Source organism: Alexandromys fortis, unplaced genomic scaffold (genome assembly GCF_014885135.2).
Source record: "Alexandromys fortis isolate MF-2015 unplaced genomic scaffold, M_Fortis_MF-2015_v1.1 scaffold_16, whole genome shotgun sequence".
Classification (NCBI taxonomy): Eukaryota; Metazoa; Chordata; class Mammalia; order Rodentia; family Cricetidae; genus Alexandromys; species Alexandromys fortis.
In genome coordinates, this window is record NW_026067893.1 from 8,479,107 (window position 1) to 8,551,195 (window position 72,089).

Below are 72,089 nucleotides of genomic sequence, written 5' to 3' on the forward strand. Positions count from 1 at the left end.
GATTGTCACAAGGAAGCACTGTTTGTACTGACACAATGGCACATTGTGATGTCACATGTGGTATGAAGTTATGTAAAGGTGCATTGTGATACCACATTGACGCTGTGATATCATATTGGAGCCATGACTTCACATAGACATTTGTTAAATAATGATGCACAATTGTGATTGTGCCAAAGGGCATTTTCTGTTAAAATGGAGCATTTTGCCATCATGATACAGCACTTTGTATACTAATGTTCAATGAATAATTTTAATTTAATGATCACACAGATTCTCCTGGTTAAACCAAATGCGTCACAAAACAAGCCAAAAGTCATGCCTCTGGAAAGGTCTTGTGATAGTGATCATGGCGATTGATAGAGAAACGGGAGTAAGACAAGAAAGACCTGTAGGGACAGAGTAATCAGAAAACACTGTAAAAGTATATGAAATTCTTCTTCTTTTTTTTTTTTTAATTTGAGGTGTAATGACCCTTAAAACACCATTGTCCTTAGAGTTTTCAACAATGGTTTGGGCAGTCTGTGGTCTCTAAATCCAGGAATTGGTTTCTACCTATGCAGCTTTACAAGAGTCCCTTGCTGAGATACTTTTTCCTGCCTGAGGACCTGAATAAGCCTTCTTTGGTGCTGTGACCTCACACTCTGCTGGTCTTCCAAGGATCCAGGCTCTCTCTTACTTAAACCAAGTAATCTTTCCTAGTGTTTATCCTCAAAGTCTCTGTATACTGGCCGATGGCAGGATTCACAATTATAAACAAACTATAGGGCCATGAATTTTCAGAGTTTAATCTAGCACATTAGCAATCGAAATAGCATAACATCCAGAATACTAGAAATATATCTATAACTGTTATGTGTATGCTAAAAGAAGAATGCATAATATTAAGAAAATTTCCAAGGCTTGCAGTAGAAGAAAACACAATCAGATGTATATACAGGTTCATTTTCTAATGGGCCAGCTTGGCTATGATCTGTGGCCCACAGTGAATATGAAAAAGCTTTAGATACCAAGGGTCATCACTTTCTGCTGCTCATAGTACAAACTATGAAAGGAAGACAAATGAATACAAACTGAAACCCATCTCTAATTCCAAGCCAGGACTTTCCCTTTTCTTCTTGAATGCAGCTGTTGTGTGTAGGTGTGGGTTGTTTTTATAAGTACCAATTGGCTGTTTTTCCTGAATAGGCAGTATTTGTTGCTTTGCTCAGTTTCTAACGATGGATGTATACCATACTGTTTGGGCATATTTCCAAAGATAACTCAGAAATTGTATGCACTGAATGTAGATTCGAAATGGAGTAGGTGTTGTTACAAATTTGGGTGACTATTATTATTATTATTAATAATAATTATTATTACACTATTAGTATTTTGCAAAATAAAATGTTTTAATATCTTACCTACATCAGCAGAAATCTTATGCTCATATCACCAAAATTTAAAAATAAGTTAACTTAATTATCCTGTTGTAAAGTTGAGTCTACAAATGAGTCTAGCTGCCAGTAATTTATTATTAACTTCTCAGTGTCCCCCCGACCTCTCCCGGGTTCTCTATATGCCAGGCTAACATGCAAGCAGCTTACTTCTATCTCAGTCTCTCAAGGTACAGGCGTAGCCACACGAATCACACCGATCAGCTTTCATCAGCGATCCTCCTTTCTTGTCCTTTTAAAATCCATCCCAAATTCCCCATCACCACGATATGCTATAAAATGGGTTTGGTGATTAATTTTGCATATTCATGTCTTATTCATCACTCATGTCTCTCATTCATGTACTCGATGTGGATATCTTTTTCTCTCAACACTAAGAAGAAGGCATTTGAACTAATAAGATTTTGACAAAGTTTCTCCTTTGCTCTTAGGCCACAATGAACAGTGCATGCTAATCATTACCTTTCTTCTTTTCTTTGTATAGAATCTGCATCTATACGTTTCCCATGTGAAGCACATAACACAACAATGGCAAAGAAAAAAAATGCTGAAATAATCCCATTTCTGGGAAGAAATATAATGGCCACAAAAGAGAGACCTATCATTTCAAACAAAGAATCTCATAGATATTAATGAATAAAATTGACCTGAGAGACAATTACTGATTCTTAATTTCCAGTACAAAAATATGTACATGTATGAATAATTTAGCTGGGTTTTTGCAAACTATGGTTATTTACAGACCCAAAGAGTCCTTGGAGTTCTGCAGGATTTCCAGCATCAATGTGCACCATACTTCATTTTAAGTAGAATTCAATATTTAAAACCTGAATCCCCACCAACTTTGTAGGAATTTAGCTATTATTCCTGCAAAAAGCAAAACCAAAATGACATTAAAATATATAGCCCAGTAGGGTAGCTTCTACAAAAAGGAAAGTCCCATCAATCCCAAGCATTATTTTTAAACACAAGCTATTCTAGTGTGAAGTTAATGTCAGACCCCAAAATGTTGCTACCCATAATCTCCCTAGGAGTCAGCCATTTAGATCTGTGGTTCTCCTTAATGGGCCTAGACAGAGAGAGAATTCATAAAGACTTTAACTACATTTAATGAACATAATTGGGCACTGAAAAAATTTGTTTCATACTTGGCAACCTTCCTACTCCTTTGGGAATGAGCTATTTAAAGATACTTGAAGTGCATTCCTTTGTAGTAAGCTATATTTTCCACAAAATGGCATAAGCCATTGCTCATGGGAGGGTGTGTCATTAAAACAGGGTCTTTATATCCCAGAAAAGAGATCTTAATGCTGATATATTAGGGATCCAAAAGAAATAAATCAATATAAATACAATGCCATTGGCCTCGGACATCTAATTGCTGGAGCTTTAGGGATAAGGTACAACCCCATTAATCTGACCTTCATATTTATATGTCTATTTGTTTTCATTGGCATGTCATATTTGTACATATTTATGTGATACAGTGTTGCAATTTGATACATGTAATAATAATTGTAAAGATGAAATCAGAATAAAACTCATTTAAATCTACTTAAATATTGTAATTTCTAAGGCTTAGATATATTTTAGTGGTGAATAGCCTAATATTAATATGTATGAGTCCCTGGGTTCAAGCCCCTGTGTAGTAGTACACACACACACACACACACACACACACACACACACATCTATCTATCTATCTATCTATCTATCTATCTATCTATCTATCCACCTATCTATCAATATATCTACCCATCCATCCATCTATCTTTCACCTATCTATATCTATATATAATTTATATGTAAGCTCATTGCCACGTTGGTCATTATGTTCAGATTTTCTCCCAATAAGTTCATGTACAATATTTAATGGAAAAATTTCAATTAAATGATCATTCCAGCTTCTTCCTCTCACCATTATTTTTGTCTAATCTTTCCCCTTGGAATGGTGACTAATATTAAAAATTCATAAATGGAAGTTAGCCTTTTAGAAATTCTTATTTTATTACTAAGAGCCAATTATCTAGGTAGATTAACTTTTTTAATTAAAATTTAATTGGAAGGAAAGTTTGTAAACTCTCTTAGAATCAACTTTCCCAGGAATGAAACAATCTGCATGTATATAATGAGATGTGCCCATCGGAAGGCAGACACCATTGAGAAAAAGACGGTACTGTCTCAGAAAATAAAATATTGCTCTTTCCCTCATTCTCATTGGTTCTTAGATGAGGAAATTGTTTTTTTCTGTTATTTCTCTCTTGACAATGGACTGGTTGTGTAATATTAATATTAAATCCTAAACAACTGTCTTCTATATACAAGCCTCCTGGACTCAGTAGACAGGTTTCAAGGCATGAGATAGAGTGCAACTTCTTGTTGTAATGTGTAAAGGTGAACACATTTCTAGCTAGATCTTATGTTTTAAATTAACCCATTTCTATGAATCTGTGTATTGCCACAATGCTGTGGTTTACCTGGTAAAGTTCCAGGTGTCTGTCTCCTTTGACAGCTACATGGCATCTCCTTGACTCTGCCTACTCTCTCTATATAGCTCTTCTATCCTGGCTATATTCTGCCCTGCTATAGAATAAAGCACCCTCTTTATTAACCATGGTAATAAAACATATCCATAACATACAGTGGGGAATTCCACACTAATATTCCTTTCAGCTTTGTTCAGAATAGCCAAGTATTAGAAACATACTAGATGCCCATAAACTGATAAATGGGTAATGTAAACATGGTCCACTATGCACAATGAAATTTAATTTAGCAATAGAGAAAATGAAATTAGTACATAACTGAACGAAACTAGAAGATCTTACCTAGTGAGATAACCCAGATGGAGTTTAGCACATGTCTCGTTCCTCATCAGCGTACCTACTTTTTGCAGCTTATAGTGGTTAATACATTAATTTAAAACTGATAAAATTACACAGAAAAATTATCTGTTGAGTGCTAAAACATAAATGAGATATCTTCACCTAGTCTCTTCTCCCAGATCACAGAATACTGTAGAAGAGGATGCAGAAATGTTTGAAGAAGCAGATACTCGTGAGGACCACTGGGGAACTGAGTCTTCTAAACAGAGCTGTTGCACTCATAACTCACAGTAACTTCAGTTGATTGCATAAGACTTACTCGTGATCAAGCCTGTTGACATTCCAGTATGGAAAGAAGGAGGTTCCATGTGATCCTACCCCTAGCTGACAAGTGATTGTCACTTGATGGTTGCTGGGGATAAAAGAGTTGGTTTTTTGTAGAGTTAGGTCCCATGGTAGACTGACTGTGCTCCAGTTGTTGGCCTTACCATAAGATATATATAATAAAAAAATATACAGGAACAATACTAAAGGGACATAAAATGGGTGGAATACACGGGGGCATCTGGGATGGGTTTGGGAGAAGTAATGGGCTCATATTGTCAAAAGTCATCATACATAGGTATGAAGTTCTCAAAGAATGCATAAAAGTATTTGTTTTAAATATAATAGTTTTTTTTAAGGAATGACATCATATAGACTCTAACCCCCATGTGGGGGATGCCTGCCAATGAAAACAGATCTGAGACACAGAGACAATGTGAACACTTGAGCCCCATCTGCCTGAACAAACTACTCATGGGATTTAAACCATGCAAGAATATAAAACGTTTTAAGTAGCCAAGACACTGGTTTCCTGTGGCTGATGCGATTGTTATCAAGAATATTTCAAACTTATTGTTATGTAGCTGAGCCCTTCAAAGTCTTAGTTTTGTGGGAACTAAATTCAAAGAGCTGGGAGGACTTCTGGTTGCCTCTGTGATCTAAAGAGGAGTCTGATAACTCATATTTTCCCCATAAAAAACTGCCTGTCTTTCTGAAATCAAGAACCCTTATGTTTAAAGTGAGCACTACAGTGTCTTCTGCTCTTTGTCTTCTGCTCTTTGTCTTCTGCATGTATCTATTTTCTCTAGTCTTCTTGCCTCATGACCTCATTAAAACGTTGAGATTAAATAGGATCACACAGATGATCCAGAGTACTCTCCCATTCTCATCATTAATTACATTTAAAAAAAAATACTTTTACTCTGTGTCTTAGTGAGGGTTTCTATTGCTGTGATGAAACATCATGACCTAAAAGCAACTTGGAGAAGAAAGGGTTTATTTGACTTACATTCCATATCCTGTTCATCATCTAAGGAAGTTAGGTTAAGAACTCAGAGCAGGAAGCTGAAGGCAGCTGCTGATACAAAGGTCATGGAGGAATGCTGCTTACTGATTTGCTTCCCATGGCTTGGTTATCCTGTTTTCTTATAGAACCTAGGACCATCAGCCTAGAGATTGCACCACCCACAATGGACTGTATCTTTCCCATTAATCACTTATTAGGAAATTGGCCCTACAGGCTTCTCTTGAGCCCAATTTTACTGGGGGCATTTTCTTAGTCAAGGCTCTCTTCTGATGACTCAAGATTGTAATAAGTTGACATATAAAACTAGTCTGTACAACCATTTTGAGAGGGGATGGCAAATACCAAGACTCAAGTGGGACCCCAAATGTACATTCTTGACAAATAGTTCACATATTGTATGTTGTACACAAAACATTAGACTACTCTAGGGATTCTTACATACACAAGGCTGCCTAAATTGGACCCTTTAGTTCTTCTGTAACTGCAGAAGCACAAGCTCTTTACAATAAAATTACATTATCACTTACCACCCCAAGACAATTGTTAGCAGGGAAACAGCTTTTATCTATTAGTCTAGAATAAGAGACATAAATTGAGACCTTTTCTGTTTTCGCAACCAGGTTATGAATTTACTTAAAATGAAATTTGTGACATATCTCCTAAACAAATTTGTTCAAGTTGCAAATTAATATATCCTTACATGTATTTCAGTATTGTGTAAAAAAATTGAAATGTATAAAAGGCATCAAAATTAACTTTCAGTAAATGTTCCATCCACAAAGGTGAAGATAATTAATTCATTTAAGGTGTTGGATTTATGAAATCTACAACTACCCTAGTTGGTATTTCTGAAAAATTATGTAGTTCTTAAATGCATAAATTATCCTATTAATACAATTTATCTTTTAGATATCTATTAATCTCTTAATATATGGCAGCCACAGTGAGAGGTATTGGATTTATTGCCACAAAAGAGGAATTTATGAGTATTGCATGAAAAGGGATTCAAAAGCCAGAGAAGCCACCCTGAAGGGGGCAAAAAATTATTTAATGCATTAGTTAGCAAACAATTCCAAGCTTTGGTAAAGATGAAGAGACCAGTGAAAGGAAAACAAGGGTTGGGTCCAGATCTATCAAGAGGATGAAAGTATGATTATCTGAGGCTTTCATTTGTAGCCTAGCATGAATCCGTCATGAAGTCTACAGCTCATCCTAACACATCAGATATATCTTTAGGGGAAACAACTAGGAGGACCACTGATCCTGTGAGACCTATGAAAAAAATAGAATTATGATAAATATAATATAGCTGAGTTTTCTGAGCAATTATTTTTAGTTTTATTATAACTGCTTTTTTGAATTTTAAGTACATATGTATGGCTGCAACATTCTGCTCTAATTCCACTTGCTGGACCATTTGCTTTCAAAAAGTATAGTAAAGGTACAATGTCTTAAATAGTTAGAAAGTCCATATTGTTAGCAAATACCATTATTGGGATTTGTGGTGGTTTGAAAAAAAATGGCACCCAAAGGGAGTGGCACTATTAGGAGGTATGGCCTTGATGGAGGAAGTATGCCACTGTGAGAGCGTCTTTGAGGTTTCTTTCTCAAGTTTCCCACAGTATCACAGCCATTTAACTTCTTGCTGCCTGCAAGACGTAGCACTCTAACTCCAGCACCATGTCTGCTGCATGCTGCCATGACCCTTTCACGATCTTAATGGCCTGAACCTTTGAAACTCTAAGCTCTCAATTTAGTGTTTTCTTTATGAGTTGCCATGGTTATGGTATCTCTTCATTGCAATAGTAAACCCTAACGAATTCAGGGCTCATACATATTCTGACTCCAGAAAGCAGTCACTGTACACTAAAATTTTAAGTGAACAATGAATTTGTGAATATGATGAAGACATAAGAGTGAAGACATTTCTCTTGAGCCTCATTTTTCAGATTAGATTTTTCAGAATCCAGAATGAAATAAATATAGAGTGCTGTGACCTCCATGTCTTCAGGATTGATCTAACTGGGGCAGTCAATTACTGGATGAAGCTTCTCTGATGATAAATTGGCCTAGGTACCATATATCAGAATATCATTAACATTGTTACATTGGATTTTTTTTTCAGGCAAGACTTCCAGTGGAGGGGTTGGGACACCAATTGAGTCACATAATCCTGAACCTACAGTCTGTCTTTCCTTTGGTATGTGCTGGGTTAAGGGTGGCGCAGAAATCATGGGTGTGGTCAACCGATGAGTACTTCACCCTGAGATTCATGTCATGAGAGTGTATCCACCTTGACACTACCTGAAGTGCCAGGACCCAGAGGTTGGATGGCCCACAGACCTGGGATAGAACCAAACGTGACTGAAAAAATGTTTATGTATTATTTGAATGTTTCTCCACACATTGTTAACATTCATACTTGAGTCTTTGCTATTCCACGGGCTGAGGCATTGGGGGGTCTTTTTTGTTGTTGTTGTTGTTGTTTTGTTTTTTTGAGACAGGGTTTCTCTGTGGTTTTGGAGCCTGTCCTGGAACTAGCTCTTGTAGACCAGGCTGGTCTTGAACTCACAGATATCCGCCTGCCTCTGCCTCCCAAGTGCTGGGATTAAAGGCGTGCGCCACAATTGCCCGGTGGCATTGGGGGTCTTGACCTATGGCTTTGCTCATATCAATTATACACATTCACTCAGGACTTCATCAGCTCCTCACATTTGAGAAGATTTTATGGCCTAAAATGTGGTACGCTGGATGTGCAGCAATAACATCTAAAATAAATTCTAAGCATGACCTGTTCGAACTGAAAGTAATATCTTGCCTGGGGTTAGTGGTAGATACCTTTAAGGCAGAAGGAGGTCAAGGAATCTCTGTGAGTTACAGGCCAGTCTGATGTACAAAGAGAGACTCAGCCCAGCCAGGGAGTGAGACCTTATTTCAAAAAGCAAAACAGAAAACAAGAAAAATACATTCATCTCAAGCGACATTGAAGTTGAGATTCACCTATGACATATTGCTGGGTGTTCATTTGCACCTAATGTGTCACGAGCCATTTCCCCCCTAAAAATCATTACAGGAACCATCACCCTGGGGAGTCTGCAGGGAACCTCACACCCATAATTATGTTCTATTGAGAGAACCTGCCCCACACCCAATTAACTTATCTGTTAGCAGAACACGCCTCACACTCCAGCTATCCAGGGAACCAGGTGTGGCAACTTGTGACTTCTTGGCCTACCTGTCCAAATGTAACCTCTTGGCCTACGTGATGCCTACGTGACCTGGAACACGCGGCAAGAGTCCAGTTTCCCTGCCCTTCAGGGGCTATATAAGCAGCAACCATGATCCTAATAAAGGGAGGCTTTGACAAATCTGCTTGGCCTCCTTCTTCTGTCTTAGCTCATTCCCTTCCAGGTAGCGTACCCCGAGACCCTAGAATAACTGATTGCAGGGTGGGTTACAAACCCCCAGACTGAGTAACCCACCCAACGCAATCGACACTAATGTGAGGTGACAAAATAGATAGCTAAGTAACAGCTACAAAATACATGAAGACAGCAATCCTATTTTCTTTATCTCAGCTAAACATAAACCTAAGCACAGTACCCGGGAAGGCAACGGATTTTTAGTGTGAGAAACTCATGGACTACTGGACAGTCAACTGAATAAGAGCAATCTGTACAATCCATGTCCCATAGTGGGAGATCTTTCACTTTCTTCAGTTTTGCAGGTTTTATCACCTGGGCAGTTCCTGACAGACCCATGTGTTCCTCCTAAGCGGAAATCTTGGTATCTGCTTATGCTGCACAGCGGCTCATGTGCCACACAGCAGGTCATGTGCCCCTCTCAGCAGCTCATGTGCCTCTCAGCAGCTCATGCGCCACACAGCAGCTCATGCGCCACACAGCATCTCACGAGCGGCACAGCCGTGCAGTGCTGCACAGCAGCGCCTATGACACACAGCAGCAGAAGTATTTGCATTGTTGCAGCTTCCTGCTAATCTACTTATTTGAGATCCACTGGAATGAGGACTCCAGGTGGCACAACGAAAAAGAGGCTGGCTTCAGGGTCCCCGCCGTAGCAGTCAGCCCTGTGCAGAGCTGATGCTGTAACAATACACTTGAGAAAATCATCTAACTGTAATGAAGGGCAGGTGGTGAGATAGCTCCGCATATAGCGGCACCTGCTACCAAGTCAGACCAGTGACAGTGATACCCGAAACTCACACAGTTGGAGGAGGGAGCTGACTTTGTAAGTTGTCCTCTGACTTCCACATGTACACTGCGGCATGCATACAACTAAATCCATGTGTGCACACACAAATGCATGCGTGTGTGAATGGATGAATTCTTAAAAAGAAGTAGAACTTCAGTTGACTCATGGTTTCAGAGGCTTCATCCACAGTTGGCTGGACCTTTTGCTTTAAAGCCTGTGGTTAGGCAGGAACGCTATAGCAATAGGGTATGGAGGAGGGAAGTTCCCACTGCATGGCATTCTGGAGGGACAAAGAGAGGAAGTGTGGGAGACAGTTACAGCAACTATGCTGGGAATACTTACAAGGGTTAACCACCATACTGACTCTTTTAAAACCGCTGTCATCTAATTTTCCCAACAGCCCATGGAGGTATGTGCTTTTCCTCTTTCAACAAATGAGGGAACTGAGAAAAACAGTAGTTAGATAAATCCCTAGAGAGAAATCAAGACGTGGATCAAGACGCTGAACCTAGGATCCACAAAAGACCATACAATCACTAGTGTCCTAAAGTAGAACCCATTTGATTTCTCCTAGGTTCATCTTTCATTAAGGCACAACCCTCTTCATCCTTTTCTGGAGTCTGAAGGGCAGAGACATTGCAAACAGCAATATCACTTCATTCCATCCAGAGAAAGAAACCCAAAGCCACAGCATGGAGCAAGTCCTGGCTCCAGCTATATACCAGAAGAAAAGGCAGCAGAAATTCCAAGAAAGCTTGTATATCAGCCCCCATAGCACAGAGCTTCAGAAAGCACTCTGGCAAAGGCTAAAAGGGCAAGGATGAGGAAAACCATACTCCCTGCTGGGAAAATAGCAGGCCTGGTTTGCCCAGGAGTGATGGCCATTAAGTGTCTGTCACTTATCCCTAGTTAACCCTTCTACCATTAAATGGGGCTTTTCCACCGCCAGAAGTGGCCCCTTTGTGGCCAGTGCATCACCTTTTAAGAATGGCTAGCTTGTGATTTATATGGGGTTATTTTAAGTCTTCCAAATAAATCCATTTACTTTAGAACATTTAGTAAGTCTTAGCATACACTTTCAGTGTGTTTTATAGATACTTTTATTAAACATAAAATATTTCAATTGTGAATACGAATTTGAAGGATTCATTGAAAATTCTGTTTTAAGCAGCGTCTTTTTTTTTTTTTATTTTATTTTTGGTTTTTCGAGACAGGGTTTCTCTGTAGCTTTGGAGCCTGTCCTGGAATCGCTCAGTAGACCAGGCTGGTCTTACACTCACAAAGATCTATCTCTGCCTCCCAAGTGCGAGGATTAAAGGTGTGTGCCACCACCACTGCCCGGCTAAGTTTCTACTTCTTTTTATTAGATTAAAATGGGGCTGAGACACTTTAAGCCACATGATGTCACATGCATTACAGTTGCCTCTCTGGCATCCATCATTCCTTTACAACAGATCTAATTTTAAATAGCAATGCCTAGTTTTCCAGTATTTGTAAAGGTATTCCATATACATTATATACATTACCTAAGTTCACATTTAAAGGGATGCTGATAAGAATAGTAGGCAGGGTTTACTCAAAAGAAGAATAATTGGAGAACAAAAAGTTGTACTGTTTGCCCAAAGTGGCTGAACCCTAGTGAAAACTTTTCAGGTTTTTAAAAGAAGAAATATTGGGAAGAAAAACTCTAGTTAGACATTGTTAGCCATTAGGGAAATTCCCATTGAACTACCTTAAGATTACATGTTAACCCAGTCAAAATGGCCATCACGCAGAATAAAAACAACAATATACTTTAGCTTGGATGTGGGGAAAGGGGACCCCAGTATGACAGTGTTATGCTTATTTTTCCTAATTCCTGGTTAAAACATTTGCTTCAGTAATCAGGGAGAGCCCTGGAGCCTTGGAAAATAAACAATGTCACCTGTCAGAGAGAACAAGAAGATTCTTGAGGTCCCCTACACAGTTGTGAGAAAACAAAACAAAAACAAAAAAAGTGAACAATTTTGGACTGGGAGAGACTGGCCAGCCAAAATTGCAGAAAAAGATATTTTGACTCCGGTCTGCTCTGTGTATGGTAGACAGCTTTGGGGGTGCAGTTTTAAGTCAGCTCTTGATGGGGAGGCTGCTGATAGAACTGCTTATGAGTCATCTCTGCTCATTGTGAAAAACCACCCATCCATACTTCTGTAAGTTACCCCAATAAAAACACGTGATTCACCAAGTTGGAAATTGATGCAATTGTTAATTGTTGCTTTAATCTGTCAAGATGTCAAAAGCCCATTCTGGAGTGGAGTGAATAATAGGTGTGTGTGTGTGTGTGTGTGTGTGTGTGTGTGTGCGTGTGTGTTGTATCTCCCCAGAAAAAATCTACCACACAGTGTTTTATAACTGCTTGTGCATGAGTAATCTAGTAAAATGACTTTATATTTCAGTTTGGAGGTTTTTCAAAAGATTAGAAATAGATCTAGCATATGGTCCAAATATCTCCCTCTTGAGCATCTATCCAAAGAACTTCACATCACATTAGAGAGGTACCTGTACTTCAAGTTTATTCTTGCTTTCTTTATAATAGTTAGGGAATGGAAAAAGCCAAGATGAATAAGTAATGAACTGATACATGTGTGTGTGCATGCACATGGATAGATAGATAGATAGATAGATAGATGATAGATAGTAGATAGATAGATAGATAGATAGATAGATAGATAGATAGATAGTGAAATTTTATTATACTGTAAAGAAAACTCAGATCATGAAATTTTCATGTAAATAAATGGAATTGGGGAAAAGTTATACTAAATATGATAATACAGGCCAGAAAAATAAAGAATGCATATTAGTTTTTGTTGTAGGAGGCAGCTTGTTTGTTTCCAGCTACTCAGCCCCAAAATAAACACACAGAAACCATATTATTTGCAATAATGAAATAGCTTAAGTGTATTTCTGGCTAACACATATCTTAAATTATCCGATCTCCATTAATCTGTGTTTTACCATGAGGCTGTGGCTTACCGTCTGTCTCTGGAGGGGCCTCATGGCTTCTCTTGACTCTGCCTTTTTTCCCAGTATTCAGTTTAGTTTTTCCCACCTAGCTCTGTTCTACCTTGTCATAGGCCAAAACAGTTTCTTTATTCATTAACCAATAAAAACAACGGAAGGACCCCCCACACACACCAAGCTTTCATATGTGGATCTTCATTTTTATTCTTTAGTTTTGTGTGTTTAACCTAAACACTTACAGAGGCTTAGAAACTAGGAAGCAATCTTGGGGTAGTGCCTTAATTAAAGCTACATAGTACACCAGAGTTGAATGGTTTAGAGGGAGAATGAGAACCTATTGCTGAAGATACCACAAACATCATTTACAAGGTATAAAGAAAGCAAGTTGAAAGTGAGCTCGTGACTTCTTCCTGCTGGCTAGCTTTCACAGGGTCAGAACATGGGATGCAGGCATCTGGGCAAGAAAAGGCATTGGTGGTCTTTCCTAGTAATGAATCCTAAAACTGTAACACAAACTTACCAGGCAAGACATGCCCACTTGTGCAATCATGTTATGGGGTTAACTGATCGTCTTCTGATTTGGCTTGTGGCCCATTCCATGGAAAACAAACCATGCCTTGAATCAATCATCTGCCTAGAAACAAACAGACAACTACAACTCAGATGCCTGTTGGAGCTATATGACCAAGGAGCTCATGGACCCAGAGCTGTAACTTGCTATTGTTATTTAACTACATTGGCACAGCATCAACTACCTTCTAAATATGTATATTTACCCCAATGATAAAAAGCTATCCTTGGCCTTAATCAAAGAATCTTTTTTGTGCAGGGAATGGATGTGAACACAGAGACTCAAGGCCGCCCCATATGTTAAGAATAAGTGGCAGTTGTGGTTTACATAATACATAAAAGGTCACAGTGTCTACTGAGAAAGAGCAAATTTGGAGGGAGAGGATATTAACCCATTCAGGCTTAATAGTATTGAAGCTAGAAAGAAGATAAAGGACAAAAATAAATAAATAAATGTTTAAGTTCTGCCTTGCTTTCAAAACTGATTCTTAGGTGTTATCCATTTTATCTCATTTACTTATCCCTTCATTGAAATAATAATCCTGGACAACCACAGGGTTCTACTCACACATGGTTGTATAAAATTAATTGAAGTTCTGGGGAGATGACTTTGTATATAAATAATAATTTTGAAAAAATAAGGATTGAGATTCAGTTCTTAGAACTCACGTGAAGAAGCTGACTTGCAGAACTCTGGGACCTCTGGGACTTACACCAACCAGCCCAGACAAGACAAGTTCTTATTGAACTTCAGGCCACCTAGAGCCTAGATTTAAAAAAAAAAAAAAACCCTGAGGTAGATGATACCTCAGGAGTAACGGTCTAGGATTGACTTCTGTCCCTGCCCTCCACCATATACACGTTGGTAGGAGATCAACAAAGAAAAGAAGAGAGAGAAACAGAGAGACAGAGTAGGAGTGAAAGACCCCAGCTTATAGCTTGCAGCCTTAGCCTCAGTAACGCCATTTTACGCCAGGCTTGTACTGGTTACGGAGTTCAACTGAAAGGCAGCTCAACAACTGTCAAAACAGGATATCTGCGGTTGAGCACCTGGCCTAGGGAGAAACGGAAAGTACCTAGACTCTAGACAGGGCCGAGTCGGCTCATATCTGATTTCTGGTACCTTGGGAACTTGTCCCCGACCACCCTGGCCTCGTTCCAAACAGCCAATAAGAACCCTGTGTAATCATGCATCTCGCTTCTGTACCCGCGCTTCTTGCTCCCTGACCCTATATAAACCCCTTGCTCCAGCCTGTCGGTGCGCAAGTCCTCTGAGAGACTGAGTCGCCCCAGGTACCTGTGTGTCTGAATAAACCTCTTGCAGTTTGCATCCGAACAAGTGGTCTCGCTGTTCCTTGGGAGGGGTCTCCCCAGAGGGAAGACACTCTCTGAGGGTCTTTCAGGAGAGAAGGAGGTCATTGGATTGTAGCAAGCAGTTTGTGAAAGAAATTTGTGGAGGCTGCAGAAAGATTTACCAATAGCTACACTTTGAGTATCTGGCAGATCAGACACCATACATCTTTCATTTCATCTCTTGATCTCCATTCTAGCAGCTCATCCTTGTCTCCCTAAACAAACAGAACGAAGCTAAGAATCAGAACATCAAAAAGACAACAAAGTTCATCCACCAGTCTCCACTGGCATCAAAGGCAGGGATTTGCTGTATGCCAGTGTCTCTGTTAGGAACTCCTTGAGACTTCTGAATAAATTTTCATCCTTTGAGAAACTCAGCTTGATGTTTGCCCAAACCCCCCATTCAAGATTCAATTTCACTATTGATCAGGCATGCTAACCCCGAATTTCCCTCTTTTTCTCAAAGCAAGTGGAAAATGTCAGCTCCAAAAAGAGTCATCTGATGCCCATTTGACACAGTTGCCACTGGAAAGGCTACATTATTGCTTAGCAGTTTTCCTTCAGAATTTCAAAAATATTTCTTCATCTTTCGAATTTAATATATGTACAGAATGGAATACCATCATATCAACTTCTTATCCTTCCCTCAGACTCTCCCCATATCCTGGCACATCTTCCTCTTTCCTTCCCAGTTTTTTTCTGTCCCATGATGTGAAATTAATGCTGTCCATGTGTGCATGAGTTTGATGTTGATATGGTACCATCTAATGGGATATAGAAAATGTATTAAGGACCAAATCCTCAAAAAAGAATAATTTTTTTCTCCACATCTAACAACCATTATACATGCTGACAAAATGGTGGATTTCTTATGTCATTTTCTTATGTGTTTGTGCACACATGGCTCATATAACCCTCTCATTATCCCCTCTTTCCCTTTCACCTGTTCTTTTCTCTTTCAAGACAATATCCAATTATCTTCATATGTATCAGTCTCCATACTATGTATATCTTACCTCTATCATCTGTCTATTGATCTATCTATCTATCATCTATCTATCTATCTCATGAAAATACAGATATATATATGAGAAAATTTATGTGCTCTTCATCTATATAAGTCTAGCTTGTTCCACTTAAAATCATAATCTCTATGTTCAATTAATTCTGTCAGTTTGATCCATTTTCTGAAAATCAAGAATAACTGTTACTTTCCTTCATATTGTTCTTGGTCAAGCCAAATAATCATCTCTTTTTTGCATCTCTCCCTCATTTACAATGTATATATGTATATATACATATATATTAATATCTGTGATTTTTTTACTGTTTTATAGCAATCTGCGTCTTTTTACAACATAAACAATTAATGACTACATGGGTAATTTGTCCCTTACAGACTTGTGCTCTTATTAAAATGTACATACGTTATACAACCTATAGTGAGACTCTCTTTATACCAAATCAGTGCTATCTTCATTTTAGGTACTGAATTAAAAGGTAAAGATGACAGATGCCAGGAAAATGAAAGTGGCTCACACTTGTGTATGCCTTCTAACCCAGTATTTATCATAGATCAAAAGCCCTAATTTTTAAAAAATTATCTGTTTGAATTGCAGCATAATATTACATGGAACTGATGATATCACTGATGTTACTTTCACTTTATTTCCTCAAGTTAGACTACTTTTCTGTTGCCTATAAGAAAAGGAAGAAGTGTCATCTGTTATAAGAATAAGAGATGTTTGTCTAACAGAATACTCTACCTAGCCAGTTTTGCTTAAAAGGGATCTTCTATGAAAAGAAAAACGAAAACAAAAATCAAAAAACAACAACTTTGGTTTGAGGTCTCTTAGGCACATGAAAACTGCAAAGTGAAAGTTCTTTTTTATAATAGAAACAAATTTCTAATATTGGAGGTAACAAAAGTAAAGGAGACCCCAGGAAAGCAGGGCTTCCTCCTGGACCCTTGGCCAGGCACAAACCACAGCCAAACACCTGTTTTCAAAGAGAGATACCTTATTAAGCAAGGATGGGTGCCAGGGGCACTTTCACTGAAACAAAAAGTATTTGTTCTAGAGGGACAAAGAGCGGCCTTTGGGTAGAGAGGAGACAGACACAGCACAGAAGAAAATAACAATTTATAAAGATAAAATGGCAAACCCTGTGTTAGCATGAGATGTTTTTGATTGTATTAAGCTATACATTTTTCTCTGTTTCTTTCCATTCCTCTCCCCTCCTCTTCAACCCTCTCCCATGTTCCCAATCCTCCCGTTTAATTAGGCATGTTAATTAGGTGAGCCAAAGGGAACTTTTGATTGATGGACTTTACTACTTTGACAGCTGTACCTTGATAGTCAATCAGCCTCAGGAGGAGAAAGTAGCCAAGTAATGTAATCTAACAGTTTTCAGCAAGGCAGAGGAAATGGGGAAAAGGGGCCTGCCAGGGCCCCATGTGAGTCAGGACCCCTGGCTGATCAGAATCCCTTCAAGTAACACACATATATGTTTTTAAAAATTAAAAACTGTGCCTAGAGACACAGATACATGGTCACATGCACAGACACACACACATTTGTGCATACACATTTTCTCATGTACCCATGCACGAGGAAACAGACACACATACATGTCTTTTTGTCTGTGTTCTGAATTAAAAACTTTACGATTTAAGGCTGACCTCTAATGACCTTATCCACTAACAAATCTTCACCTTTAATTTTATGTATGAAATTCTGCGTTTAGAGACAGGCGCTCACCAAGAACTTATAGTGAGTGAGAAGAGCTTTAGTTCTTGGCATCTTGTCAATCAGCATCTGGGGCTGTTGACATCATCTCTTCTACAATAAAGCAGTTTACCCTGTTCTGGTTCTGAGATGAATCCCAGAAAAAAAAGAATGAGAATTAGGAATATAAACCCTATCATCAGACTTCCTGGTACCAAAGTCTGACTCTTAAAATTGTGACAAGTTGTCTAGGACAGATCAATTGTTGTCAGTCTGATGACAGATAAATGTTTTGCATTCTGTAGAAAGAGGACTTATATACTTGATGCATTGTATATCTTAACAATTTTGTCTAATTTTCTAAATCTCTTTAGTCATGTATGTTTCAGGACCACAAGCCCAAGTTTTAATAGACTCTTGGAAAAAGGATATGTTCCCATTGTTATTTATAGATTCAAAGAATCTATCAAAGTAGTGACTGCACCAATACCCTATTTGTTAAACCGGTGAGTTCTTTTATTGGAGATCCAGACAGCAGTATAGATGGGGGCTTACTGACAGGGATCAGGGATAACTCAGAGGAAGCTGACTCTGGAAAGCTAATTCAACACACGTGACTGGGAAACTGCCCCCTGGAGCTCTCTACCCAGCTTGCAGGCATTGTCCCCATTACTTCTTATCATCTTTTATTTTACCTGTATTTACACAACAGCTAGTGAATTATCCAAGATATTGGTAAATCCAGGCTCAAAAGCCAAAAACAAGACTGTAATAAACACTTCATGGGTTTGCTTACCAAAAATGTCTCCCTTCCTCTCTAAAGGCATAATCAATTATATAATACTCAGTATTTTTTGAAAAGATGTTACTAGAATTAAGGGGGCGGGGCTGTTGAAGGTCAAAAGGCATCGCCATTGACATTTGTTGTGTGGACAAAAGGCGTTGTCTTCAGAATTGCAACATTCTTTCCTTCCAGAGTGAAACATTTGTTCCAGGAAGGAAAGGAAGGCCCGAGGGTCTCAGAAGATAAACAAAACATCTTGTTGGGCTAACAGTCCTGGAATAATTTCTGAGGCCTCCACAGACTGTGTAAACAGATTTAGCAGTTGTGAGTGGAGACTCTGACCTACCTAAGTGAAGGGACTTGGGTCCAGAATGCTGAGCTACATGGAAGCTGCTTTCCCTGGCTCCTCATCAGTAACCCATCCTCCACACTCCTAGTAACTCCACTAGAAGAACTCATTGGCTCACCAGACACAGGTATGAATGGTTCCGTGCTCAGCATGGGCTTCCTCTCTGTGCTGAGTAGATGTGCATGTACTGTATCTCTCCAGGAAAGTTGTCACCCTGTCACCCAACCGTACCCCCCCTTTTATTTTGGAATTGAGAAAAGGAAAAAAAAATGCATGCCTTTTTATTTTGAGTCTAGAGCAAATCACTTGATCTTGTTGGGTAGTAGCTAATAAAGGAAGGATTTTATTTTTATCAAACTGGAGTCCATTCTCTTCTCAGTGGCACAAGAACTTATATATTAGAGATATCTCCCTTAAGGGGGTAACTTGAACTGTATTATCTGGAGAGCATTTACTAGGAAATAGCTGATTTGTCAGAGCACAATGAAGTCGATTGTGCTTGAATACTCCTTAATTTCAGCTCTATGCACATTTAATCATTTTTTTTCTTGAATTTAAGAAAACCTTCTTCCACATGCGTGCCTCTCACTTGAAATTTGGGTCCCCAACAATCTCAAATTCCTAAGTTTTTATTGTGATCAATGCTGGGTTTTATGGACTTAAGTGGAAGAGTCCAGTTGCCTGGGAGACCACATTCTATAAAGCATTTGAGGGATAGACAATGTCTCCAGGCTGTAATTTAGTTACAATTATGTAGTTCTATGCCTACATAAGCATTTTACAACCCACTAACATGGTTACTCATGTTAAAATTAGTAGATCTACAGTGTGGAACTCAGAACGTACTAAATGGGGTAAATACATACAATAACGTTGTAAGCTGTAGCACCTTAGCTCCTGAATGCTAGACATCAATGATTCTTACTCTCACCTTCCTACTTCAAATCCAACCTTATACATTTGCTACCCAGAATTTCATATCTGAAATGCCTTATTTCTGGCTCATAGGTTGATTCCTATTAAAGTTCACAAGTTGGATATACCTATGGGAGACTGAGTAAAACTGAGGGAGAAAGCAAACACAGTTGAGCTACTAAGTATCCTGTGATGACTTTGCTGCATCTTTTCCTTGTTTGCTTTGTTTTGTTCTGTTCCGTTAACAGCCTAGCTGAAGAATTCCACCTCAGCAGTAACACTTAATTTCAATTTGAGCAGCCAATTTTACAATGAATGTTCCTGTGCTTGCATAGTTCCTCCTAGTCCAACTGTGTGGGGCTTAACTCAGACACACTGGTATCTGCTAAGATGTCTCCTCACAGGTCTGAACTTCTCTAGAAACCTCCATCTTTCAAAGTCAAAGCAATTCTCATCTCTTCTTTTTGTTCCTCACCAGTGGGCTTAGTGACATATTTCTGCAGTATCTTATGTCATGTTATGCTCAGAACACTTTTTTTCTCCCTATCTCTTTAATTCTTCAAATGACATTCCCTTACTGAAATTTCCTTTTTGTGTCTTGGATCTCTACTACATTGTACATTGTAAATTTCTGAGCCAAGATTCCTTTTTACAAGCTTGTACTTGATTGCATATTTATTCACATAGGAATACCTGAGCATTTAAGGAGTGTTACAGCTGTCTGGTTGGGTTGTTCCCTCAGTTGTTCATCAGGTCACTGTCAAATTCTTATTCTCCTGGTCTAGCGGAAGGCTCTCAATTCTAAGGGGATATCAACCTATTACTTTTCTTTGGAAAAACCAAGAATGTGAGAGCATTTGTATTTAAGGCAAATGTCTCTTCACTTCATAGTTGAAAGGTAATAGGAAGTGCCATGGTGTATGCAACGTGCAAAGAGACTTCCGAAGGGGCAGCCTTTGTCTTGGCTATGGCTGACTCAAGAGAGAGAATGTGTGATTAGTATTTCCAAATCATTTATTTTCTACAAGAACCTGGAAATGATTCAGATTTTTACCTGTGTCTCTTCACTTCTGAGTGTTGGTACCTTTTAATTTAAACTTGACAAACGTTGGGCTACCTTGGTAGAGGACATGAAAAGTCGGACTGGGAACTGGGTTTTATCCTCTGGATATCAGACACCAACTTCTATTTGATGAAATTAAGACCGTATAACTGACAGCCTAAATTAAATAACTATGCTCTGTCCTCCTTTGTGGAAATGATGGTAGTAGAAGAGGGAAGAAAAGCATACTCTAATCAAGGAGACTCAGTTATTAATAGAAGCACCTGATGACATAATTACAATCTCAAAAGGATCTGTTACTGAATAAGTGCTCTCTACTCTAGAACAATTTAGCAAAGTGGAGCATTTGCAAGAACCTCTGTTGAGAACTTTTAGAAATTAGTGTAAAATTAGAATAATATGCTTAGAAAATATTATTTTACAATCACTTGAAGATAATTGATATTTTATTCCAAGTGTACATGATGAAATACTGATGGTATATTTTAGGTACATAACTCTTGGAGCATCACGCTTACTTATATATGCAAAAATGTCCTCTATGTACATTATAACCTTCAGTTCATGTTGACCGAGGCCTACAGAGGATGACCTTTTAGGAAACAGGTCTTCAGGGCTGCTTTGGGGAGAATTAGGAGTATCCCTGTAGATTAAGAAATGTTTTGCATATGGTGATTGTAGTAATGAGTTTCCCTTTTAAAGTGTAAATCAGTTCTTAATCATTTAATTAGCAGATTAATCATTTAAATTGCTCTTCTTACTAATGGCTTTAAAAGAATCCAGCACTGCATTTTTCCTCTGCAGTGTGTAAGATTATTTGCTAGTATGTCAGTCTTCCTCTTCCTAAAGTTTCTTCATAAAGGAAGAAGAATAAGCATTGCCACATTTTCTTCGTGTACCCAATTATTAGTGAATTTTAATTTATTCTACCTTAATAATAGTTAATCTGATCAGTTTTAAAATGTTGCAATGAGCATAGAGATGTGATTACCACTTTGATATAATGTTTTAAACTTTGGAAAAGAATATTCAGAAACTGGACTGTTGCATCATATGATGGCTCAAAGTTTTAAAAAGAAGCATGCTTTTCTTTAATTCTTTGAGAATTTCATAGAATTTATTTTGATCATATTTAACCCACTACTTCCTCTCAAATTCTCTCCTATCATCCTGCCAACTCAACTTCATGACATCTTGCATGAGCTTGTTCATAACTAAAAAGCATCTACACAATGAAATAATATTTAACCTTTAAATTTAAATAACAAAATTTACAGGTAAATGAATAGAGCAAGAAAATAATCAACCTGAGTGAGGCAACCAAGACCCCAAAAAACAAACAGCATATATATACTTTTAGATGTGGATGCTAGCTTTTAAGCCTTTAGCAGACATACTATTATTCCATATAACTACAGAAGTTAAGTAGAAAATAAGAGACTGGGGGGGTCAGATTCTTTTTCTCCCAAGAATATATATGATTCCCAATTTATCCAGGAAGAAATAAAGTAATAAAAATGACCCCTGAAAGCATTCTGCTATATCCGTAGATAGTGTCTTTCTCAGCTATGATTAGAGAAGTTTCTGCAGTAGATAGGGATGCATACAGAGAACCACAACTGGATAATGTGTTGAGAATGTGAGACTTTGGTACACTCAGTCCTAAAAAGCATGTCTCCATCAAATCCTTCCCCTAAGATTTCAGGAAACTGTGTTGAAGAAGAGACAGAAAGGTTTTAAGAGCTAGAGGGGATGGAGAATACAAAGTGTCTTCCAGACACAACAGGAATGACACACATCTGACTCAAGTGAGATTGTGGCAGTTTGCAAATGTCATACACAGGTAAAGGCAGATGGGGTCCCAGCACTGAGAGGTGAAAGTGGGCACAGGTTCATATGCCCAGTTCAAAAGCTATCTCTACCTGGTACCTACTTTCTAAGGAAAATTTAATTTTCCCAGTGGAGCCTCATTGGGTATGCAATACTTAATGAAAGACCTCATGCCCAGCCAAAAATAGCAAACAGAAAATGAAAGTAAACTGTGCTTTCATTTCTGGGCCTCCCAGACCCTAATAAACACAAAGAAACTATATTAATTACAACCCTGTTTGGTAAATAGCTCTTGCATATTCTTAGCTAGGTCTTAATCTTAAATGAACATCCATTTCTATTAATCTTTGTATTACCATGAGGCTGTGGCTTAACTGTAAGGTTCCAGTGTCTTTCTTCTTCTGTAGTTAAATGGTGTCTATATGACCCTTCCTTTATTCTTCCTCTATCTCTGCTTGGATTTCCTGCCTTGTTATATTCTGCCCTGCCATAGGCCAAAGCAGCTTCTTTATTAACAAATGGTAATAAAACTTATCTATAGCATACAGAGAAGAATTCCATGTCATCTCCCTTTTCTGTCTAAATAAAAAGGAAGGTTTTAATTTTAGCATAGTAAAATTATATAGAGCAAAATAGGTATCAAGCAATAATTAAAGTTACAATATTTAGTCTATTTGTATCTGGCAACATTAAAAATTTATCATTTATTTTATAATGTGAGTCTAAAGTTTCACATCTAATTTATCCTTTATCATAACTAAGGATAAGTGTAATTATAGCCATCTCGTCTTCAACTCTGTCAAAGACCCAAGAATGATATAATAGTACCTAAGTAAACAGAAAGTATATTGTAAGCAACTTCTAAAACTTTAGAATTGACAGAGACATCTCACTGCCTGGACAATTATCCAAAGTTCTTTTGTAATGTTGGGGTATCTGCCTTTAACCTATAGGCCATAGTATCTGGCAGACTTTTCAGTGAAGCAGGACATTTTAAGATCTGTTCTGCCTTGTACTGGCAAAATTTATCAGTTGCTTTCTTCTGTGTCCTGTACAATTCTGGCAATTTCTTCTGTGAAGCAGGAATACTGAAGGACCATCCTTTCTTTTAGAAAGTTCAACAGTCACTTTTCTGTGGGTTCTGCATGTCTAGTTCATAGAGCATACCATCAAGCAGTTCAAGCAAGAACAGTTTTTTTTTAACCTAAATGGATAGTCTTCTCACATTGAAGGAAAATTCCATAACGAGTTTCTTCAATGCCCATGAAGCTCTTTGAAGTAATTGGTGTTGCCAGAAGCAGATGTGTCTCATTGTTTAGAAAAGTCTTAAGTTCTTAAAACATTTTAAATGCCATATTCTATAGGACTTTGAAAGTTTTAAAGAATGCCTATCAATCTGAAATATATCTTTGTATAGCTAGAAAACCTAACATAACTATATAAGTTTGACTATTATAAATGTATATCTATTAATCTGCAATTTTTAATTGTATATTATATTTTTAAATGATCTGTACAACAAAATATTTTAAACAAGAGCAGAAATATACATATAACAAAATTGACTTAAATTTGTATCAGGAAACCAAAGTCCATACTAATATATTCATTTTTATATCATATATCCCCCCTCTTTTTAGAATGAGATTTACTGTGACTGTTAACCACTTATAATCAATCCCCTTTAAATGAAAACAAACGTTTATAAACAATTATTTTAGGAATTTGGGAGTAGTTTTCTCCAATCTGCTTTCTGCTGTTTGTTGAGCAAAGTATTTTCAGAGTTTGTGGAGACCTTCTGGGGGTGGGATCTTGTTCAATCAAACCATATTAGTCTGGAATGAATCCATAGAATCTTATCTTCTGTGGAAACAGAAGGAGAAACTCTTTTCCCAAGTAACATATCCTTAGACTCAAATTTTGAAGTCAAGATCTCTTTAAAATATATTTGTTGGTTTAATTTAGCAGTCTCCAGAATCAAATGTCACTTTGAAGTCAAGAAATTCAAATAAAACAAAATAGTATATGTAATCCAGTCTCTCTGTGTTATATTCCATCTTTACATGGCTTATTCTTTTATTCTATTACTTTTATTATCTTTACTCCTTTAATCTTTGACTATCTGTAGTCTTCTCTCTCTCCTTAGCCCATGTACATTTATCCAACACTGCAACTCATTCAGAGGTCCCCCTTTTCTGCATCTGTCTTATTGTGTATCTGTAATCATTTTCTGACCAAGAGAGGTTTTTTTTTTTTTTTTTTTTTAATGTTAGACTATCTGTAGTCTTCTCTCTCTCCTTAGCCCATGTACATTTATCCAACACTGCAACTCATTCAGAGGTCCCCCTTTTCTGCATCTGTCTTATTGTGTATCTGTAATCATTTTCTGACCAAGAGAGGTTTTTTTTTTTTTTTTTTTTAATGTTAGACAGACATGGCTAGGGTTAAAGTTTTAGCCTTGCTCGTTTGATATAGAATTCTTCTCTGCATGCTGTGAATATGTTTGATTGTCATTGTTTAATAAAGAAGCTTTTTTCAACCAGTGGCATAGCAGAATAGAACAAAGCAAGCATTCCATGAAAACAAAGGAGGAGAGAGTAGGCAGAGTTAGGTAGAAGCCATAGAGCCAGTGCAGGGCATAGACACTGGATGGGACCTTACCAGTAGGCCACAACCATGTGACAGTTAATAGAAATGGATTAATTTTAGGTATAAGAGCTAGCTAGCAATGCTTTTAAGCTATTGGCCAAACAGTATTGCAAATAATAAAATTTCTGCATGGTTATTTTGGGACTGGGAGCCTGGAAAACAAATGAGTGGCCTCCAACAACACCTGTTGGCTCCACCCTATTCAACATGGCAGAAGTATGTTTACCACCTCTGTGAGCCATGCACACCACCCCCAGCTCTAGGGACTCAAGTGGGTCTGTGTCACCATTAAGCAACTTGTAGTACTCTGCTCACACATACCATTAAATGCTCTGTAGTGAGACCTCCTGAAAAATTCAGAGCCTTTCATGCCTCCATTATGAACCAGGTAGAAGCCTTTTCTTAAAAGATCCACATATCTGTTTGCCAACAGCATGTAGCTTTGGTATCTTTGTCAAATACTAGCAGTACAATATTTACATACTCTTCTAAATCCTTTCCAGAATTTTGTCCTCTGTAGAGCTTCCATTCAGTGTATCTTAATAAATGATGTATTGTAAATATTTGATACTATTGGCATTATTTGATCATAATTGCACATACATATGTAAATATAAACAAAGGGGAGTTATATTCAATGGAAAGGAACCAGCAATTTATTAATTCATGTGATGTTCCTGTTACACAATAATCACCATAAATTTGAAACTCATTAGCTGTGTGTGATAATATATATTTGTGATCCTAGTTAATCAGACTTTGCCAGGGTGATTAGTGCAGGGTTGAGTTCTGGAAAACATAAGAAGTTGAAGACCATTCTGGCATTAATAGGAAAACCTTTCCTCAAACAAAATCAAGGAAAAGATAAATAAAAAATATATAGATAGTACCTGACATGAAAAGAGCAAGGACTCAGTCCCAGATTCATCTTGGCTTTTCTATGATGTGGATAAAGTTAATTGGTTTCCCCATGCTTTAGTTTTAACTGTGGAAAATAGGCTCAATAATATCCTGAGGTGAAAATTATGACAGACTTCCAAAGTGTTTGTTTATAATACAACTGGATCATATTTTGGGGCTTTGGACATTTTTATGGCAACTCTAATAATAGACAAAGTGGCCAGAAATACTCTGCTGCTCATAGACAAGTAGTTACTCTGCCTTTCTGTCAGTGTTCACCTGCATAGGTAAAAAGGTATATTCTATATCTTAAAGAATTGTAGGCAGTGTAGAGATTCTTTTTATTGTGTTGTGAGTGTGTGTGTGTGTGTTGTGGTTGTAGAGGACTGCTGAATGTTTGAGTTCTGTACACATAATAAGTTGCAGACTACCATCCTGGCATACATAGTAAAACCTTGACTCAAAGAAAAAAAATAAAAGTTTAAAATGTAAACAGTACTGTAAAACAAAACTATATAGACATATATGCTCCAAGAAAATTGTTTTTCTGACTATACAGAATGCAGCTATTATATTTAAGTATCAATAAATTGCAGAGGAAAGTAGCAGGGCTCCTGACAAGCCGAGGACCTAATGTATGGTGGTGGTAAGACAGGAGGCTCAGGAAATCTAATGGGAAAGGATGGAAAAAAGTAAAAACAAAACAAAACAAAAAACCACAATAACAACAATAGTAAAAAAGAAACACCAGCCTTTAGAAAAAAAAAGAGCAAAGAGAAAATATTTACAAAAATTCTTTCAACTAATTATCAATATTCCAGGTCCTCTTTTCCAGCCAAGAGCATAGTATGGCAACCTGGCTTTACCTCTCAGAATTAGAACTGACCATTGCAACTTGACCGTGATATTAAAGGTAAGAAAGATATTCTGACTCAACAGATCACGGTACCACAGGAAGTTTTCACACTTTAGTAAGAATCACGGGCTTCTTTGAGAGGTAATACTGAACACCAAAGTTAAACTCTAAGTGCAGAGAGGAGAAGGCAATATACACACTGTAAAAGACATCCTTAGGGAGAAATCAAAAAGAATAATTCCCAGTTGTTCACATGCTCAGATACTCTCTTGCCTTGTCAAGTAACAGATTTATTTGACCTGTGGGCCAGGAAAAACAAATACCCCAAAGTTGTCTCTGGTACAGCAGAACCAATCTAGTGAGCCTATTCTAGTGTGTTGCTGAGTGTCAATATCTCAGGGTGTTTGGGGGATTTTAGTGCCATTGGCTAGAGGATATAGAATAGATACATTTCTGATGGTTAACAGGATACTTAAAAATTAGGATTAAGATTCAGATGAAGTAGTGGTCCTTTGAACAGTTATGGAAACATTTTAGTTCTAGATTTCAATTACCTATATTTTGGATAGTTTTGAAGAAAAGAAACTTCTCTTTAACTTTTATTAATTTTTTTTGTTGTAATTGTCGTTGCTCTCTTTTCTGTTCTTTCAAGCTATCATGCATGCACTGTTCTTTTCCTGTATTATGAAAAAATGGATTTTTGGCAACTAGAGGATCTTACTTTACCCCCACTAACTGGATCTTCATCACCAAACTTTCCTGGTAAACATCTCAGATAAGGAATGTGTTAACTCATATTGCTACCTAGCGTTCCTAAATATTTGCTACCTAAGCTTTATCATATGAACATCTCTTCCCTCTTGACTCTTTCTCCCCTCAACTCTTCCCCTCCCACACAGAGCCCCAGAGAAATGGGGAAAGGGAGGCTTACCTGCTTGCTTGAAGTCCAAGTCTCAGGACTCTCAGAGCACCAGTAGAACTCCAGTCGACCTTGGCCTAGTCTGGGGGGTCCTGGGCAAAAGGCCAATGCCTCACTTTAATAGCAAGAAGACATTTCCCAGTGATTCATCACTTCCACTATAAATTAGAGGAATGCTTTTCTGCTCAGTGATGATTTATTAAGAAGACTTTGAGGCACTAAATCCTCTCACTTCCCATTTTCTTGGCAGTCATGGTAGCATCTGAGCCCCAGAGCAATAGATGACTGCAGTTTCCAGAGGTGACTACCTTTCTAAAATACAGTTACATTGTGTTTTTACACACTGTGGGAGGCCTTGGAAAAGGCTGGGGTAGCAGTTTGGAAGTGCTGCCTGTGACCTTTACTGGATGAGGGTGTCCTGGATAGCAGGCTGGCTTATGGTGACAGCAATGACTCCTGGGAGTAACTGAGCCAATCACTAATATTTTTTACTTGTCAGCTTCAAACTTATCTTTCTTTGTCTTCTTTGGTGAGAGGAAAGTTGCACTGTTAAAACACCCACACCCACACCCACACATTTTCATTTTTTAAAGCATAGAATACCTTTAACCAACTTCTCTAAATATTTAAAGCCCTATATAACCAAACTATAATTACAAAAGCTGGAGACTTCATGTCCCTGCAATGCTAGTAAATGTTCCATGTGGCTTATTTACATTTTGTGCACAAATAAAGTCCCTGAAAGTAAGCAGGGGAGACATTGAAAGTCATTTTTTATCATAATGTCCCCAGTGACATTATGCTCCTATGTAAAACGTAAACAAAGATACCCACGTTATATGATAAAGAATAACACTTCCAGCTGCTATGATTGTATTTATTTTTACTTCAGTAATCAACATTTAGTTGCTGCTGTGTACAGAGACTAACTAACACATCAGTCTTTTCATGGCAGTGAGCATTCATTTTGATCATTAATACTTCTTAAGCAATTCATCACAGTAGTGTTAATGTATTTGGCTCCTTTGAGACAAGGTACCAGTGGAGATATGTCACCACCTGTAATCCCTTTGTTAGTTTTTTTTTCTGTCAATAGAAAGTCATGACGATGGTTAAGAATGAAGTATTATCGAAGATCATTTGTAGTCTTAAAGATGAATCAATCAGAAAAGAGGATTGTGTTGCTTGTAATAGGTAGATTTTCCTTGTTGAATAAACACTGAATATCTATTTAGTGAAGTTTTAATGGCAAAGGATTTAACTATTTAATATTGATTGTATAACAGATGGTGCTCAAAATTGTTCTAAGAGGAATTTATTGCTTTATCCAATTATAAACAGGCTTAGACATCTGTCACATTATAGTTAAAAACTGTGTATGTGTGATTGTGTGTATGTATATAGATATGTGTGTATATGCTCATGTGTATGTATGTGTTTGCATTTGTGTGTTGTGTGTTTAGTATTATTATTAGTATTAGTATAAGTAGAAGTGATATGAGCTCCTGGATAAAGGTGTCCTGGTGATAGGCCAGTGTCATTGCTCTTGGCCACCTACCAGAAGCTGATAGCAAGAACCTTTTAGTGAAGTCGTCACACACATTGGTCAGAAGACATGGAGAAATCTAGTCAATACAGATCTGGAAGTTTCCTCCCTGCTGGCAAGTTTTCATATTACTCAAGGTGCTGTGGAATTGCTGGGGAGGAGCTGGAGGGATTAATTAACAGTGTTGCCCAGATGTGAATACCATAAATTGCGATGGCAACTAGCGTAGCGTGAATGTTATAGTAGCCAACCAGTTTTGATTGAGAGTCAGGCCCACTTCATAGGAAAAAACACACATCTGGTACTGCAAATCATCCAAAACCTATGGTGGGTGAGACCACAGACCCCAAGGGTGAACTGTGCTAAATGACAATGGTTCAAACTGCCCTCTAAATTCCTATCTCTGCACATGTATATGCAGTACTCAGACCTCAGTAGAAGTCTTGGTGTGGTGAATATTGGTTAGCACAGAAATTCACAACTGGCCAAAATGCAGAGAATAAGTGTCAAGGCAGAGCTCAGCCACAAATGGGACAGTTATACAACTCCACACCCCCAAGGCCCAGGGACCAACACTACGTTGAGCAGAGGGAGTATGAACCAGAGTTTTGAAAGATGAAAAAAGTAAAGCACAAGAGTTTCTTCTGAACCTGGAAGGTCTACCATGCTCACGATTCATTTATTTGTGTGGCACACAGATCCTGCACAAGGTCAAACAGGTCAAAATTTTAACGAAGATAGGTAAGGGGTTCATGAGCCCCTACTTTATTCTGAGAATATATGAACAACTAAACACTTCTATAGGGTGGAGAGCCCATTTTCTTTAAGGGTGTAGCTCCTTGTAGATTAATCATAATCCATTAAATGATCCACACCAAGGAATATGTGGGCCCCACAAATAAAACTCAACAGATTATTTAAAAACTAGAGAATGTGAAGTTGAGTAAGAAATACTGAAGTGAGGTAGATCTTGGAATAGTGGACAGTAAATATTGTTAAAATTCATTATATGAAATTATTAAAAAATAAAAACATATTAAAGTTAGAGCCGTGGTGATGATAAAGCTTCCAGACTGTCACAGCCATTCTAAGTTGAAGGATTGTGTTTAAATAGTTTTATCATATAATACTTTGATTGTATTTTCTATATGTGACTAGCCTCGGCAAAAATAACACTTTCAAGGATAGGGGTATGCAGATTTAGAAATATTAGTAAAGAATATAAAGACGTGAAAATAATAAGACAGAAAAACTTCTAATAGCAGCGTGAAGGAGTTCCAGTGAGTAATGAAAATCACCCACGTTTAATTTCCAATTACTAAAGATAGCCCTGACCCCAAAAGGTAAAAGACAAAAAAAAAAAAAAACTGCATTAATATGACACAAGGAAATGAACAGACCCATTGAAGGTCAAGGGCTACATCCATAGTTAAACATTTTGTTGCTAAGACTAAACAAGTAATGCTCACACCCTAGATGAAAGCATTCTGTAGGCAAACCACTCCCTGGGTGGAATAAACTGTTACCTCCTTAAAGAATTTGGAACCATAGTTGGATCCTTAGACTTTTGTTTTCAGTAGAAAAATATCTACTTTTCTATTCTTGAAATACAAGGTCTGGCCATTAGCCACACTTGTTGACTAATCTTGAGAGAGCAGAACTCTCTGGTAAAAATCTAGGTGAGACTTTGAGGTAGAAACACAATAATCTAAGGAATGGCGATGAGTTCCAACTCTCTGACCTTTAGTCAAGGTGGAAATAGGCTCACATTTTTGGGCCTCCACAATTTTTCCCTCCGTCAAGACAGGATTTCTCCTTGGATTTCCAGGGAGCAGAGGCCTGACACCCCACATCACCTTCTGAGTGAATTCGTCTGGAAGTCCACTCTAGTTTAAGGATCCTGGAGGCTAATTGCAGGTGTGACTTCTGTTCCCACCCTCAGGGATGCCGGCATTTTCTGAAGGCAGCTCCCTGCATTAATACAGTGACAGAAGGGCTCACATCTACAACTAGATTTTCAAACTAAAGGGGAAATAATAGGTGCATATAACATGCTTTACTATTCCATATGCAAGAAATCTCAGTTCAAATATTTGTTAATAATAAAATGCATAATCTTGAAATGTCTTGAAAGACATTGCAATAGCTGAATAATACTTAAAATCATGCTTTGGGGGAAATTGCTTTAATAATTTATTATTTCTTTTTTCCAAGTTTTTTTTATTGAACTTTTATCAGGGTGTGCTAAGCATAAATGCATGAATTAAGTAAAATGAGACATTGCATGGGTATTAATCACAATACTATTAAGAAATATTATATATTTGTTTTCTGAGCTTAATAATGAGACATTTTGAATATGTGGAATTTTCAAAAGTCACTGGCTAATTTTTCTCTACTTAGAACATAAGCTGCATTCATTTGGCAAGGAATTTTTTCTTTTGATTTTTGGATATTATCTAAATTCTCTTGGTGAGAGTACAGTTTTGTCAGAAAAAAGATAAAAACAGAATGTGGAGATCTTCTGTAGTACATCAGGTGTTACTATAACGGAATCTCTTCAAAGGTTCAGAGCAAGACAGGATGGAAAAGAATAAATCCATGAAAATCTGAGCAATCCAGAAAGGCATTTATAGTACTTACTTTCCTCATAATAAGAGAATGTATCTGACAAAATTAGCTTAGGGATAGAAGGGTGTGTTTGTTTCACAGTTTGAGGTGATGCAATCCCTCTTGGCAGGAAAGGATGGCAGTTGATTGTGTGTAACACTCAGGTTGCTCTCTCAGGATGAGGACAGAGTGCTAGAACCCAGGAAGCTTCGTAATTTTTAGGTTTTTATAGTCAAGGATCCTAAAGCAAGGATAGTGCGGCTCACACTTATGTAAAGTTTCCACTCAGTTCAAACTCTCTGAAAATAGTTTTTCAAACAGATGCAGAGGTGAACCTCACCAAATTCTCTAGGTATCTCAGAATCTAATCAAGTTAATAGTTAAAAGAAACCATCATAGTGTTTAAGGTTAATGGTGGCATTGTTTCTCTAACAATTACAAATCACAGAATCCAAAATGATTCACATCACACACACACACACACACACACACACACACACACACATATGCACCAATGATTAGAATCCTTAATGAATAAGTCAACAGTAGTTGAAAGTGGATGTGTGATGTTGTTGGTGGTAGAAAATACTTGGTTCTGTAGAAAAGAAGGAAGGTTTAGAAAATGAAATAGCAGCAGAGAAAACTCAGCCTCCATCATTTCTATCTAACCCTGAATAGAAACTAATCTGCCCCAGAGTGACATGAGTAGAACTGTAGAAGATTAGAATTATATTCTAAGAAATGTAAAGTTTCAGAGTCAGACATCTTTCTTTGTTTCTTTGTTTACTTCGTTCTCAATTTACAGTAAATTATGGCATACATATGGAAATAATATTTTTGAGTAATTAAAATAAGGTAAAACAAAATGAATATATTTAAATAGGATAAAATCCCATGTATATGTGTTGAAATAGGAGCGGCGGGGCTGCGTCCCCAACACCCCGGCCGCTTGGCTAGCTTATGCCCGAAATAACAACACACAAACTGTATTCATTTAAAGAACCGCGGCCCACATACTCTAGCCCTTACAGGCTAATTCTCGCACCTGGACTAGCCCATTTCTAATGATGTTTGTAAGCACCCCAAGGTGCGCTTACCGGGAAGATTCTAGCCTCCGTCCATCCTGGGAGAGTGGAGCATGGTGTCTCTGCTCCAGAGAGTCTGACCTCACTTCCTCTTCCACCCAGAATTCTATTCTGTTTACTCCTCCCACCTTCTTTTGATTCTTTTGGGTCTTTAGAACTTGATGCTTTGTCAGGATGGATTACAGGGTAGGAAGCTAAAACCCTGGGTTAGTCATCTCTGACAACTTTTGGCAATGTTACATCCTGTCCTTGTACCTTTCTTTCCCTGCTCATCAGCTCCAATAACTTCTTCAATCATTTCAAATCTTTTTTACTACTGTCTTTTGTAAAGCCCAAATGTCCTGGCCTGTATATTTCATTGAGTCATCTGGCCTTTGGTCTTCATTCTGCACATGTGATTCCAAGGTCTAAAGTTTTTCCTTTAAAGATAAAATCTCATCCTTGGACATTACTTGGATAGCGTGCAGATTGAAATCCTGGAGAGATATTCTATCTGCTAACCTATCATAGATTTTTTTTAAATTTTAATTGTCGAATTCAACAGTATGAATTCTTTCAGATAATTTCTCTGTACTCTTTAACATGGATTCACTTTTGTCTGTCAAATAATTTTACCCTTTTCAACAGTATTCTTTTTTAAGATAACTTTTGATTTTCAGTGGTATTAAACCTGACAGCTAGCTGTTCGTCATTATTTTATAAAAACTGTAACATTTCTAACAATGCCTCATTCTTGAGTCTGTTATCAAACCATTTTCCCAAGTATATAATATGAAGAAAAAGACTGAGTCCCAGTATCCAATAAATGGTTGTATCACAATAACCATACAAGCCTTGCAGAATACAATCCATAGTATTAGTAAAAAGGTTCCTAAAATTCTCTGTGGTAATATATTCAGCCATTATATAACTTTCAATTCTATTGATTTATTAATTAATAAGTGTTTACCTGTTATGAGGTCCAGTAAATTGTTTTAGGTGTAATAATCTTTATTGTTCAACAGGTGCCATAGTTGCAGAGTCACAACTAGTGGCACAACCTGGTGCCACAAACAGTCCTGAGCTGCTTTGTTTTCCCTGCCTTTGTGCTGGTTAAATACTGAGAAATATACTTTGCTTCACTAATTGAAAGCAATTAAATCAATTCTGTACATGGAGCAAGAGGCCCATAACTTGGGAGTTGGGAGTACAAACTGGAAGCTGCACAAGTCACCACATGGTAGAGAACACAGCAGCGAATGCAGCAGTTGGGGGCGGGTGCGTGTGAACTTGGAAAATTTTCCTATGAAGGGGGCTTTACAAAATATCTGCTTAGTAGGTAAAAGCAAGACAAGTGGGAGGGGTGAAAAACTTTCTGGGCTGTGGACTGGTTAAGTCTTTAAGCTAGTCCACCTGGTAGGTGTGGAGTTCAGATCCATGTGGGGCACCAGATGTAGATGAACGCTTAAAAGAAACCCCACACTAGCTCAGAATTGAGTATAATAGAGGGTTATTGATTTAGGGGGAGACTCACAGATTGCTATCCTCTGCTTGAACTGGGATCAGCAACCAAATCCCACAGCTGGAAGAGAGGCCGGATGTGTGCTTTTTATTGGCATTTAGAGTATAAGAGGCCACACCCAAGTGGGAAGGTGAATTAAAGGCTACTGGTGGTAGGAATTCCTATAGCAGTTGTTGGTGAAAGGGATAAAAAAATGACTCCTCAAACAATACAGGCTATTGCCATTGCGCTGGTTTCCCCTAGAACATTAAGGTTAGATGCTGTTGCTGAAAACAGCAGATACTTCTGACATAGGCTATGGAGGAACTGAGCTGGAATGGACCTGGAATCTGTTTTCCTCTAATCCTCTAATAACATCAGAATGTGGAACATAAGCTGCCAAAAGAGAAAAATAAATCAGTAGTCCTATGCAGCTCTAAGGCTTACAAATGACAATGGCCAGAGCAGCATGATCTCCACAAAGATATGTGGTACTTACATCTTGGAGGAAGCCAATAGCTGTCTAATTGGACCTAGGACCTGCTTGGCAGGAGGAAATGTATGCCTAGCACATTATCCATAGCTGTGGGGTCATGGACTATGGAGATTAGCTACTATAGCCACTGCACTAAATCAGTATAACTTCTAACTGCATTCTCAGTACCCATCTTATTCCTCAAATAAACGTCATTTTGTAGCATGCAGATTATAACAGAGTTTCACAACTGATCAAAATACTTAGAAAACTGAACATGCTGTGCCCCACCATTATAAGCATATCCCTGATCCTAAGACTCAGGGGGCATCATGATAGTGTGGACAGAAAGACTGTAAAAGCCAGAAGACCAGGATGACCACTGTAGTAAGCTGTTCTTTATATTTCACAGGAAGCTATACCCATGAAATTTTAATAATATGGTCACTAAAACAAGACTGGCACAATGATCATATCAGCTGGCATGCCAACGTGGTTGAGGAAATCTCACCAGGACTCACCACTAGATGAAAAGCTGCAGGCAATTAATGGTTGCCAAAGGGAGGAGATTCACTCCTGTCCAGTAATGAGCCTTGGTGTGTTATTCAATCCCAAGCAATCATCCCTAAAACCATAAACATATGAATGACACCAAATGAACTAAGAAGTGCATGTGTGCCTGTGAAAATTAAATAAGTACAAAATTGATAAAAATAAATAGGTGGGACACAGGTAAAGTATAAATGAGGAAGGGAAGTAGTAGTGATATGAATATTGTTATGAGCTCATTAAATTGCCAAAAATTGAATAAAGGCTAAATAATTTCTAATGCCCTAGATACCACTGTATTTTTAAAAGGCTAACATTTGAATCCAACTTAAATCATCAAGTAACCAAAAATGTGAATGAAGAAGAATAGCAGTTTCACCAATGAAAACAGCAAATGACAACTGAAGAATATAAATTAATACTCAGCATCATTATCTCCAGAGAAGTGAAAGAAAAGGACTCTGCCCATAATAACTTGCCCATAATTTCTATTGATTATAGGCAAAGAGTCACAGCAGCAAGGGTTTCAACTGCCAGCTGTTAGGATTAGAAAATGATTCAAGTAGTTTGGAGAACAAAACCAATAATTTTCCTCAAAAACTCAATGTTATGCTTAGCATAATCCAACAATTATACTCCTACAAATCTATATAAATGTTTGAAAAATATATCTTTATTAAAATGAAGTTTAATGTGCCTTATTATTATTTTCAAAAAACCCCAAACAAAACAGAAGAACACGTTTTCCAATGGGAATCAGCAACAGTGGCAAACTGGATAAACTATTGTAGTTCTAAATTTACCATTGAATTTTATCTACTAATAGGCATTAATGATCAGAATTGTCTGAATGAATGAAATGTATAGTGTTATGGAAACAAGACTGATTAAAGAAATTAACCTCATATCAATTTCTAGCTAAAGAACATTCAAGGAAAAGAGAAAAATGCATGCACATGTGCAAACTCACACACATACACATATAGAAAGAAAGAAAGAAAGAAGGAAAGAAAGAAAAGAAGAGAAAGAGGAACGAAGGAAGGAAGGAAAGAAGAGAGGAAGGAAGAAAGAAAATTATCAGTTATTTCCAAGGTTCAAAGAGAGGAATGGAAAGTAGGAAGTTCAAACATCTGATGGATGGAAGCATTTAGGTGCAAGAAATTATTATGCAGAATAATGCAATCTTGCGACCTTAATCGCTATACAGTTGTGAAAACAGATAAGATTGCATAGGACAAAGAGTGCTATATCACTTACTAGGTCACAATATACCACATAACTTGCAAACTGATAGAACACTGCCTATATAAAAACATGCACAGCCCCAGTGGAGTGGATGAAGAAAATGAAGTAACTCTGAACATGAGTGGAACCTTCAAAGGGGAAAGTGGCATTCAGAATAGTTTTCTGTCTTCGAAAACTTCTTTAAGGGGGATATTGGTTAACTATTTCGATACTGTTACTGCATTTACAGCAACTGAAAAATTGAGTACACCAACATCTGTAATACTGTATTAGTATGGTGTTCTTACATTCCCAGGATGAATAAGTCGTTTACTACACAAAAGCTGTAGTTTGTATTCTATGTGTTATCTTTGAGTATCATACTGCATTCTGAACAGGTACAGAAAGATAAAAAAATAAAACAAGGCAAGTAATTTTGACCAGGTTTCAGACACCATAGTACAGTTCTGATGTTGAGAAATAATAACAATAAATATTCTTTCTCTTTGTATATGCAACATCAGACTTACCCCTGACATTAAGTGGATGAAATGTAACTTGTCATACATTATTAATATTACTTTATTGGGAATCTCTTAGGAGATATTGAGCAACATTTAGTCAACTATATCATTTAATGTGTCTGTTTTGCACAGACACATAATTATTATTTTAAAAGAGCCATCTCCCCTAGATGATAACACATAAACATGTTAATTAAGCATTACAAGAGATACACATCATTTTCTAGAACAATACAGAATGAATCACAAAGTAATTAATTCTCAGCAGGTATTTGTTTAATTGAATGAAATTTCCTACAACAGTGGAAAGACAATGGAATGCTTAGTGTTTCATTGTAGATCTTTTAGTTTTATGGAGAAAGTAGAAAAATATACCTACTGGCAAGGATTCAATATTATTGTAAAGAAATATGAAGTAGCATGGGGTAAATAAGGACAACTTGAGAGACAGAATTTTTTGAGGTACATCTACATAAGTGGTATGGAAGTGAAGGATGAAAGTATTCAGTATGCACTCTGTACATAAGCAAAATTATCTGTGAATAAATTTAATTAATAATAATGTCCCAGAGTACCCCCACTGTGGTGTGAAGATAGTTTAGGCTTTTCCACTCTCTTCAGCACTGTACAAATTGACATTTGAATGTTTTGTTTTAATTATTTTCTTAAACAAAATATATATTGGAATAATACCTATTTAATTTTGATTTAAACTGTATACAGGTCTTCCTATCTAATACACTTTAATTCCCCTTTGTATTATCAGAGTCATAAAGCTACAAAATATCATAAATCCATCAGTACTTTCTTATAATTATTTTTAAATTTTACTGGTTTTTAAAACTAGGTAGAGGAAGTAAAGACTATTAATAGCTACATAATATCTTTATTTATGGCCTTTTATTGCATGTGGGCTTGAGTCTCTGTTTAACATTCTTTCATTCAGTCAGAGACTTGAAATTTCTTTATGTTAAATTTATTTATTTATTTACTTTGTGCATGAGGAGGCACATAAATGTCACAGCTTTTCTGTTCTACAGCATGAATTTGAAGATCAAAGGAAAACTTGTGTGAATTTGCCTCCACAATTTGGCACTCTGTTGGTCATGTCTGGCAGCAAATACTGTTACCCATTAAGCCATATGACTGTCCCTCAATTTCTATTTATATATTTAAAGTTTAGTTTTGAATAATCCTTTTGTAGGGAAAGAGCTCACAAAGGACAGGCTTGTGCCACTGTAGAAAGAATATTAAATCTAGGATTATTGATGCAATCTGATAATTCTGCAGTACCCTTAAGTTATAAAATGACAATGCTTAGAGTAGTGTATAATGTAAAATGGGTGAAAGAAATGGGAATCTACTAAATAAAAAATTGTGGGATTTTCACCAAAGATGAGCACAGACTGGATTTCTTTTTTCTCTTCATTACCAGTCTCGTGTCTTGTGTCAATGCAAGAAAGCTGAGGTAGCACATCTTCAGGCCATAGAAAGGTAAAAGAACGTGCTGTGTGGTCGGTCCCCAGAAGTGAAAAGGTAATCCTTTGTAAAGTCAGCTTTTAATTATTGAAAGACTCTTTCTTTCTAAAACTTTCACAGATAATTTTCTTTTGAAGATCTCCATTTCCTGAGGACACGGTTTGAATTTTTTTTTATTCCTTCAAAGTTATAAGTATAAAGGTGGAAATATGATGCCTTATTTACGATTGCTGAAAACGAAATTGGAAGTGGCTCACCTTACCCCTTACAGCAAGCACTTTACTGTTCTCCAGATCGCTTCTCCACAGTCAGCTGCTCGAGTTCTTGAGACTGATGTTCGACACTGACAGACATATTAAAGAGGATTATGTTTTCCTCCTTCAGGGTCTTCCTCAATTAGCCTCCGTCAGACACATTAGGTACCAAGGGGCTGAACAATGTTGAAATAGACAAAGGACAAACACCATGCTCTGAATTTAATGTAAGAGTGAGGGCTGCAACTTTGGAATTATTTTCAATGGAATATGTCATACCATTCAGAAGAACTATCTCCTTTAACTTTAGTTCCACAGGTATCCAATGGTGATGGCCTTCGGGGCACTTATGTGAATGTACTTGCATACAACACACACACACACACACACTCACATCTTTAAAAATGTGTTGAAGTTTTTTTTTGTTAAAATATTTTACGTGTACAAAGATGTCTATTCAAGTTCCAGATTACAATAATTTGGATGACTTGTGATAGATAGAAGTAGAAAGTTAACTAATAAGAATACATTTAGTTTGTTTTGGTAGTGAAACTTGATAAAATAAAACTGATGTAGAATAAGTGTGTGTTTGTGTGTATGTGTGCATATGTGTGTGACAGAGACACACACACACACAGAGAGAGAGAGAGAGAGAGAGAGAGAGAGACAGAGAGACAGAGAGACAGAGAGACAGAGAGACAGACGGACAGACAGATGGACAGACAGACAGAGATGAGAGAGAGCTGTATGAAAGAGCTGCTGCTAGGTAGGGGAGCTGTGTCTAGGAACTGTAAAGTGCTGTGTGGTGAGAGAGCTATGCAAATGAGGCAGACAACTCTGGCTGTGTGGAGATTTCTAATTTTATGGAGGCAAGGAAAATGAAGCTGTGTAGAAAAGAGATGTAGATGAGAAATGTATTTAAAGGAAAGATTGTAGCCACGTGACAACAGATGTAACTGTGTATGTAAAGATTGTAGCTGTGTGAAGACAGAGATATTCCCAGGGAGAATTATTGAAGATGAAGTAAAAAAGAGTTATCATCAAAAATTGTATTTCCTTTTTACTACCCTCAGATAAAAAAGTTTCCTAAAGTCCTGCTCCACTAAGATCTTCTATTCACTACCCTGGGGCAGTCTACGATCTGGCCTCCAGGTTCTGATGGTGTGTGTGTGTGTTCTAAGATCAGTTAACTACATAAGTTGTAGTCACACAAACTTAAAATATATAAAACGTTTCCTAAAATGTAGTGTTGGAGAAGGGGGCTGCTTATCCATCCCATCTGCCAAGTACCAAAATAATTACACAGAAACTATATTATTTAATGCTAGAAGCCCATCTCTCTAACAAATGTATAGTATAAGGATTAAAAGCACAATGTCATTAAGTACAGCTCTCAAGATCTCCACTTTCTGTAGTAAGAGAACATTGCAGATGATGATTCCTATTTTTTTGTATATACAGTATTTTGCAGCCATAAATAATCTATGTATTAATTGCATCACGGTGCATATGTTTCCTAGTAGACCTCTGACTGGTAGGCTGCTACTGATTCCTCTGCTTACTCCTTCACTCCTCCTTCTACTCATTGTCTTCTTTATCCAGAATTATTGCAATTTATAAGTATTTATTTTGAAATGGACAGTAAAAGGTTTGGCTGTTTTAACTTTTTTTTCTCCACATTTTTTGACTCATGAAATGTAAATCACAAATGGATAGGTTGTGTCTCTTTTGAATCCTTTTGGAGTAAGGGAATTGGAGTGGAGACAAAATAATGTAGTTAATGTTTAGGTCACTAAAAAGACATTTTTGTTAGATAATACTTAATATTCTTCCTCTTACATTTTATGTTCTAGATGTTATTTAATACTTCTTGGTTCATATTATATTCACAATAATAAATCTCCAGCATACATTTCTTTCCCCTAGAATACAATCAAGAGGCAATAAATATAACCTCAATGTAGATTAGGCTTTAGGAAGTAAAGCAATAATATAGTCATTTACTAAAACCTCTTATTGCAAGTTTTACTCTCCCCTGAGATTTGAACTTGTGAGTGTTCCATTCCTCATAAGACGTGGTCTCATATCTAAATTCTCCCACAAGAAACTCAAACCAATATTTTCGTGAATTTCAATTAAGTTTGAAGTTTTCTTTCCTAAACAGCTCTGTGAGATAACAAGCACACAGACTTGGGCAAAGATGCTGACACACACATACTTGAACATACACAGAAATACAAACATACACAGAGACTCACTCAGAGACACACATGCCACAGACAAACAGAGAAGCATACATGCACACTTATGCTAATGGAGACACACATACCTATGTGCATATACACAAAGGCACAGACATACCCAAACAGAGAGGAGAGAAGGGGAGGACACAGACAGAGATAGAGACAGAGTGACAAAGAAATACGTAGAAGCAAGAAAACATAGAACCAGTATTTTCCCATTCTATGTTGTATGTTTCAGCTTGTTGGACACCGACTAACTCAATTGTGAAAGCTGGTAATTGTTTCTACTCCTGATTAATCTAAAGCTTATGCTAGTCATCAAAATGATCTTTCTTGATAAATATTTGTTAACATTAAGTATTTACCAGAGATAGACAAGGCCTTTACAAATTTAGACTATTTGAAGACTGGTCTGCTTCAGTGATATTATTTCAGAGGTAAGATATCTTATTCAAAGAGCTGGAGTGAGTGGCATTATTAAAAGGGTAGGGCTTTTTATGACTTGTTGTGGGTTAATTCAGTAGGAAATAGCTCTTAAGATACTCAGTCAAGACCTATCCCACGGTGGAGCAGCTGGCATTATGTCCACAGAAGCACCTACTCCTGAGTCCTTTCTCCTTTTTGTGTGATTTAAATTCACCACTAACAAATATTAAACCTTAAAGTCAGTCACAGATTTAATTTGGCTCATATTTGCCTCAAACTTTATTTTTAAGGTGTCTGTGCACTAGTTTTTGGGACTAAGGAAGTCAGTTATTCTTCAGCACCAAAAGCTAAATCTATTGTCTATTATCCTATTGTGACTTCTTCCAGAATCAAGTTTAACATACCCAGATCTCTCTTTTAAAATAACACTCTGAAGTACATGAAATTAAAGATTGATATCAATGCCTAAAATTATTCAAGATAATTTTTTTCATGTCTTAGTTCAAAACAACATCTTAAATAATTTTTGTTATCCTTTTCTATTCCTGCATTAATCAAAGAATACTACAAAAACAAAACAAGTACTCATACATAAAGAGATGCACACATATACACAGAAAGTGAGAGAGATACAGACACATGATATATGTTAAATGTAATGTTTTGTTTCATATAAGTTATATGATATATAATTTTACAGAATGTAATTATATATTGTGTGGACATTACTAAGTACAAAGAATTGGCTAATTAAATTTTGTAGGCAGTCATTCAAGCTAACAGGCTGTATTGGAAAGTTAATAGTTTAGCTGCATTACAGCCCAAGCCTTGAAAAGCAAGATTGACTATGGTGTAGCTTCTATCTGGAAGAAAGCAGACTGGTGTCCAAGAGTAGATTCCTTTTTTTCATCCAGAGACACAAAACAAAACAAAACCCTTTTCTAAATCTACAAACAGTTGTAAAAAGGAATTCTCATTCCCTCAGAGGCAGGTCAACCTGTGTTTTCCGGCCAGTCCTTTCCCCTAATTAAATGGGACTCACATAAGAGAGAACAATCTGTTTTAGTCAACCAATCTAAATGGTAATTTCATCTAATCACACTCAGAGAATCACTCAAAATAATGTTTGAGAAGATGCTTAGCCACATGATGGCCCAGCTAATCTGACATATAAATTTAATCAACACAATCACCATTATAATAGCAGAAATAATAAAATATTATTGAAATATGTAGCCCAAAGCACACTGCTTTGGGTAATGTTTTTAACTCATTTTTGACTTAATGATAAGAAAAAAATATACATATTCTTTTTAATTTGTAAGTACATAATGTCTATTTTTAGAAACATCTAGTATGGGACCTAAATACCACAGTGTTGTACAAATGTCAGCTGCATTGTTTATTGACAAGAAGCCTAGAAACCTTAAGTGCATGTCACTGCCACCCTTTCTTAAAAGGTACATCAAAGTCAGGAGAGCAGAGAAATATTAGTTTAATGTCCTTCTAAATTATCAACCGCTGCACACTTTTATTTTAGTATTCCATCACATTCCTTATATCTGACTATATGGCATTTCAAAAAGAATCATATTACACAATTCGACAGTAAACATCATTCTAACCTCTGTTTCTACTGTTTTATCTCATAGTGGGATGGAAAGCCAAATTTAGCAATTTTGTATTTACTGAAAACTTTCTTTCACTTTTTAAAGAAATAAATGAGAAACAGAAGATGTATGTTGCCCTATGAATTCCAATATTGAAGTTTCAAGAATGAACAAGAGAAAGAGATGAAGCTTCCAATCTTATAAAGCCCAAATTGTAATCAGGTGAAAAAAGATATTTTGTGTTACTGTGGAAACAACTTGGGGTGATTCAGCTTCTGAGATACAAGACTACTGGAGAATGTGAGTGAGAAGCTAACATTGAATCATAAGGAAGAAAATGAGCATATCATGTTGAGAAGGAATAGGGAGAGTAGAGGGCAATCTTTAAGAGGTTAGGAAGAAGGCAGAGGGAGAATATGATAAAGTATATTGCTCAAATGTATAAAATTCTCAAAGAATTGTTGGTGAAGGGGGTACTAGTTCATCCTGTCTGCCCAGAATCAAAAAAACGTGTAAAATATATTATTTAAGTCATTGCTTGCCCCATTAGCTCTAGCTTCTTATTAGCTAACTCTTACATATTAAATTAACCTATCTCCATTTATCTGTGTATTGCTATGTGATAGTGGCTTATGGCAAAGTTTTGGCATGTCTGACTCTGACTGCAGCTCCATGGCATCTCCCTGACTCTGCCCAATATTTGTAGGCAAAGTTATTTTGTCATATTGTATGCAAGCATGCTTCTATCTCTGCTTAGGAAATTTTATATATTGATACAATTTTAGGATATATTTGTCATATTGCAATATATATTTTTACCTCTGATTAAGATACTTATACATTGATTACATTTTGAGATCATTGTCCTCATTTGTTCCACCGTTGTTTAAAGATTTTTTAATATTCTAATATAAAGTCTGTCTTTAAGTTATATAGGTATTAAGAATTATAAGTCAATAGCCATCCATGTTTGTCATACTTATAGTTAGACTAATCAGGTTTTTAGATACATAGAGGTTGTATTCTGCATAGGTAGGCAATCTTCAACCATTCTAAAAAGCTGTAGAATATAGCATTTAAATAACTTAGGGTTCTGTTGAAGTGAGACATGATTGCTCTTGGCAGCACCAATCTATTCCCGAGAGAATGTTGAGCATCAAAGACACTCCACTTGGAGCTTGTTTTCTTCTTGGAAAAACTAGCATTTGGGCAAGGAACTGCCCATGCATTGACCATTAACAAAGTGCAGGATGTCCAGACAGGACAAACAGGATACAAGAAAAGAGACTGTAAAATCTTGCCAAGACTGGGTAAGATAGCTTTGAAATTTTTCCTGCCTCTGAAAGTGGTCTATCAGTTACTTTAGGCCTTAGTCAAAGTTGTTTGCTTCAATGTTGCAAATGAGACTTTGGGTGATTGCCCAGGTAGCTAGTTGTCTCTGTCATTTGTTGTAAGTTTTGAAAGTTAATTGCACTTCCTGCTTACTCAAGTAATATTATTTCCCTTCTTTGGTCTTCATTGGGGTTGAAGACTAGATAGTTATAGTCACTTTCTTCTCATAACTTGGCCCAGTTATTTATGATACAAAACTTAAACTCATTAGGATAGGATAATTATCGAAACATTTATCACGTTTCTTGCTTGATATTGTTTATGTTGTTGTTTTTCTAATTTTTATACCTGATATTTGTTCTTATTGTATATAATTTTGCCTCATTACATCTTGTTATAATATTTTCATATTCTGTGGATATTCTTGAGAGACCTGCTCTTTTCTGAAGGGAAATGGAGGAGGAGTTGAACTGGGGAAGAAAAGAAGCAGGATGTATTGAAAACAAAATATTTTTTTTAAAAAGAAACTATAGGTTCTGTACTAAAAACTAGAAATCAAGTAATAAGAAGGAAGTCTCTGCTACTGTAGCTTTTACAAATATTTTGAAAGTGATAATTTATAGTCATATTATGAACACATACACTAATAAATTATTGAATATCAAAATGTAAAAATCAATATATATATTTCTATAAAATGTCACATAATGTTTTAAGCCTTTTAGCTCATCCAATTACTGTCACACTTTGAAAGTCACTGTGGGCAATTACATAAATTAATAAACTTTGTTACACTAAAATGGGCTGGGATTATATAAAAAACAGATAGAAGTACTTAGTGGTCAATGACTACAGTTTCCTAACTCCACCCCCCCCCCCACCCCGGTATAAAGCAAAAAGGGCAGAGTTGTCCTTGAAAGGAGGAATGAACTAGTGAGTCAAGAGTAATTCTAAATACGTATTTAATGATCACCTCTTCTGAGACAGTTACTGCAGTACAGTCACCCCTACTTCCAGATCAAAGCCAGGTAGGCTGCAAACTCATACTTTGTAAAGCCCTTAGGCTTTAAGGTAAGCTCTGAAGTGGAAATAATACAAATCCAATGAGGCAGAAAATAGTTTCTGTAACGGACATTTTTGGGAATGTATATTCTCACAACTAGTTCATAGGCTAAAGCTGAGACAGTACCTTACAAGTTTCAGAAGACACCTAGGTGGTCACATCTATCAGAACATGGATTTAACATTTCATATTCATTATAATCCCTACTCACTGTGATTTTGGCAGAGTGACCACTCAGGACAATATCCGAGCATGCATCTTCCTGATTCCAAGTTAGAGCATTACTAGCTCAAGATAACAGAAGCCTATTTGATGTGGGAGTGTCATATATCAATTTGTTGATTTCATTGGTTAAGCAATAAAGAAACTGCTTGGCCCTGATAGGTTAAAACTTAGGTGGGGAAAGTAAACAGAACAGAATGCTGGGAGGAAGAGGAAGTGAGCTCAGACTCGACAGCTCTGCTCTCTGGGAGCAGAGACGCCATGCTCCCCTCTCTCAGGCAGATGCAATAGCTCTGCTTTCTGAGGCACATGCGATGAAGCTCCGACCCAGGATGGACATAGGCTAGAATCTTCCCGGTAAGTGCACCTAGCGGTGCTACACAGATGATTAAAAATGGGCCAAGCAGTGTTAAAATGAATACAGTTTGTGTGTTGTTATTTCGGGCATAAGCTAGCAGGCGGCCGGGGTGCTGGGGACGCAGCCCCGCTGCTCTTATTACAACACCTATTTGTTCCCCTCTTTGGGTTTCAACACTGATAGATCACCATGCACTGAATCCATATTTCATGCTGTGGAAACACCCAGAACAGACAGTGGTTTTTGTGAGTAATAATACATGCTTGCACATTGGTCATAATTGCATGTAGTTTAAGACAAACACTTACACTAACTCTTTACAAAAATGCTTTAAGGCAACTGAACCTGTTTTTAATTTTAATTACCTATAACCAGTTAAATTGAAGAACTAGTACATTCCCTGGCATACAGTTCTATTGAATACATATATAACTCCTAATTCAATTTTGTTTTACATTTTTATACATGATTACTATATTTATATCATTTCCACCTTTCCCTCTCAAATCAATAACTTCTTTAGTTATTATTATTTCACACAATCTTCATTTCAAGTAATATGTAAAATGTGTACCTATAGCTTTGAAAAATATTCTTAGTGTTATTAACAATGTTCCCTCCCTCACCCCTCCACAAGTATTCTTGCCATTTTTCCAATAACATCTGTGCTCTGCTTTCCTCCTCCCTAGAAGACTCCAGTCCCCTGGTCCTATTATTTTTTTTCTAATTTCTGGGCTTATTTCAGGTTATACATGTGAAACTAGGAACCAGAAGAGAAAGCATATATTTGTATTTTGGGTCTTGGTTACTTTAATTAGTAGAGCATTTTCTGTTCCATTCATTTATTTGTAAATTTCATGAATTTATTTTTGTTTGCACCTGAATAAAGTTACATTTGACACATTTTTAATTATCCGTTCATCAGTTGAAGGGGATTGGGGCTGATTATACTCTCTAGCTGCTGTGAACGGCTGAATTCACTATTGTAGAATGTGAAACTATGAGTGATAAACCACTGAAAATAACTGATGGCAAGATGTGTGGAAAGGAAAACCCTTGTTCACTGTCATTGGGATTGAAGACCAGTTCAGTCACGCTGGAGTCAGTGTGGAGAATGCTTAAAAAGCTGAAAATAGAGCTACCATACAAACATCACTCCTTGACTTTCATTGTCTTTTATGTTGTTATGTTAAGCAGTCCCTAGCCTACTACTATTTTCCTTGACTTCAGTGGCTGGGACTTTTTTCTTGTCCTGTGGTGCATGTTTTATTTTGGCTTCTACAACTACAACCTCCCACCCAAGCATGTTATAAATACCACCAAGAAAGCCTTTTCTTGCTGTCACATCAAAATTATTTGAAGTACTTAGGTCAACTTATTAAAACTGTTCAAATTACACTTGACTGGATTCAGATTAGCCAGTTCTCTGAGAACACATACCTGCAGCCAAGTTTCTTCACATCTTGCCTTGGCAAAGTGGGAAGCACCAGCAGAGTGCTATTTAAGTAGTATGATTTGCAGCTATGTTGCCAAGCAAAAAATAAATAAGAATCCACATAAATCAAACAGATGAGGCTTTATAATTACCATAAGTTTAATAAAAATTGTGAAATGTACGGTCCTAGCTAAGGATAGTAATGCATTAATTTTAATTTTACTGTGTGTTTAGGCTTTTACATGCTTGATAAAATTTTTATTAGTAATGGACAAAAACAAAGACATCCATACTACATTTAATCATATAGTCACATTTTGGAAGTGTATTTTACTCTAAAAATACTAACTATGTGTAAATGCTGAAATGTACTTGATAGGGGTGTTTCTCCTTGTGGTGTGATCTCATGATACTGAGATATTATATGTGGAGAGGAAATGATGGACAGGCTATGCAGATGAAGTTAGAAAGCCAAGTTTCTCACTGTTGGAACATAAACTGAAAATAGGCAAAAATAAAAAGAAAAAATAATGTGTGTTGTTAAGAATTACAATTGGAGTTATCATTATGACTTTAATTCATGTTCAATATATAACAACAGATGGTTATATGAAAAATAATAGATGTATTTATTTTTAAGTTATTTAAATGCAATATTCTTTTTTGGTTGAGGGAGCCTAAAGAAACAACACTCTAATTGCTAGTAGGAACACCTAGCATGCAAAATTGTTTCCTTTAAATTTTTAAAATTTTATTTTAGTTGTATTAATGAGAGTGTATATCAATTCAATGACTTCTCAATCACCTAAGCTGGTATATTTTAAACATCAAAATTGGTTATCATTAGTTTAACACTTGAAAAAGATTATATATTCATATTGATATCAACCTAAGAACAATTCCAAATACGTCTTAGATGTGCCTTTATTTGATCCCAGGGCATCTCTGAACTACTGAAAAGCAGAGAATCCATTTATATTTAGCATGAAAAGATGTGATTAAGTGTGTCTTAATATTTTGAATTTGCATCCTCATGTAAAGAATGGCTTCTTTTAAAACATTAATTCTATTAATCTTCAATCAATATTTTTTGAGTAATCAACAATAATGAAACATTTGTAGATAAAGAGTTCACCTGATTAGCAGTGTGCAACTGCTGAAAAAAAGAAACACTGACATAGATATCAGAATTGTAATCAAAGGAATTAACAAACTGTTTTGGCTGAGAGGACAGTATCAACCTGTCTCAATACATTAACTATAGATTAACTAGCAAAATACATGTAGAGACTTTCTGATTATAATAAATGTATAAGAATCATGGGAAGAATTTATACATTTAGTAATAAACAAAAGCATTTCTGAAAGATAAAGCAGCAGCTGGGCCAGAGAGTTCAGGGTAGAGGGAGGGATATGCAAGCCATACCCTGTAGCAGGCAGTGACTGACGAAAATTGATGAAACCTGGTGGCCAGATCCAGCTTTGAGGTATCAAATACAAACCTCAGTCATATGTCCTGGGTTTGGAATTTAACATCCCAGCCTTTTTGTTGATAATGAATGAGTGAGAAGTGCCAAAATCATCTATGACTCCTTCCTGCTAACATTAGAGCATACCTGGGTACCCCAAAGGTTGGAATGCTAACCATGTCTGGGAAGAACAGTCTTCTTTATTTGCTGTCCACACTCTGTAGGACCATCTGGGGCTTTGAACAAGCAAGCAGTAGTTCGATCCACCCTAAGCCTTCAGATGATTAGGAATCTGATGGAACAAATGTATATTAATGGGCAGAAAACGAACTTAAGGAATTTTAGGGGGTATTTTTTTTCTTAGGTGTACATTTGAAATTTCCAGGTCCATACTCTTGGCAGTTAAGAGAGTGGTGTCCCTAGACCAGGGAAAGGAAAAGAAGTCCCACCCCCTCAGGATTAGGCGGGAGGGAAAACACTATTGATTTCCATTTTCACCTGTGAGAGGTGGATCCGAGTTGAAGCTTATAAGAACCCTTTTAAAAGAGCAAAAGTTCCAGGTATATTAGCATTAGTATTGCTTGTAGTCTGTATTGAAATCCACATTGTAGAAAAGGCAGTAGACTCATGTCTTTAAGTCATAGTAAAAGTTTTAAAACCTAAAAATTATTATGATTAAAGCCTTAACATTCTGTCTTCTATCCACAAGGCTGGGTGTTATTAAGATTAGGCAGAAGTTTATAGCACAGTGAAAAACATTTTATAATTCTATACTCAGAAAACAACCAAAAGGAATTTAAAATCTTGAGCTTGTGACAATGATAATAGTCAGTGTTTACCAGATCTAGATTAATAACTTATCAGAGCTCTACTCATGTCAAAATGTCAAAATATCAAAACTCTGAACTTTTCAAGTTTCAATATAACAATAGCGTAGAGAAGGGAAGAAATATGAAGCATTATTTTATTATTTTTATATATCTTAAATCATATTTTATCATGACTAATCTGTGTGTCCTTAGACCTTATATGAACTGTGCTCATATATTTAAAAACACCTTACTATTTGTTGTGTGGGTACAAACGGAAAAAGTTTTCTCTAAACTATCAAGGTTGTCTCTTGGGAAAGCAAGGAGAAAAGATTTTTCAGGGCCAAATGAGAACAGAAGAATGAAGGCAGCTCTTGGGGAAATGTAAGGACATTACAAAAGGGAGTGAAGAGAAATCCTGAGGAAGAAGAGAGGTTAAGTGTCTTGGTAACAAGAGTTTCAATATGGGGCGTCTCCAAATGAACTAAAAGACTTGTCAGATAGAAATGGCCCACATCACAGAGGAGAGTTATCCCTCTCCATGTGATGGGACCCATAGGACTAGAAGAAGCTTCCTGGTGCATCAATGTGGCTTTTTTAGTAAAAAGTAAACAAAGCAGTGGGCTCCATAGTGACTCTTACCCAGGAAGAGGGAAAAGCCCCAGAGAGATGAGTAAATGGGATTATCCACAGTGTCATTGGCCTTGCTTAACACTGCAGCCTCTGTCAGGCAGACTGTCTTTGTTAGTTTCAGTTGAGCAGCCACTCTAAGCTGTTTTTCCACACCCATAAATATTTTGTAAGTTAACTCTTTTCTTTCCCCAACGAGTCACCTTGCTCATGGGCCTGACTGCATCAGCAGGAAGACCCATCTACACCTGGCCCCTTTTTACATTCTCAGGGGGGCCCTGAAAAGTGTTTTACAGTCAGGTATTGCAGGGGAGGCCAGTCAGGATTATAATACTTTGCTTCTCTTTTTTTAAATCTTGAATGAGATAACAAGGAGGAAGTTTACCTCATGAAGAGTGGGAGCCCCGGGCTCTGGAGCACACATGGGCTCTTTATCACATGCCAGTACCTGTCCAAGCACTTTCCAAATGGAAAAATGCTGTAGGAGGAATATTTTTTATCCCTGTCTTTGTATACCAGTTCTTAATATCTGTCCCTACTGTATCTAAAGTTTCTGCATCTGAAGGTCCCCAGTCTGGAAAACAGGGGCTGAAAATTAGCATAAACTTCAGAAAAATCAGTCAGCTGACTGATGGTAACCTTAATTCCTTTCTTAAGGATATTTTTAACAATATCAATAAAGAAATGTGTTTCCTTAGACTATTTCTCACCCACCCTGAGGGAAAGAACAAACTCTCAAGAAAAAAACATGAGAGGAACAACTGGATTGCTTACTCGTCCTTATCAGCACTCACTAATCCAGAGACTGCAGCTCGCAGGGCGAGACCCCATTCCTTGGCGACCATTAGTGGATTGCCTCTTCTTTCTGGACAATCCTTAGGAGAATTACCACATGTTGGACAATCTCTGAGAAAAGCTACCTCTCTCTCCTGGACAGTTCTCTTGATTACCCTGTTCAGTGTCCCTCTTCCCTGTACCAGGTACCTCTATCCTGAGGACCATACTCCAGCAGCTAAGGAATTGAGGGGTCCCAATGGAGTCAACAGACTTAACTTTTCTCAGTAAAACTTAATCCTCTGAAGCACGAGAGGGGAGTTAAACCTGACTCTTTGGGGCTGACAAAAGAAAGGGAAACACACACACACACACACACACACACACACACACACACACACAGAGAACCGACATGTCATGATCTCACCCAGAGTGCTAATGAATGGCAAGATTCAGCATGCCAGGAAAACTGAAAAGGAGATTCCGAGCAGGCTAGCGACTAGACAGACAAACAGACATGATTTTTCTGAGGGCCAAAGCTTAGTTCTTCATTATTATTCTTACAGTTGTTTGTTCAACTCTATTCCTCTCCTCTTCTGTTTTTCTATCCTGATGCCCCCCTTCTGTCTCTCGATGTTTTCCTTCTAAATCACTTTGCTTTCTCCCTTACAGCTTGTATTCACCAGCCAAATCTGTTAAACAGCATCAAAATTACAACATGGCTACGTTCTATTTTTAAATGAATGATTACAGTGAATACAAGTGAAAAACAGCATGTTTTCTATATCCCTTACATGATTAAATATTTTATGTATTATAGGTGAAAAACAAGTTGTCTCAGGAACCCACATATATTCATACCCACGCAACTTGTTATACATTAACAAAGTATAAGCAAGCAAGGTGTTCTTCTCAGCCAATTCTTTTACTGGCAGGCTGTATTTTGAGGTTACAAAAAAGGATCACTCACTTTATTTCTTATCTCCAAAGGTCATCTTATAAGGAATCTTAAAAGAATCATAAACCTAAACTTTAATATATGAAAAACAATCATCTCTACTTTAAATCCTCTGGGTGCATATCCATTTGTCAACAGTTTTTATATCAGGAAACTAAGAGCAGAAATGAGCACAAGGAATTAATCATCACCCTTGATCACCAACCTATCCTAGCAAGACATGTACATCCACCAGTAATAGCCAGGCCACCGCTTCATGCTCCCTGACCTCATGAGTCCCTCACTCAGCTATTAAAATTGTGCCTTTTAAAATTGTCTTACAAGATTCTTACCTCAAAGTCATTAACAAAAACATCTTAACCTAATCTTAAGTCATATTATAAAGGTTTGTTTTAGCTATGATGGACACTGAAACCCATGAACACAACTCTCAACATTAAGACTTTAAGAACTTGAGCTACCTTAGCTTCTGGGACTCAATTGTTGTCTTGATCATTAACCTAAGCCAGAGACTATAGGGCTCCTCGAGAGAAACCAGCTGGGTGACATGGTCTCGTTCTTACTTTCAGTCCTCTGCAGGCCCTGCTTTTCAGGGGCAAGGGCAGCACTGTAACATGTTTCTACCTCTCTTAGTTTCCTCACTAAGCTAATCACCTCTATCATAATTCCTTACTATATTTACTAAAGATTCTCAATCATCAAAATCTTATTTAAAATAACACCATTAGTGAATAAAATCATTGCATCAGTTAAACAGTATAGCTTAGGAGGAAATCATCTTCATAATAATTCATCGGCAAAAATGTCTACTAGAATATGATATTTCCAAGAGATTTGCATTCTACATTAAGGATTGTAGGGGATCTTCCTGTGTCCTTTCACAACATGCCAGATACCAGAGGAAAAAAATGGCAGCAGCAAACATGCAAAGATACAACAGTAGTAAGAGACATTCTGGGGCCCAGGCTCTCAGCGCTTTGCCTATGGAGATTCCCACATTAGCACCTTGCATGCTGATGGGCCAGTCCCCTCAAGTCATGGTAACCAGCAACTTCCTACCAAGCCTAATAACCTGGATTTACTTTCATGGATGAGAACTGGATTCTGCCAGTTGTCCTATGCTATCACCTGAGAGCCAAGCACACACATAGCTTTGATTCCCAATCAAAGAAATTAATTTTTGAATGAAATAATAGAGAGTTTTACTATCCTAATCAATGACTATCTAGAAAAATGTTTTACCACATTTTATGTAATATTTAATTTCCAAAAGTTTTCTGGAAAAGTACATATTATCAGGCTGCATTTACTGCTATAGCCTTAAAAATAAAAGTCATGAACATCTGAAAAATAATAGCCCATATATTATACATCCCCCTGGTACACATATATAGATTCCATTAAGCCACATCATAATAAGGCATTTAGTATTGATGTTTATGTCACAGAACACCGGCAGGATTTCCTCTACCATCCAGTCTCATTATATGGCCTGTGGTTTTATAGTGGTTCTCAACACTGGATTAATGAAATAAATGAATCAAAAAGTCCTTCCTGTGAGGCACCTGAGGCTATGCCCTCATTACCTACTGTCTCTATTGTAATCCTCATGCCATGGTGACTTCTATTAGCTGTTTAGAGTGAGTTTGAATTTTGTAAAACTAAATAGATGTATGCTCTAAAAAAATGTGTTTCTGACTTTCAGAGATTTCAAAACAGCTGGGTATTTAGCATTTGACCATGAACCAAGGATGATAATACTATTTAACCTCTAAAAACATGACTCATGTAGCTTTTCCCTTTAAAAAAGAAGGTTATATCCCTTTTGATCATCAGTCATATCAATTAGGAACTGACTTAAATAACTGCTACCTTCTCTGCTAACCTCTTGTTTCTTTGAAGCATGGTGAGGTTCACTGGGGTTGCAAGCTGCAGAGTGCCTCTATGTGCTCTGTGAAGAAGTCTATGAGGTTGTATATGCAGAGGTAAAAATTGATAATTATTTCACTGTATTCTATAAAATCTCCCTTCTCCACCTTATGTGACGGCTTCCTGTACGTACTTTCCTCAGTATTTGCAACGAGCTTGGGGGAAAGAAAAACAGCTTTTACCCAGGTATCTAGAAAACACTTTTAGTAGTATGCCAACCCTCTTTGTTTAGGAAAGTACCTAATGGTACTTCCTAATGGTTTGTAACCTGTCACTTGAATTTTAAATAAACGGTGATTGGCCAGTAAGCAGGCAGGAAGCATAGGCAGGATGACCAGGCAGGAAGTAGAGGTGGAGCAATAAGAATTCTGGAAAGAGGGACGTTTCAGTCTGCAGTTATCACCCAGACATAGAGCAAGCAAGATATGACTCCCTTGCTGAAAAAGGTACAAAGCCATGTGGTAAACACAGACAAGAATTATGGGCTAATTTATACTGTAAGAGTTAATAAGAAGTCTGAGATACTAGGTCAATCAATTTATAATTAATGTAGACCACTGTGTGATTTCTTTGGGACTTAATGACTGCTGAAACCAGGCAAATAACAATGAAGTGTTGAGAAGAAAAACACACAGTCACACACACACACACACATCAGTAAATGCAGTCACATAATTTCCATATTTTATCTTTAAAATTAACATGTATAAAATTGTGAAGGAAAATACAAGATGAAAATCTAGGAAGTAAGCAATTAAAGTTCACTTTATTGTGTACGTGGTTTAGGCAAGTGGTTTCTAATCCAAGTGTCTTTTTTTTCTCCTTGACATAAGATAATATTTTTTATGTTGGTTTTCTGAAAATCAGATTCCATAAAGCGAATGGGAATCCAATGTGGTTATAGCACTCTGTGTAATGTGTGACATGGCTCTTCTCTTCCCTCTGCTAACTCTGAGACCAAAGACCAGTTTAGGAGTTCTCATGGGTTCCCAGTTAGATTTTTCTCTCTCACTAGACAGACCCCTTCAATTGTCAGGACCAGAGGTATTATACCACTGAAGCTGTCAAAGCTGTGATTTTGATAGTCTTTGCTAAGAAGACTAGATTTCCGAAACACTCACATTAGCATTGCAAAAACATGGTAATGATGATCTGCCCATCATATTTTTCATTTGTTCTGAATAGGGCTCTGAGTTTATCCCCCCATCTTTCCTGATTCTTCACAGATAGATGAACCTAGATGTGTCAAATGGCCTATTGGGAACAGTCATGAGAGGTAGGAGAATGTGCATCTAATATCTTCTGGAAGACAACATTCATACACTACCATTCAAGTGCAAGATTGCTTTGCCTCTTCTGTCAAGATGGTGATATATCTTGAATCGATTTCATACAGTAAGATATAGAGTGGTAATGCTGACATGCATGAACATGTGAATATTTAGAATAATCTTACTTCTGAGGAGTTCTGGTCACTTTTTCATCACTCATTAATCTTTTCAAAATACATATTTAGTAGATGGTAAGCATCTGTGCTTCTCAAAGTATCTTTTGGTTCACATTCTTATCACAGCATTATGTCTGTAATAATAATTATGTCCATATGTCTATAATTAGTTACCAATGGACTCATTACCTATTTTTTATTCTCTATCCTTCTAATATTGCTATATATCCTATGCTGTCTATGCAATATAGTTATCAGTTTATTTCCAACATAATCCCTTCTTCCTTCAATAGACTAAGTCATGTTAATTTTCTCATTAAAGCTTTTAGCTCCTTTGTCTCAATGACAGCACTAATTATTTCAGCAGTCTTTCCTTATAGAAAACCCACTGTATGGAAGGGTGAGTAGAGTCTTCATAAAGACAATATCTGATTTGCTAGGTTCCCAGACGTGTCTATCAGCAGCCATTCTACCTTTGTGCAGTGTACCAACATGCCTATCTGCAGTCACTCTACTGTATCCATTGTACCAACACGCCTATCCACAGCCATTCTATCTATGTCCAATGGCCTAACATGCCTATCCCCAACCAATCTACCTGTGTCTATTGGACCAACCACTTATCAGCAGCCAATCTATCTGTGTCCACTGGACCAACATGGCTATCAGCAGCCAATCTACCTGTTTCTTCTGACCAGGTTTCTTCGCTTTAATTGGGTGAGTTACAATAGTGATTCCATGTAAACCATAAGTATGGGTGCCTTTTATATTTTGGGAATGTTTTGGAAGAGAAGGCAAACAGATTACAAGAGTCAGAGCACACAGGATGCCTTCAAGACAGTGTCTTATAATCACTACAGGAAAGTGGCACCACGAAACCTCAAAAATATGGTTCCCTAAACAAATTCTGCGTAATGAAAACATCAGTTCTCATGCTAATGTGGATGGCAGAAAATTTGCAAAGCCCCACCCATGAATGAAGAGCTATAGGTAGTCAATGGGGGAGGGATAATCAATTCTTTCCAGTCTCTGGTAGAGTATCCAATTATAACTGGCAAGCACTAAACACATGCACATACAAGCAACTCTAAATGAACTCTCTCTCTCTCTCTCTCTCTCTCTCTCTCTCTCTCTCCCTCCCTCCCTCCTTCCATCCCTATCTATATCCTATATCATATGTGTGTGTGAGAGAGAGGGAGAAGAGAGAGAGAAAGAGAGAGAGAGAGAGAGAGAGAGAGAGAGAGAGAGAGAGAGAGAGAGGAGAAAGAGAGAGAAAGAGAATGAATGAGTAATGGAGAAAGGACGATCCAGTGATCTAGGGATTGAAATGATACAAATAGAGTGTGTCTCAGAATTTAGAGTCAATGACTTTCAAATATTAGGAACCATGGTGACATGAGGTGACTTTAGGATACAGAAATGTATTTTTATATATTGTTTTATTTTTATTTTATTAATAAACTTTTAAAAATGCCAACCATTATATTAACATGTATTTCTTGTTTTATTTTCTTTGCCCTTTTTAAATGTCTTTTATGGTCATGACAGCCCATTGTCTTGCAGTAACACGGTCTTATACATGACATAGGGAGATATGTTTTAGTTTTGTGTTTGTTATATTTGTGTGTATGTGTGCAACTGAGTGTGCATGCATGCACTTGCAGCGTGCCTAGGGAGGCTAAAGACTGACTTCTTATGTATTACTCAGGTCCTCTCTACTTTACTATTTGTGAGGAATGTCTCACCTGGTGTTCACTGCTTAGAATAGGCTTGCTAGTCAGCAAACTCCAGGGACTCAACAGTGTAGGCTCCATAGTGCGAGGAGTGTGAAAATGTTTCACTATGCTCAGCTTTTGATAATTTTGGTGATGCAAACTCAGTTTCTCATGTTTTGGAGTGGGCACCTTTGAGCTACCTTTCCAAACATGATTGAATCAATTTTGATTGAGCTTTTGAAATTTAAAAAAATGCTGGGCAGTGGTAGTGCATACTTTTAATCCCAGGCAGGCAGATCTCTGTGAGTTTGAAATCAACCTGGACTACAGATCAAGTTCTAGGACAAACGAGGCTACACAGAGAAACCCTATATTGAAAAAAAAATAATATAAAATCATGTAATCTTTGTCTCACTTCCTTATTTCTAAATACTTTAATGTAATTACATCATTTCCTCCTTCCCTTTTCTCACCCTAAACCCTTCCATGTACTTCCCTCTTTAGTTCACTTTTAAGTACATTTTATTTTACCTTTTATAAATTGTTGTTACTTACTAAGGAGACAAAAATCTATCTATTAATCTTTATATCTTTAAGCAGAGAAATAATTTCACCATTGGCCTTTGATCTTTTAGTCCAGGAAGTGGAATTAAATACATTTGAGTGTGTCAGAGATAATGAAGTTAATTACATTGTTTACATGAAGTCTAGAACTTCTGGAAATATGTGGATATAATTTACAGTTTAGGTTCTTTTATTTATAGTTCCCATGGCAATGCAGTGTTTTTTCTCTAAATAAGTCAATTAATTATTTTTTCAAGTTAGATTTGATCTAGGCATATACTAATAGTGATGTAAAATAATATATGTTAGTATATTTTCCCTTGAGCTCACACTATGGTCCAGGAGATAAGTTATAAGGTTATTTTAACATTAGAGGAGTAAAGAATAGTTGAATAAGTTTGATTAGATTTTTCAGGCCATTTTTTCCAAGGCTCTCTCCTTCAGCTACTCTCTACAGGAACAGAAACTGGGGCATTTGTAAATCCCTCCAATCTTATTTAAGTACCAAAGGTGTTTCCTTTCCCACAAATGACTGATAGAACATTTATTCCACAATGAGGGATTGTTTGGTTTTAGTAATGCAGCCAGAGCAGAATCATTTAAAATTCTGCTACTTCAAACGGACAACTCTCAGTCCACTCTCTACCCTTGGGACTATGTTGAGTCCTTATCATTGACTTGACAAATTTATTCTATCAGTGACTATTTTTAATTGGTTAATTTCTTCTGATATCTTGATTTTTCCACTGATCTCCCATAGTTGGATCTTTGAAATAAATCTGTGTTTAGAAGTAGGTTTTGTATGAAAGTTCTCAAGGAGGTATGTTGTCAGTCATATGGGTGCTTTGATGAATGACCAGAGTCATGATTTTGAAGACTGACTTAGAACATAGTTAAGAACTGAGGAAAACACAGATTCACTATTAAACAAGTGGGTTTATTATAAATATAATTATAAATGACAGATTTGACTGAAAAATAAAACCATTCAAATAATAATTTGAATTTCTGCGTCTAAATTATATAAAGTCACATACAAGGTTACTCCTTCAAGGGAACATGCATAGGCAAAGTCTGAGAAAAGGCATGGGCACAGTCATGTCCCCAGAGTCCCTCTCATTAGTGTCTTTCCTCTAGAAACCAAGAGCTTGTTTTTTTTTTTTTTTCAAAAACAGGATTCTGCTTTACTTTGTCTTGAAGTGACAATTCCCTGTCAGATGGTGTCATAAAACATCATCTCCCAAGACATAAATTACCCACTGAAGACAGAGTCCGCGTACCCAGTGCTAGTTGGGCCAGTTCCTACTATCCTGTGCTACCTTTGGTAACAGTTCCTTTAATCGCCTTTTATTCATAGCCTCGTTTTCATTTTCAATCAAAGCTTCCACTTTATTTTGAAAGTGTTGATATTAATAGTGACAATGTTGTCTGCAGCAGGTGACATGGAACAAAAGAGTTGATGTTGCTTTGTAAAGGGCAGTATCACCTAAAAAGTTTCCCCTGCAGACATCACTAAGATCCTGTGAAGGGCAATAAAGCAGCTCATTAGTGTGGAGTCAGGCCCATCCAGTTTATGAGGTCTATGTCATTAATTATTAAGGGCAAGGCATTTGTAGAAATTACCAAAAGCATTCTGTTAAGGTCATGGTGTCTCAGGTTAAATTTGAGTTACCCTACTCTTGTTTCTAAAGCTCTTTACGATAAGGGATGAGGCTGGCTGTCTAGATCAGATTAAAAAAATCAGTGTGATTTTTCAACCCAGTTTATGATAATAGACTTCATCTCATAAAGCATTTTCAGTTTCATGCCCTGACATGCTTAATGTGAGTCTAGGGTGTCTTGGCTTCAACTTTAATGACCAGGTCCCTGGTGTTGGCTGCTGTTTTCTAGTTGTCTGACCTGACATTAGACAGTTTACTTGTAGGGACTCCTCTCTTCCCATCTGTGAAAAAGAAACTTACTATTCTTATTTCCTTGGGGGACAGGGAGGATGTCATAAGATAGAGGAGAGAAAGAATCCTGATCCCATAGCAGATGGCAGTGCTTCCTGTTTGAATCTGTGCATTTACGTTCAGACTATGTTTCCAAGTAGGGAGTTCTAATGAATGCCAAGGGCAGGCAGTAATTGTGAGAAAAAAAAAATCTCTTATCTGGAATGTATGATTCAGCACTTGGAAAAAATTTGGGCTTTGCGTCTGGGATACCACTGAATACAATGGAAGAAAAACTGAAGGATACTCAGCTTGACCATAGCTAGCATGAATTTTCTAGAGAAAGAAGTTGAAGGAAAGATAATTAGAACTGCGTTGCGAATGGGGCATCTTAAATTCTCCACAAATTTGACTTTTTTAATTTAGAAGTTTGAGAGACCAATGAAAGCAATAGGTATGAATATGAAAGTATCTTTTCTAGTCGTACATGGTAGCACGCTACTGAAATTTCAGATGTGGATGCCTTAGGCATTGGTGATAATTGGTGTTAATGCCAGACAAAACTGGGCTCCAGAGTAAGATCCTATCTAAAACCACCTTAGAAAACAACAAACAAGCATAGAGTACATTTGCTGAGCCATCGTCTAGAGCACTTCTGTCTCCCTCAGCTATTATGAGAAAATCATATTTTGTACCCAAGAGTATTAAATGGTCAGATGCAGCACGGCAGGTGCGCACAATGCCACTGAAGCCTGTGTAGCAGAAAGAACACTGTGTGACTTTGTACAAAATGTCAGGTGGACATTTGGTGCCTCCTGACACTGTATGTAAAAGGACATCTTAATCTTCTGATGCTTCATGAAATGTGCACAAACAGCCCACTGACTCTGTTATTGTGTACAGATAGAGAAAGAGAGAGGGAAAGGGAGAGGTGATACAGGATGCTTTCTGCTCAGTTAAAATCATCATGCCAAGCCAAGCAGTGCCTCCACATATCAGGGTAAAGCAGGCAAAGCTGGAGATGGTACAATAGAGATTAAGTTCATTGTGAAAACATACATTCAATGCCAGGTAAGAGGCTCCAGGGAACTGGAAATGATCTTAGAGGACCACAAAGTGGAACAAAGTTACATCAGAACTGTACAAGACAGATATGGCATGGACCTTGCAGCTGAGTCCAATCTCAGGACACTGAGGAGACATATGGACACTAATTCCAAATGATAGAGCAAGGCAGATGGTCAAAATTCCAAAAGAGATTAAATATCTGGCAGGAAGCAATGAAACAAAGGAAAATGTGTATTTACTCTTGTTGTTTATGTATAGCGGGGGTGGGAGTAAGTTTGTGTCTTTGTGAAGAAGCCACTATCTTCATTTAAGAAGTGTGTGTTTCTGAAGGTGAGGATTTACTCTCATTTGGAAAGGAGAATGATGAAACACTTTGAGTGAAAGAAAATTGCCTCTGTGAATAGGAAACAATTAAAAACGCTGGCTAAACCTACCTCATTCGTAGATAGATGTGTGCAGATATATTCATACAGCCATATATATTATGATTTCCAATGAACATTATTTCTACTTTGAAACTTTTGTTGGTATATTTTATGACTTACTAACTCCATTCATTTTATATATATATGTGTGTATATATATATATATATATACAAATATATCCAATTGTCTTCATTAAATCCTAAGTTCTACCATTGGTTTTAATTCCTTTAAAACATCAGGAAGACAAAAATCTCCTTTTGATCACCCACCAAGGTAGAGTTGTCCTATTGGCTGTTTCCATTGGTGAGCCAATACAGTGGAACACATTAGTGTCTGCTAGAAATTTATCATCAGAAATGTGGACTGAGCTGTTCAAACATATTAGTAATACTATGAAGTACAATGCTCACTGATTTTTCCTTTAACCTTGCAGTTTTAGGTATTTATAAATGTAAAGCAGGGTGGTTCGTTTGTAAAAATCATCACTTGCAACCTAAGAAAGAGTGCAAGCACAAGGACAACAATGTGTTTACTTACAGCACCGGAGGGTATTTATCATTCAGAACCAAATTGCAGCCCCACTGGCTACCCAAACAGGATGCATTTCATCTCAGCTAGTATTTTTAAAATAAAGTTTAGCTGGCTTTATCTTTCCTTTCCCTGCTCCTCCCTAGAATCTGATCTAAATTGCTGTCAGGGTAAAAACAGTGTTTAAAACTAGTCCTCAGATCTCTATAGAAAAACAAAGAATAGGAACAATTCTTTAGACTTGCAGGATATATTTGATTCATTAGAGGAGATCAACCTTGCATGACTTTGATCACAACTGCTTGTATGTCTGCTATGTTCCAGAAGAATTCACCTACAGAAAAATTTCTTCTCGAATGACTGGACACATGGTCATCATCTCCTTCCTCTGTCCTCTCCTGTCTGTGATAACCTGAAGACTTCGCTTTCTTTGGAAAAAGAGATATAGATTACAGCTGATTTGTAGTTTAAGGAGACTAAAACTCAAGTGTGATAGTAGTTGCCCTGATGTTTCGCCAGTCAGTTACACCACCTGACACTTTTCAAAGAAGTCTCAGAGAGGTTTGGCTTAATTGGCCAAATTCAAGAAACCAAAACTTCCTGGTGCCTTGATCTTGCTTGGGTTTGTATTAAGTTGTCATTTAATGAGACAAATCAAATAGACAAAAGGTTCTGTAAAAATTGTAAACACCAAAATACAATTGTAATTTTTCTGGAACACAGAGCAAAGATGATAAGATAGAAAATGTGGGTCAAAATAGATGATTATTTTTACTTTTGAATAAATGATACAGAATTTTTGAGAGAAAAAATAAGCACTAAAGTTAGTAAGTAACTCCTAATAGCTCTTATTTATTTTATTTTCATCTCCTATGCTTATTATGAAGCTTTATTGGCAATCAGCAGAGTTTCTACAAAAGGGTTCACCTATAGGAATACACTCATCTCACACAGTGGTTGCTGATTTCAGGGGAGTCATTTATTCTTTTGATGACAACCTCATCCATGATATTTATATCAAGTTTCCCCAAACTACTTTCTGATCCTTGCTTCTCTAAACAAAGAAACATTTTTTATTGCTGCCAATTTTATTTTTTAATTTTTAATGTCTAGTTTATTTTTTGCTTATTTATTTTAGCGCATGTATACAGATGTGTGTACATGTTAATAGGGTGGGAGGCTCATGTGTGAGAATTCCAAAGATGAAAATTAGGTATTATTCATCAGATAGTATCTTTTCACATATTATTTTGTGGCAGAATCTCTCACTTGGTCTGCAACACAGTTATTGGGTGTTGCTTGCTAACCAGAAACAGATCTGCCTTTCTGCCTTTTTTTAAACCCTGGGATTACAACCACATACACTATAACAACCTTATTTTTTATGTAGGTTCTGGATATCAAATGCAGGTCTTCATGCTTGCATGACCAGCATGTCACATACGGAATTATTACCCCAGCCTTTGCTCGTTTTTATAATGCAAACAACAGCATTTACAAAACACTAAATTACACAATATTATAATCCAAGAACTAAAGTTGGCCCCCAGGTACCATCATATAATCCTTTATGCTGCAACCTTTGAGAGGACATACACACTCCTTCTACATAATACCTGCCACACATTGTGTTGAGTGCATGTTTTCCCAATGAGTAGATAATTAGAAAAAAAAAATAGTCACCATAACAAACAAATAATGTCTTAGAGTTTCTATTGCTGTGATGAAACACCATGACCAAAAAGCAACTTGTGGAGGAAAGGATTTACTTTATCTACATTGTTCATCACTGAAGTCAGGGACGGAAACTCAGGAAGGGTAGGATCCTGGAGGCAGGAGCTGATGTAGAGGCCATGGACAGGTGCTTCTTATTGGTTTTCTTGCCCCGGCTTGGTCAATATGCCTTCTTATAGAATGCAGGACCAGCAGTTAAGGGAGTGAATCACCCACTATAGGTTGGGACCCCCTCTACTGATCACTAATTAAGAAAATGCATTATAGTTGGATCTCATGGAAGAGTCTTAAGTGAGGCACATTCTTCTGATGAATCTAGCCTGTGTCAGTTTGACACACAAAACAAGCCAGTACAAAAAAATCGCTGATATCTACTAACATACATCTGAATCAAAATGACTTTGAAAGCATGTATAAATCATAAAACTTATGTAAGATTATAGGGATTTTTTTAAAACTAGGGTGTTCTATGTTCTTTCATATTGATCTATAAACAATGATACTTTTGGAGTTTGAAGAAATACCATGTGAAATAGTCATCGTCTTCCTGTGGTAGGTGAGAAACTTGAGTTTATGACTAAAGTTACTGCCATCTGTATTGACTCTGGACCCCTGTTTATGGATGAAAGCGCCTTTCCTACTGCTCATGTGGCCCCATATTCCTTCTAAAACCTGTCTTCTGAGTGTATTTACCTCCTTCTGGAATTGTTAAGGCTTCTACTCATCTTTTCAAATCACTCTTCCAATTGAGTTCAGGTCTCACATGTGTATTTACGATTTCCTCGGATAGCTCCAGTTGGAACTCCCTCCTCTAAATCTCTGTATCATTTGATTTCATTTTTAGCCTTATCTAAAGATTCTGCTTAATTAATACATAATATTCTTCAGGTTTTCTGATGGTAATAGCATTTCTTGTGTACCAAGACAAGAAATCCATTGGTACCAGCATGTAAGGGATGCTTAATGAATAATAATTTGTGCTAAAATTGGTAAACAAGTGTCTAATGTATTGTAGATTAAGGGATATTGCTCAAATCCTCCAATATTCCTGAGAATGTAATCTTGGTCAGATAGCATAATGTTCTTTGTCTCAATTATGTCCTCTGCAAAACTGAAATAATAAGACCCAAGTAAGAGAAGCATCATAGTAAATTAGTTGGACTGCTCAGGGTCAGGCCTGACCATTCGTGGTTGTATAGACTACAGAAGCTGAGAAATCTCTACTGTTTATCACAAGTCCAAAAGGGTAGGTGGCTCCACATATGAACTCCCCACACTACCACAAGTGTACTCTGAACTGACTCCAGAGGTATCCAAGGCTCAATTGACTTAGTGATAATTCAGAAGCCTATAGATGATCCCAGGTCAGCTTGGGAGAATTTTAATAATGCAATTATAGCCACTTATTTTATTTTCTCATTTTATATTCCTTTTGGGTTTCAGAGTTCCCTGAGAATAATTTACATTTTACTGTTATTTTCAGTCTGATAATGCCTGAAAAGCGATGAGTAAATTAAGTCTAACCCTTTGCATTGCTTTTTGCTCTAGAAATACACACAGCACACATGAGAAATTGTTTGCCTATTGAACAGCTACTGTTTAATTTTCAAGAACAACATCACTAAACTTAAACTATGATTTAGCTACAACACCCTTTAAACAGTTTTTTCCTTTTTAATTAAAAGCTCACCTTCAAAGGACTCAATTACCTTAAATAAATGGAGGAGAAATCTTTTTCTTTTTCTGAAAAGGTCTTATTAAGTAAATATTTTCAGCTTTAAGGGCCATGTAAAGTGCAATTTCTTGATAAGAATGTTGAATGGAGCAGCTATAATTGCAATCCTTTTATTTCTTCCTCCCTTAACCACTGCTGGTTTCTTCCTTATTCTTCTTACCCATCTACTCAAGCACCCTTGCCATTGTCTCTTCTCCCCTCTTAGCCTCTCTGATTTGAGTCTGGGAAAGCAGGAAATTTCATAGTCTCTTGTACAGAGCAGTTTCCTATAGTCGTATGCCTATGTTGATCCAAATTGTCGTACCCCGTGTTCATGCTGTCAGAACACAAAAGAATTACAATTTCCTTGTCATGATGATGAAAGACATAGGGCCATTAAAAACCCACTTCTAGGATTATAGTTCTTCTTGGTTAGAGATGAGTACTGTCAGGGGTATAAAGAGTAGAGTCCAGTGATTCTTGATTGCTAAATAATAATGGATAATTATACAGTAGCCAAAGAAAAGTAGAGAAAGTCCCAATCTTGGAAAAAACCATCCCTTTGACCTTCTAGTCATTGAACTGTCAGTATTCACACTAAGACCTTGATTATATTTTTGCCTCAATTTTCTGAAATATAAAGTGAGTTTACTATCACGATGTGTTTTAATTAGGTTTGCTATTTTTCTAATATAACACTATGACCAAAAGAAGGTTGTAGAAGAAAGTGTTGCTTTATATTTTACTCTTGGTTTCTTGATGGGCCCACCACCAAGTTCCCAAAAGATTAAACACAGAGGCTTATTCTTAGTTATAAATGCCTGGCCATAGCTTGGCTTGTTGGTAGACGGTTTTTCTTAAATTATTCCGTCTACCCTTTGCCTCTGGGCTTTTACCTTTCCCTTACTTCTGTATATCATACTTTTCTTCTTATTCTGTGTCTGAGTAGCTGGGTAGCTGGGTAGCTGGCTCCTTATGTCTTCCTCTCCTTGTTCTTTTGCTCCCTTCTTCTTTGTTTCTCCTTCTATTTATACATTCTGCCTGCCAAACCCACCTATCCTTGCTCCTGCCTCACTATTGGCCATCCAGCTCTTTATAAGACCATCAGGTGTTTTAAACAGGTAAAGAATCACAGCTTTACAGAGTTAAATGAATGCAGCATAAACAAAAGCAACACCCCTTAAAATAATACTCCCGAATAAGAAAGAGTGTGACTTATCTTTCCATATGACTGTTCATCACTGAACAAAGTTAGAACCAAAACTCAAAACAGGGCAGAAACACGGAGGCAGGCACTGATGGAGAGGCAGGTGATGGGTACAGCTTATGGCTTGTATTCCATGGCTTTCTCAATCTACTCCCTTCCCCATTTGTTTATTATTTCTGGTTAGCAAATTTGAACATTCTAATGAGGTGTAATCCTTTTCTTTTTGATTCTCTCTAATTTTCTTTTCTTTTTTTTTAAAAAAAAAACTTTTTACTTTACTTCTGTTTTTAATAACATAATTCTGTATTGATTCCTTGGGAATTTCACACCATGTACCCTAATCCCACTTACCTCCTTGTCCCTCCATAACTGCCCCATCCTCTGCAGAGTTTCCTCAACCCCCAAATTAATTCAAAACAAAACAAAACAGCCACAGCAAAAACCACCTCACTCCTCTGTCTTTCCCACCTCTCCGACACCTTCTCATTTGTCCTAGTGTCGTTGGGAGCTACAGTGTGTCACACAGTGTACCCTCTGTCCAATCAGCCCCATTTGCCAATGTTCACTGCAATAAGTGATTGGTCTGGTTCAAGGCCTCTGGCCTCATCACTGGACCTTCACCAAAATTCATCTCAGATCTCTTACTGTTTCCTCAAGTCATGGAGTTCCTGTGGCTCTTCCTTCACAGGACGAGTCCTTTCACATGCTCCCGCAGGTATAGACAGGATAGATAGACAGGTCATACATGGCCCAGGATGTTGACCCGGGTGAAATATGAACTGGTCAGTCAGGGACATTGGGACTGTAACTCTCTGGGGAGGCACAGATCCAGCTCTCCTATGTCCATTCCATCTGGGCCAGTTCTCCCATACCTGTGGTAAGTGGTGGGGGCATCTCTCCCTAGTGGGGAGAACTCTCATGAGGAATGGGACCAGATCTTCAGCTGCAGTGTCCAGAGAGGAGCGGGGCCTGTTACCCCATGGCCAGTGAAGGGTGGGTCTGGCTTGGCACAGCCCTCATATTTCAAAATGTATGTTTCCCATTGTCCACTGTGGTAACATGTTAGCTAGAAATATGCTTAAGCTATTGGCCAAATAGTATTGCAAATAATATAGTTTCTATGTGATTATTTCTGGAGTCTAGGTTTCTGGGAAACAAACAAGTGGTCTCTTTACAATACTTTCATTTGCATATTTTATTTTCTCCTTACTTAATTCTTCCTTACTGAAAAATGTTTAACCTATCTGTTTATGGTTTCATTATATTATTGTATAAAGGTAGTTATTATGTCAGAGTCAGCTGAACTCTAAGCTTTAAAATATATAGCAATGGTGTATATTGTTTTAAATGCCTCTAAACTTCTCAAACAAGAACAATGGTTAAGTAATAGCCAATCTTTTGTTTAAGGAGAAATATAGTAGAGCACTTACACTAATTGCCCAGAGACCAATGGAATTTAAATAATGCATTCATAAAAATAATGATACACAAATGTGTATTTTTAACGTTATTTTAATCTGTATACCTTTGTTGTTTCTTATGAACACCAATTTTAATATCAATCAAATTGTGACGTAAAAGACACATTAAAATGATTTAAAAGGGAAAATAGGTGAATACACTTTTCTGTGTTTAAGACTGACTTAAGTGAAAGCTGAATCAAGTCCACCGGTGTTCCCAAGTGGCTTAGATTTTCAGCCCGAACCTCCTTGATGGCCTAATCACTTGGGAGATGTCTCATGTACCTGAGCCTCTGCAGCCTGTGGTGTAACAGCAAGAGCCAAAGCACCATTTGGGAGTCAGTCTCTGAACCTAAATGTGAGTCCATATTTACCTCTCCTTATCCTGTTCTTTGTGGTGTGATCTCTCTTTACACAAGGGTAACCATCTTGTATTTTTCTGATCCTAGAAGATATGGCTTATACAAGAACTTGTTTCTCTATAATATTTTATTCTCATCATTAACTATATTCTACAAAGGTTTCTGAAGAGAAGTTCCAGTGTCTATAAGTCTTAGAAAATTCCCTCTGTTACAAAGCAGTTCATTTCCTTCTTGATTTGTTTACTACTGGGCTGTTACAAGTTTCTGAGGAACATTTGGCCATGTGTCAAAGTTTTAGGCAAAGCTATTGCTTCTCACTTTTGATCTGTGGATTTCATATCACACACAGTTTGCTCAGTTTGCAAACTTGTTTGTACCATAAACTCTTCATTTATTTTATTTTTTAACCTTGAATTTTCTTTATCTTTCAAGTATTTCAAGACATTTTAAAGGCACATGAGTTAACAAACTCCGTGAACTTTGTTGAAATCCTGTTTTCTCTGTACTTTATTTTATTTTATTTTATTTTCTGCTTTGTTCTTTCGCAACTCAAAGTTGGCACTGTCACTCTGTCTATTCTGTGAGGGCACACACTGATTCCTGAGCATTTATTTTTGGTGTTTTTCACTGGATGTGTTTTCCACAGTGCCCTGTTTTGTTTGCTTCCTCTGCTCCCAGGTGGTATCATGTGCCTTTAGTTTCGTGGTTCCTCAGGCATGTAATTCAAGCTTCTTTGTTGCTATGGCAATAGGTCACTTCATCAGAGTATGCATGACCAACCTGGCCCCAGGTTTTCTGGTCTATATTTTCTGTCAATTCCATAGTCTTTGTCCTTTTCTTCATTCATGTAATGCTCAGTCAGGTTTCCAGGTATAAGTCATGAAAGCTGAGGTAAGTTGATGCCCAAGCAGTGACAGCTAAACTATGGGGAACTTGCATCAGTCAGTCAGGGGAAGGGACACTCCTGAGATCAGTGGGCAAGCAAAGGCAAATTCAAGCATAAAAATAAAATAAATGCAAGGTGGTAGGGCACAAATTTATATTTGTTAGGTGAAAAGCTTAGAGTGAGTAGAATCTAAAAGTTATAGATAAAGATATAGGTTGGTGCTTTGAGGATATTTGGGGCTACCTCAGAAGTAAGTTAAATGCATGACATTTTCATTGGTTTCTATATTAAGTCAGGAGACATGCCCTTGGTTCCCAGAAAGGACAGTATGTTTGGCTTCTTTGGAAGGAATAAGAAGTTTGAGGAAAAGGCAAGTGAGCAAAGCACCTGGACATAGTCTCATTTTGCATTTGGCTTGTGGACTCTTGTATGTGTAGAATTGGATTTCACGGAGACTGGCCTTGAACATTTTGCCTCTTGGACTATTAATATCTTCAACCACTTATACTACTATTTGAAAGCCTGTGAACAAGTCAACAAAGCTGCCTTAAGGGCATGGAAAAAATTGTCAACAATGAAAATGTGTAAAATAAAATTAAGAACTATTGCAACAATGATGATGAGAATAATAATAGTAATAATAAAACAACTTAATGCTAAACTGGGGCATGTTTACTGAATAAACTAGCAATGACTGCTCATAGTCATGACTTCTTGTTATTGCTTGTCTTTAAAAAGCAGATCTGAAGCCGGGCGGTAGTGGCACACGCCTTTAATCCCAGCACTTGGGAGGCAGAGGCAGGCAGATCTCTGTGAGTTCGAGGCCAGCCTGGTCTACAAGAACTAGTTCCAGGACAGGCTCCAAAACCACAGAGAAACCCTGTCTTGAAAAACCAAAAAAAAAAAAAAAAAAGCAGATCTGAGAAAGGCACATTACAAGGAGATGCCCTTACTGGTTTCCAAGTTTTTCCAGTTTTTAATCATTATAATCAAATAACCCAGGCCAGAGACCCCAGTTTTAATATTTTCTTCTTAGTGGAGTGTTGAGTACTGCAGCAACCATCTCTGGACTGTGTCAAAACTCTAACAAATGAACATCTAACAAATAAGAAAAGGAGACTGTGGGTTGATAAGGAAGCCTTAAGCGAGTGTGGAAAGAGTAGGTCAAGTCCTTAGTGAATGTATATTTCTGATATGCACATGGCCATATCAAGGACTAATGCATGGCTCTCAACATGTGGGGCACAATCCTTTTGATCAACCTATATCACCAAAAATATTTATATTGTGATTCAAAGCAGTAGCAACAGAAACAACTTTATGGTTGGACATCCCTACAATGATAGCAAATGTATTAAAGGGTTTTAGTATGAGGTAGTTGAGAACTACTGGACTAATGCCCCCTTTCCATGGGAACTTAACAAAGCCTCTCTCATATGACTCAGGCTCTGAACAGCCACATCTTCTTCTAGTCCACATATGAGGATTTATTAATAACTGAGCAGTGTGTGCAAATTTGAGACACATTTAAGTCTCAGACTACTTTCCTTCAGAGACCTCCTATTGAGACCACCTAACTCCTCCCTCTCTGCTGTAGTTAATAAATGCGCTGAATTTCTGGATTATTGAGGTGTTAGGTGACAAACCATGAAACTGCATGTACCACCTGACCCTAGCTTTGCTATAAGCATGTCTGCGTGTCTGTCCTCATTACCAAGTCAGGTTTCCAGACCTCAGTCATATGGGTCAAGATGAGAAATGACTGATCAAAGGCGTAAAGCAAATGGAGCCATGGGGTATTGTAGCCACTTGGGCCTGATGTGTACTGCAAAGAACAAAGCCATTAATTTGCTCTACACCGGAGCATACCAAGGTATCACAGTGGAATGAAAATGAAGAAAAGACATTATTGGTGGATGCTCACTGACTTGGCCTTTCCTTTTGTCATGAGAAGCACAATCTCACATAGAGTCATAGGAATATTCCAGTCAGAAAGTGTCTTCTCACTGTGCTAAGTAAACACATGTAGGCAGGAGGAAGGGATGAAGGATCTCACTCATATTATTCCAGAGTGGTTTTTGCTCATACAGAATACTTGGGACACATCAACACCAACCGCCAGGTTTTAAATGAGTGGATCTTTAATGGAGTCTGTTTGTATGGCTACATGAATTCCTCTATAGGGGCTTCTTCCCTTATGTTCCTATTGACTGAGGTTTCTGTCTTGCCTAGTTCCCATAGTCATTAAGTCACAAAGAAATCACACAGAGGTCTACAATAATTATGAACTGATTGGCCTAGTATTTCAGGCTTCTTATTAACTCTTATAACTTATATTAGCCCATAATTCTTGTCTGTTTTAGCCATGTGGCTTGGTACCTTTTCCAGCAAGGCAGTCACATCTTGCTTGCTCTGTGTCTGACTTCTTCTCTCTCTGGGTAATGACTGCAGACTGAGTTTTTCCTATTCCCAGAATTCTCCTATTTTCATTGTCCCACCTCTATTTCCTAACTGATTACCCCACCTATACTTCCTGCCTAGATACTGGCCAATCAGTATTTTATTAAAGAAGTACAAGGAACAAATCTTTACAGGGTAAAAACATTGTCCCACAGCATGGTCCTGTTTCTTTCAGCTCATAGACACAAGGTTGTGATGGCAGACTTTCTAATAACTGATTTACTTTTAGAGATAAGCAGAACTCTGTTTTATACAAAAACAATATTATTAATTGATAGTGGCTCCTTCCAAGCATGGGATTACATGATTTTTTTCCTGGGAAAATGTGAATAAATGTCTACTCATGGAAGATAGAGAGCCTA